The sequence below is a fragment of the Rhododendron vialii genome, chromosome 3a (assembly GCF_030253575.1).
Source record: "Rhododendron vialii isolate Sample 1 chromosome 3a, ASM3025357v1".
Taxonomy (NCBI): Eukaryota; Viridiplantae; Streptophyta; class Magnoliopsida; order Ericales; family Ericaceae; genus Rhododendron; species Rhododendron vialii.
In genome coordinates, this window is record NC_080559.1 from 20,843,245 (window position 1) to 20,904,192 (window position 60,948).

General features: G+C 43.7%; 1 pseudogene; it reads left to right on the top strand.

Moving 5' to 3' along the window:
• The first annotated feature begins 53,823 nt into the window (after positions 1-53,823).
• Positions 53,824-60,742, top strand: LOC131319487 (protein REBELOTE-like; annotated as a pseudogene).
• Positions 60,743-60,948: the final 206 nt, after the last annotated feature.

Here is a 60,948-nt window from a genome sequence, read left to right on the forward strand (position 1 = left end):
CGTTTTGGAGTGGTTTGGTACCGTATGGATGTACTCGTACGGTATTGGACCATTTTGGTGTGGTTTGGTACCGTAACGAAGTACTCGTACGGTATTGCACCATTTTGGTGTGGTTTGGTACCGTATGGATGTACTCGTACGGTATCGCACCGTTTTGGTGTGGTTTGGTACCGTATGGATGTACTCGTAAGGTATTTCACCGTTTTGGTGTGGTTTGGTACCGTATGGATGTACTCGTACGGTATTGAACCGTTTTGGTGTGGTTTGGTACCGTAACGAAGTACTCGTACGGTATTGCACCGTTTCGGTGTGGTTTGGTACCCTATGGATGTACTCGTACGGTATTGCACCGTTTTGGTGTGGTTTGGTACCGTATGGATGTACTCGTAAGGTATTTCCCCGTTTTGGTGTGGTTTGGTACCGTATGGATGTACTCGTACGGTATTGAACCGTTTTGGTGTGGTTTGGTACCGTAACGAAGTACTCGTACGGTATTGCACCGTTTCGGTGTGGTTTGCTACCCTATGGATGTACTCGTACGGTATTGCACCGTTTTGGTGTGGTTTGGTACCGTATGGATGTACTCGTACGGTATTGCACCGTTTTGGTGTGGTTTGGTACCGTATGGATGTACTCGTACGGTATTGCACCGTTTTAGTGTGGTTTGGTACCGTAACGAAGTACTCGTACGGTATTGCACCGTTTTGGTATGGTTTGGTACCGTATGGATGTACTCGTACGGTATTGAACCGTTTTGGAGTGGTTTGGTACCGTATGGATGTACTCGTACGGTATTGCACCGTTTTGGTGTGGTTTGGTACCGTATGGATGTACTCGTACGGTATTGAACCGTTTTGGTGTGGTTTGGTACCGTAACGAAGTACTCGTACGGTATTTCACCGTTTTGGTGTGGTTTGGTACCGTATGGATGTACTCGTACGGTATTGCACCGTTTTGTTGTTGTTTGGTAAAGTATGGATGTACTCGTACGGTATTGCACCGTTTTGGTGTGGTTTGGTACCGTAACGATGTACTCGTACGGTATTGCACCGTTTTGGTGTGGTTTGGTTCCCTATGGATGTACTCGTACGGTATTGCACCATTTTGGTGTGGTTTGGTACCGTATGGATGTACTCGTACGGTATTGCACCGTTTTGGTGGGGTTTGGTACCGTATGCATGTACTCGTACGGTATTGCACCGTTTTGGTGCGGTTTGGTACCGTATGGATGTACTCGTACGGTATTGCACCTTTTTGGTTTGGTTTGGTACCGTATGGATGTACTCGTACGGTATTGCACCGTTTTGGAGTGGTTTGGTATTGTATGGATGTACTCGTACGGTATTGAACCGTTTTGGTGTGGTTTGGTACCGTATGGATGTACTCGTACGGTATTGCACCGTTTTGGAGTGGTTTGGTACCGTATGGATGTACTCGTACGGTATTGCACCGTTTTGGTGTAGTTTGCTACCGTAACGAAGTACTCGTACGGTATTGCACCGTTTTGGTGTGGTTTGGTACCGTATGGATGTACTCGTACGGTATTGCCCCGTTTTGGAGTGGTTTGGTACCGTATGGATGTACTCGTTCGGTATTGCACCGTTTTGGTGTGGTTTGGTACCGTATGGATGTACTCGTACGGTATTGCACCGTTTTGGAGTGGTTTGGTACCGTATGGATGTACTCGTACGGTATTGCACCGTTTTGGAGTGGTTTGGTACCGTATGGATGTACTCGTACGGTATTGCACCGTTTTGGAGTGGTTTGGTACCGTATGGATGTACTCGTACGGTATTGGACCATTTTGGTGTGGTTTGGTACCGTAACGAAGTACTCGTACGGTATTGCACCGTTTTGGTGTGGTTTGGTACCGTATGGATGTACTCATACGGTATTGCACCGTTTTGGAGTGGTTTGGTACCGTATGGATGTACTCGTACAGTATTGCCCGATTTGGTGTGGTTTGGTACAGTATGGATGTACTCGTACGGTATTGCACCGTTTTGGTTTGGTTTGGTACCGTAACGAAGTACTCGTACGGTATTGCACCGTTTTGGTGTGGTTTGGTACACTATGGATGTACTCGTACGGTATTGTACCGTTTTGGAGTGGTTTGGTACCGTATGGATGTACTCGTACGGTATTGCACCGTTTTGGTGTGGTTTGGTACCGTATGGATGTACTCGTACGGTATTGCACCGTTTTGGTGTGGTTTGGTAGCGTAACGAAGTACTCGTACGGTATTGCACCGTTTTGGTGTGGTTTGGTACCGTATGGATGTACTCGTACGGTATTGCACCGTTTTGGTGTGGTTTGCTACCGTAACGAAGTACTCGTACGGTATTGCACCGTTTTGGTGTGGTTTGGTACCGTATGGATGTACTCGTACGGTATTGCACCGTTTTGGTGTGGTTTGGTACCGTATGAATGTATTCGTACGGTATTGGGCCGTTTTGGTGTGGTTTGGAACCGTATGGATGTACTCGTACGGTATTGCACCGTTTTGGGGTGGTTTGGTACCGTATGGATGTACTCGTACGGTATTGCACCGTTTTGGCGTGGTTTGGTACCGTATGGTTGTACTCGTACGGTATTGGACCGTTTTGGTGTGGTTTGGTACCGTAACGAAGTACTCGTACGGTATTGCACCGTTTTGGTGTGGTTTGGTACCGTATGGACGTAATCGTACGGTATTGCACCGTTTTGGTGTGGTTCGGTACAGTATGGATGTACTCGTACGGTATTGCACTGTTTTGGTGTGGCTTGGTACCGTAACGATGTACTTGTACGGTATTGCACCGTTTTGGTGTGGTTTGGTACCTTATGGATGTACTCGTACGGTTTTGCACCGTTTTAGTTTGGTTTGGTACCGTATGGATGTACTCGTACTGTATTGCACCGTTTTGGAGTGGTTTGGTACCGTATGGATGTACTCGTACGGTATTGCACCGTTTTGGTGTGGTTTGCTACCGTAACGAAGTACTCGTACGGTATTGCACCGTTTTGGTGTGGTTTGGAACCGTATGGATGTACTCGTACGGTATTGCACCGTTTTGGAGTTGTTTGGTACCGTAACGAAGTACTCGTACGGTATTTCACCGTTTTGGTGTGGTTTGGTACCGTATGAATGTACTCGTACGGTATTGCACCGTTTTGGTGTTGTTTGGTACAGTATGGATGTACTCGTACGGTATTGCACCGTTTTGGTGTGGTTTGGTACCGTAACGATGTACTCGTACGGTATTGTACCGTTTTGGTGTGGTTTGGTACCGTATGGATGTACTCGTACGGTATTGCACCGTTTTGGTGTGGTTTGGTACCGTATGGATGTACTCGTACGGTATTGCACCGTTTTTGTGTGGTTTGGTACCGTATGGATGTACTCGTACGGTATTGCACTGTTTTGGTGCGGTTTGGTACCGTATGGATGTACTCGTACGGTATTGCACCTTTTTGGTGTTGTTTGGTACCCTATGGATGTACTCGTACGGTTTTGCACCGTTTTAGTTTGGTTTGGTACCGTATGGATGTACTCGTACTGTATTGCACCGTTTTGGAGTGGTTTGGTACCGTATGGATGTACTCGTACGGTATTGCACCGTTTTGGTGTGGTTTGCTACCGTAACGAAGTACTCGTACGGTATTGCACCGTTTTGGTGTGGTTTGGAACCGTATGGATGTACTCGTACGGTATTGCACCGTTTTGGAGTTGTTTGGTACCGTAACGAAGTACTCGTACGGTATTTCACCGTTTTGGTGTGGTTTGGTACCGTATGAATGTACTCGTACGGTATTGCACCGTTTTGGTGTTGTTTGGTACAGTATGGATGTACTCGTACGGTATTGCACCGTTTTGGTGTGGTTTGGTACCGTAACGATGTACTCGTACGGTATTGTACCGTTTTGGTGTGGTTTGGTACCGTATGGATGTACTCGTACGGTATTGCACCGTTTTGGTGTGGTTTGGTACCGTATGGATGTACTCGTACGGTATTGCACCGTTTTTGTGTGGTTTGGTACCGTATGGATGTACTCGTACGGTATTGCACCGTTTTGGTGCGGTTTGGTACCGTATGGATGTACTCGTACGGTATTGCACCTTTTTGGTTTGGTTTGGTACCTTATGGATGTACTCGTACGGTATTGCACCGTTTTGGAGTGGTTTGTGTACCGTATGGATGTACTCGTACGGTATTGCACCGTTTTGGAGTGGTTTGGTACCGTATGGATGTACTCGTACGGTATTGCACCGTTTTGGTGTGGTTTGCTACCGTAACGAAGTACTCGTACGGTATTGCACCGTTTTGGTGTGGTTTGGAACCGTATGGATGTACTCGTACGGTATTGCACCGTTTTGTTGTGGTTTGGTACCGTATGGATGTATTCGTACGATATTGGGCCGTTTTTGTGTGGTTTTGTACCGTATGGATGTACTCGTACGGTATTGCACCGTTTTGGTGTGGTTTGGTACCGTATGGATGTACTCGTACGGTATTGCACCGTTTTGGAGTGGTTTGGTACCGTATTGATGTACTCGTACGGTATTGGACCGTTTTGGGGTGGTTTGGTACCGTATGGATGTACTCGTACGGTATTGCACTGTTTTCGCGTGGTTTGGTACCGTATGGATGTACTCGTACGGTATTGCACCGTTTTGGTGTGGTTTGGTACCGTATGGATGTACTCGTAAGGTATTTCACCGTTTTGGTGTGGTTTGGTACCGTATGGATGTACTCGTACGGTATTGCACCGTTTTGAAGTGGTTTGGTACCGTATGGATGTACTCGTACGGTATTGCACCGTTTTGGTGTTGTTTGGTACCCTATGGATGTACTCGTATGGTATTGCACCGTTTTGTAGTGGTTTGGTATCGTATGGATGTACTCGTACGGTATTGCACCGTTTTGGTGTGGTTTGCTACCGTAACGAAGTACTCGTACGGTATTGCACCATTTTGGGGTGGTTTGGTACCGTATGGATGTACTCATACGGTATTGCACCGTTTTGGAGTGGTTTGGTAACGTATGGATGTACTCGTACAGTATTGCCCGGTTTGGTGTGGTTTGGTACCGTATGGATGTACTCGTACGGTATTGCACCGTTTTGGTTTGGTTTGGTACCGTAACGAAGTACTCGTACGGTATTGCACCGTTTTGGTGTGGTTTGGTACCCTATGGATGTACTCGTACGGTATTGCACCGTTTTGGTGTGGTTTGGTACCGTAACGAAGTACTCGTACGGTATTGCACCGTTTTGGTGTGGTTTGGTACCGTATGGATGTACTCGTACGGTATTGCACCGTTTTGGTGTGGTTTGCTACCGTAACGAAGTACTCGTATGGTATTGCACCGTTTTGGTGTGGTTTGGTACCGTATGGATGTACTCGTACGGTATTGGGCCGTTTTGGTGTGGTTTGGTACCGTGTGGATGTACTCGTATGGTATTACACCGTTTTGGTGTGGTTTGGTACCGTATGGATGTACTCGTACGGTATTGCACTGTTTTGGTCTGGTTTGGTACCGTATGGATGTACTCGTACGGTATTGGACCGTTTTGGTGTGGTTTGGTACCGTAACGAAGTACTCGTACGGTATTGCACCGTTTTGGTGTGGTTTGGTACCGTATGGATGTACTCGTACGGTATTGCACCGTTTTGGTGTTGTTCGGTAAAGTATGGATTTACTCGTACGGTATTGGACCGTTTTGGTGTGGTTTGGTACCGTAACGAAGTACTCGTACGGTATTTCACCGTTTTGGTGTGGTTTGGTACCGTATGGATGTACTCGTACGGTATTGCCCCGTTTTGGAGTGGTTTGGTACCGTATGTATGTACTCGTACGGTATTGCACCGTTTTGGAGTGGTTTGGTACCGTATGGATGTACTCGTACGGTGTTGCACCGTTTGGGTGTGGTTTGCTACCGTAACGAAGTACTCGTACAGTATTGCACCGTTTTGGTGTGGTTTGGAACCGTATGGATGTACTCGTACGGTGTTGCACCGTTTTGGAGTGGTTTGGTACCGTATGGATGTACTCGTACGGTCTTGCACCGTTTTGGTGTGGTTTGCTACCGTAACGAAGTACTCGTACGGTATTGCACCGTTTTGGTGTGGTTTGGAACCGTATGGATGTACTCGTACGGTATTGCACCGTTTTGGTGTGGTTTGGTACCGTATGGATGTACTCGTATGGTATCGCACCGTTTTGGTGTGGTTTGGTACCGTATGGATGTACTCGTAAGGTATTTCACCGTTTTGGTGTGGTTTGGTACCGTATGGATGTACTCGTACGGTATTGAACCGTTTTGGTGTGGTTTGGTACCGTAACGAAGTACTCGTACGGTATTGCACCGTTTCGGTGTGGTTTGGTACCCTATCGATGTACTCGTACGGTATTGCACCATTTTGGTGTGGTTTGGTACCGTATGGATGTACTCGTACGGTATTGCACCGTTTTGGTGTGGTTTGGTACCGTGACGAAGTACTCGTACGGTATTGCACCGTTTTGGTGTGGTTTGGTACCGTATGGATGTACTCGTACGGTATTGCACCGTTTTGGTGTGGTTTGGTACCGTATGGATGTACTCGTAAGGTATTTCCCCGTTTTGGTGCGGTTTGGTACCGTATGGATGTACTCGTACGGTATTGAACCGTTTTGGTGTGGTTTGGTACCGTAACGAAGTACTCGTACGGTATTGCACCGTTTCGGTGTGGTTTGGTACCCTATGGATGTACTCGTACGGTATTGCACCGTTTTGGTGTGGTTTGGTACCGTATGGATTTACTCGTACGGTATTGCACCGTTTTGGTGTGGTTTGGTACCGTAACGAAGTACTCGTACGGTATTGCACCGTTTTGGTATGGTTTGGTACCGTATGGATGTACTCGTACGGTATTGAACCGTTTTGGAGTGGTTTGGTACCGTATGGATGTACTCGTACGGTATTGCACCGTTTTGGTGTGGTTTGGTACCGTATGGATGTACTCGTACGGCATTGCACCGTTTTGGAGTTGTTTGGTACCGTAACGAAGTACTCGTACGGTATTTCACCGTTTTGGTGTGGTTTGGTACCGTATGGATGTACTCGTACGGTTTTGCACCGTTTTGTTGTTGTTTGGTAAAGTATGGATGTACTCGTACGGTATTGCACCGTTTTGGTGTGGTTTGGTACCGTAACGATGTACTCGTACGGTATTGCACCGTTTTGGTGTGGTTTGGTTCCCTATGGATGTACTCGTACGGTATTGCACCGTTTTGGTGTGGTTTGGTACCGTATGGATGTACTCGTACGGTATTGCACCGTTTTGGTGGGGTTTGGTACCGTATGCATGTACTCGTACGGTATTGCACCGTTTTGGTGCGGTTTGGTACCGTATGGATGTACTCGTACGGTATTGCACCTTTTCGGTTTGGTTTGGTACCGTATGGATGTACTCGTACGGTATTGCACCGTTTTGGAGTGGTTTGGTACCGTATGGATGTACTCGTACGGTATTGCACCGTTTTGGAGTGGTTTGGTACCGTATGGATGTACTCGTGCGGTATTGCACCGTTTTGGTATGGTTTGCTACCGTAACGAAGTACTCGTATGGTATTGCACCATTTTGGTGTGGTTTTGAACCGTATGGATGTACTCGTACGGTATTGCACCGTTTTGGAGTGCTTTGGTACCGTATGGATGTACTCGTACGGTATTGCACCGTTTTGGTGTGGTTTGGTACCGTATGGATGTACTCGTACGGTATTGCACCGTTTTGGTGTGGTTTGGTACCGTATGGATGTACTCGCACGGTATTGAACCGTTTTGGAGTGGTTTGGTACCGTATGGATGTACTCGTACGGTATTGCACCGTTTTGGTGTGGTTTGGTACCGTATGGATGTACTCGTACGGTATTGCACCGTTTTGGAGTGGTTTGGTACCGTATGGATGTACTCGTACGGTATTGCACCGTTTTGGTGTCGTTTGCTACCGTAACGAAGTACTCGTACGGTATTGCACCGTTTTGGTGTGGTTTGGTACCGTATGGATGTACTCGTACGGTATTGCCCCGTTTTGGAATGGTTTGGTACCGTATGGATGTACTCGTACGGTATTGCACCGTTTTGGTGTGGTTTGGTACCGTATGGATGTACTCGTACGGTACTGCACCGTTTTGGAGTGGTTTGGTACCGTATGGATGTACTCGTACGGTATTGCACCGTTTTGGAGTGGTTTGGTACCGTATGGATGTACTCGTACGGTATTGCACCGTTTTGGAGTGGTTTGGTACCGTATGGATGTACTCGTACGGTATTGGACCATTTTGGTGTGGTTTGGTACCGTAACGAAGTACTCGTACGGTATTGCACCATTTTGGAGTGGTTTGGTACCGTATGGATGTACTCGTACGGTATCGCACCGTTTTGGTGTGGTTTGGTACCGTATGGATGTACTCGTAAGGTATTTCACCGTTTTGGTGTGGTTTGGTACCGTATGGATGTACTCGTACGGTATTGAACCGTTTTGGTGTGGTTTGGTACCGTAACGAAGTACTCGTACGGTATTGCACCGTTTCGGTGTGGTTTGGTACCCTATGGATGTACTCGTACGGTATTGCACCGTTTTGGTGTGGTTTGGTACCGTATGGATGTACTCGTACGGTATTGCACCGTTTTGGTGTGGTTTGGTACCGTATGGATGTACTCGTACGGTATTTCACCGTTTTGGAGTGGTTTGGTACTGTATGGATGTACTCGTACGGTATTGGACCGTTTTGGTGTGGTTTGGTACCGTATTGATGTACTCGTACGGTATTGCACCGTTTTGGAGTGGTTTGGTACCGTATGGATGTACTCGTACGGTATTGCACCGTTTTGGTGTTGTTTGGTACCCTATGGATGTACTCGTATGGTATTGCACCGTTTTGTAGTGGTTTGGTACCGTATGGATGTACTCGTACGGTATTGCACCGTTTTGGTGTGGTTTGCTACCGTAACGAAGTACTCGTACGGTATTGCACCGTTTTGGTGTGGTTTGGTACCGTATGGATGTACTCATACGGTATTGCACCGTTTTGGAGTGGTTTGGTACCGTATGGATGTACTCGTACAGTATTGCCCGAATTGGTGTGGTTTGGTACCGTATGGATGTACTCGTACGGTATTGCACCGTTTTGGTTTGGTTTGGTACCGTAACGAAGTACTCGTACGGTATTGCACCGTTTTGGTTTGGTTTGGTACCGTAACGAAGTACTCGTACGGTATTGCACCGTTTTGGTGTGGTTTGGTACACTATGGATGTACTCGTACGGTATTGTACCGTTTTGGAGTGGTTTGGTACCGTATGGATGTACTCGTACGGTATTGCACCGTTTTGGCGTGGTTTGGTACCGTATGGATGTACTCGTACGGTATTGCACCGTTTTGGTGTGGTTTGCTACCGTAACGAAGTACTCGTACGGTATTGCACCGTTTTGGTGTGGTTTGGTACCGTATGGATGTACTCGTACGGTATTGCACCGTTTTGGTGTGGTTTGGTACCGTATGAATGTATTCGTACGGTATTGGGCCGTTTTGGTGAGGTTTGGTACCGTATGGATGTACTCGTACGGTATTGCACCGTTTTGGGGTGGTTTGGTACCGTATGGATGTACTCGTACGGTATTGCACCGTTTTGGCGTGGTTTGGTACCGTATGGTTGTACTCGTACGGTATTGGACCGTTTTGGTGTGGTTTGGTACCGTAACGAAGTACTTGTACGGTATTGCACCGTTTTGGTGTGGTTTGGTACCGTATGGACGTACTCGTACGGTATTGCACCGTTTTGGTGTGGTTCGGTACAGTATGGATGTACTTGTACGGTATTGCACCGTTTTGGTGTGGTTTGGTACCTTATGGATGTACTCGTACGGTTTTGCACCGTTTTAGTTTGGTTTGGTACCGTATGGATGTACTCGTACTGTATTGCACCGTTTTGGAGTGGTTTGGTACCGTATGGATGTACTCGTACGGTATTGCACCGTTTTGGTGTGGTTTGCTACCGTAACGAAGTACTCGTACGGTATTGCACCGTTTTGGTGTGGTTTGCTACCGTAACGAAGTACTCGTACGGTATTGCACCGTTTTGGTGTGGTTTGGAACCGTATGGATGTACTCGTACGGTATTGCACCGTTTTGGAGTTGTTTGGTACCGTAACGAAGTACTCGTACGGTATTTCACCGTTTTGGTGTGGTTTGGTACCGTATGAATGTACTCGTACGGTATTGCACCGTTTTGGTGTTGTTTGGTACAGTATGGATGTACTCGTACGGTATTGCACCGTTTTGGTATGGTTTGGTACCGTAACGATGTACTCGTACGGTATTGTACCGTTTTGGTGTGGTTTGGTACCGTATGGATGTACTCGTACGGTATTGCACCGTTTTGGTGTGGTTTGGTACCGTATGGATGTACTCGTACGGTATTGCACCGTTTTTGTGGGGTTTGGTACCGTAACGAAGTACTCGTACGGTATTGCACCGTTTTGGTATTGTTTGGTACCGTAACGAAGTACTCGTACGGTATTGCACCGTTTTGGAGTGGTTTGGTACCGTATGGATGTACTCGTACGGTATTGGACCGTTTTGGTGTGGTTTGGTACCGTATGGATGTACTCGTACGGTATTGCACCGTTTTGGTATTGTTTGGTACCGTAACGAAGTACTCGTACGGTATTGCACCGTTTTGGAGTGGTTTGGTACCGTATGGATGTACTCGTACGGTATTGCACCGTTTTGGTGTTGTTTGGTACCCTATGGATGTACTCGTACGGTATTGCACCGTTTTGGTGTGGTTTGGTACCGTAACGAAGTACTCGTACGGTATTGTACCGTTTTGGTGTGGTTTGGTACCGTATGGATGTACTCGTACGGTATTGGACCGTTTTGGTGTGGTTTAGAACCGTATGGATATACTTGTACGGTATTGCACCGTTTTGGTTTCGGTTTGGTACTGTATAGATGTACTCGTACGGTATTCCACCGTTTTGGTGTGGTTTGGTACCGTATGGATGTACTCGTACGGTATTGCACCGTTTTGGTATTGTTTGGTACCGTAACGAAGTACTCGTACGGTATTGCACCGTTTTGGAGTGGTTTGGTACCGTATGGATGTACTCGTACGGTATTGGACCGTTTTGGTGTCGTTTGGTACCGTATGGATGTACTCGTACGGTATTGCACCGTTTTGGTGTGGTTTAGTACCGTATGGATGTACTCGTACGATATTACGCCGTTTTGGAGTGGTTTGGTACCCTATGGATGTACTCGTACGGTATTGCACCGTTTTGGTGTTGTTTGGTACCGTAACGAAGTACTCGTACGGTATTGCACCGTTTTGGTGTGGTTTTGTACCGTATGGATGTACTCGTACGGTATTGCACCGTTTTGGTGTGGTTTGGTACCGTATGAATGTATTCGTACGGTATTGGGTCGTTTTGGTGTGGTTCGGTATCGTATGGATGTACTCGTACGGTATTGCACTGTTTTGGTGTGGTTTGGTACCGTAACGAAGTACTCGTACGGTAATAAACCGTTTTGGTGTGGTTTGGTACCGTAACGAAGTACTCCTACGGTATTGCACCGTTTTGGTGTGGTTTGGTACCGTAACGAAGTACTCGTACGGTATTGCACCGTTTTGGTGTGGTTTGGTACCCTATGGAAGTACTCGTACGGTATTGCACCGTTTTGGTGTGGTTTGGTACCCTATGGATGTACTCGTACGGTATTGCACCGTTTCGGTGTGGTTTGGTACCGTATGGACGTACTCGTACGGTATTGCACCGTTTTGGTGTGGTTTGGTACCGTGACGAAGTACTCGTACGGTATTGCACCGTTTTGGAGTGGTTTGGTACCCTATGGATGTACTCGTACGGTATTGCACCGTTTTGGTGTGGTTTGGTATCATATGGATGTACTCGTACGGTATTGCACCATTTTCGTGTGGTTTGGTACCGTATGTATGTACTCGTACGGTATTGCACCGTTTTGGTGTGGTTTGGTACCCTATGGATGTACTCGTACGGTATTGCACTGTTTTGGTGTGGTTTGGTAGCGTATGGATGTACTCGTACGGTATTGCACCGTTTTCGTGTGGTTTGGTACCCTATGGATGTGCGGGTACGGTATTGCACCGTTTTGGAGTGGTTTGGTACCGTATGGATGTACTCGTGCGGTATTGCACCGTTTTGGTGTGGTTTGGTACCGTATGGATGTACTCGTACGGTATTGCACCGTTTTGGAGTGGTTTCGTACCCTATGGATGTACTCGTACGGTATTGTACGGTATTGCACCGTTTTGGAGTGGTTTGGTACCGTATGGATGTACTCGTACGGTATTGCACCGTTTTGGAGTGGTTTGGTACCCTATGGATGTGCTAGTACGGTATTGCACCGTTTTGGAGTGGTTTGGTACCGTATGGATGTACTCGTGCGGTATTGCACCGTTTTGGTGTGGTTTGGTACCGTATGGATGTACTCGTACGGTATTGCACCGTTTTGGAGTGGTTTGGTACCCTATGGATGTACTCGTACGGTATTGGACCGTTTTTGTTTGGTTTGGTACCGTATGGATGTACTCGTACGGTATTGCACCGTTTTGGTGTGGTTTGGTACCGTAACGAAGTACTCGTACGGTATTGTACCGTTTTGGTATGGTTTGGTACCGTATGGATGTACTGGTACGGTATTGGACCGTTTTGTTGTGGTTTGGTACCGTATGCATGTACTCGTACGGTATTGCACCGTTTTGGTGTCGTTTCGTACCGTATGGATGTACTCGTACGGTATTGCACCGTTTTGGAGTGGTTTGGTACCGTATGGATGTACTCGTACAGTATTGCACCGTTTTGGTTTGGTTTGGTACCGTATGGATGTACTCGTACGGTATTGCACCGTTTGGAGTGGATTGGTACCGTATGGATGTACTCGTACGGTATTGCGCCGTTTTGGTGTGGTTTGGTACCGTAGGGATGTACTCGTACGGTATTGGACCGTTTTTGTTTGATTTGGTGCCGTATGGATGTAATCGTACGGTATTGCACCGTTTTGGTGTGGTTTGGTACCGTAACGAAGTACTCGTACGGTATTGTACCGTTTTGGCGTGGTTTGGTACCGTATGGATGTACTGGTACGGTATTGGACCGTTTTGTTGTGGTTTGGTACCGTATGGATGTACTCGTACGGTATTGCACCGTTTTGGAGTGGTTTGGTACCGTATGGATGTACTCGTACGGTATTGCACCGTTTTGGTGTCGTTTCGTACCGTAACGAAGTACTCGTACGGTATTGCTCCGTTTTGGTGTGGTTTGGTACCGTATGGATGTACTCGTACGGTATTGTACCGTTTTGGTGTGGTATGGTACCGTATGGATGTACTCGTACGGTATTGCACCGTTTTGGTGTGGTTTTGTACCGTATGGATGTACTCGTACGGTATTTCACCGTTTTGGTGTGGTTTGTTACCGTAACGAAGTACTCGTATGGTATTGTACCGTTTTGGTGTGGTTTGGTACCGTATGGATGTGCTGATACGGTATTGGACCGTTTTGTTGTGGTTTGTTACCATATGGATGTACTCGTACGGTATTGCACCGTTTTGGAGTTGATTGGTACCGTATGGATGTACTCGTACGGTATTGCACCGTTTTGGAGTGGTTTGGTACCGTATGGATGTACTCGTACGGTATTGGACCGTTTTGGTGTGGTTTGGTACCGTATGAATGTACTCGTACGGTATTGCACCGTTTTGGTTTGGTTTGGTACCGTATGGATGTACTCGTACGGTATTGCACCGTTTGGAGTGGTTTGGTACCGTATGGATGTACTCGTACGGTACCGTATGGATGTACTCGTACGGTATTGCACCGTTTGGGTGTGGTTTGGTACCGTACGGATGTACTCGTACGGTATTGTACCGTTTTGGTGTGGTTTGGTACCGTACGGATGTACTCGTACGGTATTGCACCGTTTTGGTGTGGTTTGGTACCGTACGGATGTGCTCGTACGGTATTGCACTGTTTTGGAGTGGTTTGGTACCGTACGGATGTCCTCGTACGGTTTTGCACCGTTTTGGTGTGGTTCGGTACCGAATGGACATCCTCGTACGGTATTGCATCGTTTGGAGTGGTTTGGTACCGTATGGATGTATTCGTACAGTATTGCACCGTTTTGGTGTGGTTTGGTACCGTATGGATGTACTCGTACGGTATTGCACCGTTTTGGAGTGGTTTGGTACCGTATGGATGTACTCGTACGGTATTGGGCCGTTTTGGTGTGGTTTGGTACCGTAACGAATTACTCGTACGGTATTGCACCGTTTTGGTGTGGTTTGGTACCCTATGGATGTACTCGTACAGTAATGCACCGTTTCGGAGTGGTTTGGTACCGTTTGGATGTACTCGTACGGTATTGCACCGTTTTGGAGTGGTTTGGTACCGTATGGATGTACTCGTTCGGTATTGCACCGTTTTGGTGTGGTTTGGTACCTTATGGATGTACTCGTACGGTATATCACCGTTTTGGTGTGGTTTGGCACCGTATGGATGTACTCGTATGGTATTGCACCGTTTTGGAGTGGTTTGGTACCGTATGGATGTACTTGTACGGTATTGCACCGTTTTGGCGTGGTTTGGTACCGTATGGATGTACTCGTACGGTATTGCACCGTTTTGGTGTGGTTTGGTACCGTAACGAAGTACTCGTACGGTATTGCTCCGTTTTTGTGTGGTTTGGTACCGTATGGATGTACTCGTACGGTATTGTACCGTTTTGGTGTGGTATGGTACCGTATGGATGTACTCGTACGGTATTGCACCGTTTTGGTGTGGTTTTGTACCGTATGGATGTACTCGTACGGTATTGGAACGTTTGGTGTGGTTTTTGTACCGTATGGATGTACACGTACGGTATTGGACCGTTTTGGTGTCGTTTGGTACCGTATGGATGTACTCGCACGGTATTGCACCGTTTTGTAGTGGTTTGGTACCGTATGGATGTACTCGTACGGTATTGCACCATTTTGGTGTGGTTTGGTACCGTATGGATGTACTCGTACGGTCTTGCACCGTTTTGGTGTGATTTGGTACCGTATGGATGTACTCGTACGGTATTGCACCGTTTTGGTGTGGTTTGGTACCGTATGGATGTACTCGTACGGTATTGCTCCGTTTTGGTGTGGTTTGGTACCGTATGGATGTACTCGTACGGTATTGCTCCGTTTTGGTGTGGTTTGGAACCGTATGGATGTACTCGTACGGTATTGGACCGTTTTGGTGTGGTTTGGTACCGTATGGATGTACTCGTACGGTATTGCACCGTTTTGGTGTGGTTTGGTACCGTAGGGATGTACTCGTACGGTATTGCACCGTTTTGGTGTGGTTTGGTACCGTACGGATGTCCTCGTACGGTATTGCACCGTTTTGGTGTGGTTTGGTACCGTACGGATGTGCTCGTACGGTATTGCACCGTTTTGGAGTGGTTTGGTACCGTACGGATGTCCTCGTACGGTTTTGCACCGTTTTGGTGTGGTTCGGTACCGAATGGACATCCTCGTACGGTATTGCACCGTTTGGAGTGGTTTGGTACCGTATGGATGTATTCGTACAGTATTGCACTGTTTGGGTGTGGTTTGGTACCGTATGGATGTACTCGTACGGTAATGTACCGTTTTGGTGTGGTTTGGTACCGTATGGATGTACTCGTACGGTTTTGCACCTTTTTGGTGTGCTTTGGTACCGTATGGATGTACTCGTACGGTATTGGACCGTTATTGTGTGGTTTGGTACCGTATGGATGTACTCGTACGGTATTTCATCGTTTTGGTGTGGTTTGGTACCGTAACGAAGTACTCGTATGGTATTGTACCGTTTTGGTGTGGTTTGGTACCGTATGGATGTACTGGTACGGTATTGGACCGTTTTGTTGTGGTTTGGTACCGTATGGATGTACTCGTACGGTATTGCACTGTTTTGGAGTGGTTTGGTACCGTATGGATGTACTCGTACGGTATTGCACCGTTTCGGTGTGGTTTGGTACCGTATGGATGTACTCGTACGGTGTTGCACCGTTTCGGTGTGGTTTGGTACCGTATGGATGTACTCGTACGGTATGGATGTACTCGTACGGTGTTGCACCGTTTTGGTGTGGTTTGGTACCGTATGGATGTACTCGTACGGTATTGCACCGTTTTGGTGTGGTTTGGTACCGTATGAATGTACTCGTACGGTATTGCACCGTTTTGGTGTGGTTTGGTACCGTAACGAAATACTCGTACGCTATTGCACCGTTTTGGAGTGGTTTGGTACCGTATGGATGTACTCGTACGGTATTGGGCCGTTTTGGTGTGGTTTGGTACCGTAACGAAGTACTCGTACGGTATTGCACCGTTTTTGTGTGGTTTGGTACCCTATGGATGTACTCGTACGGTATTGCCTCGTTTCGGTGTGGTTTGGTACCGTATGGATGTACTCGTACGGTGTTGCACCGTTTCGGTGTGGTTTGGTACCGTATGGATGTACTCGTACGGTATGGATGTACTCGTACGGTGTTGCACCGTTTTGGTGTGGTTTGGTACCGTATGGATGTACTCGTACGGTATTGCACCGTTTTGGTGTGGTTTGGTACCGTATGAATGTACTCGTACGGTATTGCACCGTTTTGGTGTGGTTTGGTACCGTAACGAAATACTCGTACGCTATTGCACCGTTTTGGAGTGGTTTGGTACCGTATGGATGTACTCGTACGGTATTGGGCCGTTTTGGTGTGGTTTGGTACCGTAACGAAGTACTCGTACGGTATTGCACCGTTTTGGAGTGGTTTGGTACCCTATGGATGTACTCGTACGGTATTGCACTGTTTTGGTGTGGTTTGGTACCGTATGGATGTACTCGTACGGTATTGAACCGTTTTGGTGTGGTTTGGTACCGTAACGAAATACTCGTACGCTATTGCACCGTTTTGGAGTGGTTTGGTACCGTATGGATGTACTCGTACGGTATTGGGCCGTTTTGGTGTGGTTTGGTACCGTAACGAAGTACTCGTACGGTATTGCACCGTTTTGGAGTGGTTTGGTACCCTATGGATGTACTCGTACGGTATTGCACTGTTTTGGTGTGGTTTGGTACCGTATGGATTTACTCGTACGGTATTGCACCGTTTTGGAGTGGTTTGGTACCGTATGGATGTACTCGTACGGTATTGCACCGTTTTGGAGTGGTTTGGTACCGTATGGATGTACTCGTACGGTATTGCACCGTTTTGGTGTTGTTTGGTACCGTATGGATGTACTCGTACGGTATTGCACTGTTTTGGAGTGGTTTGGTACCCTATGGATGTACTCGTACGGTATTGCACCGTTTTGGTGTGGTTTGGTACCCAATGGATGTACTCGTACGGTATTGCACTGTTTTGGTGTGGTTTGGTACCGTATGGATGTACTCGTACGGTATTGCACCGTTTTGGTGTGGTTTGGTACCGTATGGATGTACTCGTACGGTATTGCACCGTTTTGGAGTGGTTTGGTACCGTATGGATGTACTCGTACGGTATTGCACCATTTTGGTGTGGTTTGGTACCGTATGGATATACTCGTACAGTATTGCACCGTTTTGGTGTGATTTTGTACCGTCTGGATGTTGTCGTACGGTATTGTACCGTTTTTGTGTGGTTTGGTACCGTATGGATGTACTCGTACGGTATTGCACCGTTTTGGTGTGGTTTGGTACCGTATGGATGTACTCGTACGGTATTGCACCGTTTTGGTGTGGTTTGGTACCGTATGGATGTACTCGTACGGTATTGCACCGTTTTGGAGTGGTTTGGTACCGTATGGATGTACTCGTACGGTATTGCACCGTTTTGGTGTTGTTTGGTACCGTACGGATGTACTCGTACGGTATTGCACGGTTTTGGAGTGGTTTGGTACCCTATGGATGTACTCGTACGGTATTGCACCGTTTTGGAGTGGTTTGGTACCGTACGGATGTACTCGTACCGTATTGCACCGTTTTGGTGTGGTTTTGTACCGTCTGTATGTAGTCGTACGGTATTGTACCATTTTGGTGTGGTTTGGTACCGTCTGTATGTAGTCGTACGGTATTGCACCGTTTTGGTGTGGTTTGGTACCGTAACGAAGTACTCGTACGGTATTGCACCGTTTTGGTGTGGTTTGGTACCCTATGGATGTACTCGTACGGTATTGCACCGTTTTAGTGTGGTTTGTTACCGTATGGATGTACTCGTACGGTATTGCACCGTTTTGGAGTGGTTTGGTACCGTATGGATGTACTCGTACGGTATTGCACCGTTTTGGTGTTGTTTGGTACCGTATGGATGTACTCGTACGGTATTGCACCGTTTTTGTGTGGTTTGGTACCCTATGGATGTACTCGTACGGTATTGCACCGTTTTGGAGTGGTTTGGTACCCTATGGATGTACTCGTACGGTATTGCACCGTTTTGGTGTGGTTTGGTACCGTATGGATACACTCGTACGGTATTGCACCGTTTTGGAGTGGTTTGGTACCGTATGGATGTACTCGTACGGTATTGCACCGTTTTGGTGTTGTTTGGTACCGTATGGATGTACTCGTACGGTATTGCACTCTTTTGGAGTGGTTTGGTACCCTATGGATGTACTCGTACGGTATTGCACCGTTTTGGAGTGGTTTGGTACCCTATGGATGTACTCGTACGGTATTGCACTGTTTTGGTGTGGTTTGGTACCGTATGGATGTACTCGTACGGTATTGCACCGTTTTGGAGTGGTTTGGTACCGTATGGATGTACTCGTACGGTATTGCACCGTTTTGGAGTGGTTTGGTACCGTATGGATGTACTCGTACGGTATTGCACCGTTTTGGTGTTGTTTGGTACCGTATGGATGTACTCGTACGGTATTGCACTGTTTTGGAGTGGTTTGGTACCCTATGGATGTACTCGTACGGTATTGCACCGTTTTGGTGTGGTTTGGTACCCAATGGATGTACTCGTACGGTATTGCACTGTTTTGGTGTGGTTTGGTACCGTATGGATGTAATCGTACGGTATTGCACCGTTTTGGTGTGGTTTGGTACCGTATGGATGTACTCGTACCGTATTGCACCGTTTTGGAGTGGTTTGGTACCGTATGCATGTACTCGTACGGTATTGCACTGTTTTGGAGTGGTTTGGTACCCTATGGATGTACTCGTACGGTATTGCACCGTTTTGGAGTGGTTTGGTACCCTGTGGATGTACTCGTACGGTATTGCACTGTTTTGGTGTGGTTTGGTACCGTATGGATGTACTCGTACGGTATTGCACCGTTTTGGAGTGGTTTGGTACCCTATGGATGTACTCGTACGGTATTGCACCGTTTTGGTGTGGTTTGGTACCGTAAGGATGTACTCGTACGGTATTGCACCGTTTTGGTGTGGTTTGGTACCGTAACGAAGTACTCGTACGGTATTGCACCGTTTTGGTGTGGTTTGGTACCGTAACGAAGTACTCGTACGGTATTGCACCGTTTTGGTGTGGTTTGGTACCCTATGGATGTACTCGTACGGTATTGCACAGTTTTGGTGTGGTTTGGTACCGTATGGATGTACTCGTACGGTATTGCACCGTTTTGGAGTGGTTTGGTACCGTATGGATGTTCTCGTACGGTCTTGCACCGTTTTGGTGTGGTTTGGTACCGTATGGATGTACTCGTACAGTATTGCACCGTTTTGGTGTGGTTTTGTACCGTATGGATGTAGTCGTACGGAATTGGACCGTTTTGGTGTGGTATGGTACCGTATGGATGTACTCGTACGGTAATGCACCGTTTTGGTGTGGTTTTGTACCGTATGGATGTAGTCGTACGGTATTGTACCATTTTTGTGTGGTTTGGTACCGTATGGATGTACTCGTACGGTATTGCACCGTTTTGGTGTTGTTTGGTACCGTATGGATGTACTCGTACTGTATTGCACCGTTTTGGTGTGGTTTGGTACCGTAACGAAGTACTCGTACGCTATTGTACCGTTTTGGTGTGGTTTGATACCGTATGGATGTACTCGTACGGTATTGGACCGTTTTTGTGTGATTTGGAACCGTATGTATGTACTCGTACGGTATTGCACCGTTTTGGTGTGGTTTGGTACCGTATGGATGTACTCGTAGGGTATTGCACCGTTTTGGTGTGGTTTGGTACCGTATGGATGTACTCGTACGGTATTGGACCGTTTTGGTGTGATTTGGAACCGTATGTATGTACTCGTACGGTATTGCACCGTTTTGGTGTGGTTTGGTACCGTATGGATGTACTTGTAGGGTATTGCACCGTTTTGGTGTGGTTTGGTACCGTATGGATGTACTCCTACGGTATTGGACCGTTTTGGTGTGGTTTGGTACCGTAACGAAGTACTCGTACGGTATTGCACCGTTTTGGTGTGGTTTGGTACTGTATGGATGTACTCGTACGGTATTGCACCGCTTTGCTGTGGTTTGGTACCCTATGGATGTACTCGTACGGTATTGCACCTTTTTGGAGTGGTTTGGTACCGTATGGATGTACTCGTAGAGTATTGCACCGTTTTGGTGTGGTTTGGTACTGTAACGAAGTACTCGTACGGTGTTGCACCGTTTTGGTGTGGTTTAGTACCGTATGGATATACTCGTACGGTATTGCACCGTTTTGGTGAGGTTTGGTACCGTAACGAAGTACTCGTACGGTATTGCACCATTTTGGTGTGGTTTGGTACCGTATGGATGTACTCGTACAGTATTGCACCGTTTTGGTGTGGTTTGGTACCCTAACGAAGTACTCGTACGTATTGTACCGTTTTGGTGTTGTTTGGTACCGTATGGTTGTACTCGTACGGTATTGGACCGTTCTGGTGTGATTTGGAACCGTATGTATGTACTCGTACGGTATTGCACCGTTTTGGTGTGGTTTGGTACCGTATGGATGTACTCGTACGGTATTGCACCGTTTTGGTGTGGTTTGGTACCGTATGGATGTACTCGTACGGTATTGCACCGTTTTGGAGTGGTTTGGTACCCTATGGATGTACTCGTACGGTATTGCACCGTTTTGGAGTGGTTTGGAACCCTATGGATGTACTCGTACGGTATTGCACCGTTTTGAAGTGGTTTGGTACCCTATGGATGTACTCGTACGGTATTGCACCGTTTTGGTGTTGTTTGGTACCGTAACGAAGTACTCCTACGGTATTGCACCATTTTGGTGTGGTTCGGTACCGTAACGAAGTACTCGTACGGTGTTGCACCGTTTTGGTGTGGTTTGGTACCTTTTGGATCTACTCGTACGGTATTGCACCGTTTTTGTGAGGTTTGGTACCGTAACGAAGTACTCGTACGGTATTGCACCGTTTTGGTGTGGTTTGGTACCGTATGGATGTACTCATACAGTATTGCACCGTTTTGGTGTGGTTTGGTACCGTATGGATGTACTCGTACGGTATTGCACCGTTTTGATGTGGTTTGGTACCGTATGGATGTACTCGTACGGTATTGGACCATTTTGGTGTGGTTTGGTACCGTATGGATGTACTCGTACGGTATTCCACCGTTTTGGTGTGGTTTTTGTACCGTATGGATGTACTCGTGCGGTATTGCACCGTTTTGGAGTGGTTTGGTACCGTATGGATGGACTCGTACGGCATTGCATTGTTTTGGTGTGGGTAGGTACCGTATGGATGTACTCGTACGGTATTGCACCGTTTTGGTGTGGTTTGGTACCGTATGGATGAACTCGTACGGTATTGCACCGTTTTGGAGTGGTTTGGTACCCTATGGATGTACTCGTACGGTATTGCACCGTTTTGGTGTTGTTTGGTACCGTATGGATGTACTCGTACGGTATTGCACCGTTTTGGTGTGGTTTGGTACCGTATGGATGTACTCGTACGGTATTGCACCGTTTTGGAGTGGGTTGGTACCCTATGGATGTACTCGTACGGTATTGCACCGTTTTGGAGTGGTTTGGTACTGTATGGATGTACTCGTACGGTATTGCACCGTTTTGGTGTTGTTTGGTACCGTATGGATGTACTCGTACGGTATTGCACCGTTTTGGTGTGGTTTGGTACCGTATGGATGTACTCGTACGGTATTGCACCGTTTTGGTGTGGTTTGGTACCGTATGGATGTACTCGTACGGTATTGCACCGTTTTGGAGTGGTTTGGTACCCTATGGATGTACTCGTACGGTATTGCACCGTTTTGGAGTGGTTTGGTACCCTATGGATGTACTCGTACCGTATTGCACCGTTTTGAAGTGGTTTGGTACCCTATGGATGTACTCGTACGGTATTGCACCGTTTTGGTGTTGTTTGGTACCGTAACGAAGTACTCCTACGGTATTGCACCATTTTGGTGTGGTTTGGTACCGTAACGAAGTACTCGTACGGTGTTGCACCGTTTTGGTGTGGTTTTGTACCTTTTGGATCTACTCGTACGGTATTGCACCGTTTTTGTGAGGTTTGGTACCGTAACGAAGTACTCGTACGGTATTGCACCGTTTTGGTGTGGTTTGGTACCGTATGGATGTACTCGTACAGTATTGCACCGTTTTGGTGTGGTTTGGTACCGTATGGATGTACTCGTACGGTATTGCACCGTTTTGATGTGGTTTGGTACCGTATGGATGTACTCGTACGGTATTGGACCATTTTGGTGTGGTTTGGTACCGTATGGATGTACTCGTACGGTATTCCACCGTTTTGGTGTGGTTTGGTACCGTATGGATGTACTCGTGCGGTATTGCACCGTTTTGGAGTGGTTTGGTACCGTATGGATGGACTCGTACGGCATTGCACTGTTTTGGTGTGGGTAGGTACCGTATGGATGTACTCGTACGGTATTGCACCGTTTTGGTGTGGTTTGGTACCGTATGGATGAACTCGTACGGTATTGCACCGTTTTTGAGTGGTTTGGTACCCTATGGATGTACTCGTGCGGTATTGCACCGTTTTGGTGTTGTTTGGTACCGTATGGATGTACTCGTACGGTATTGCACCGTTTTGGTGTGGTTTGGTACCGTATGGATGTACTCGTACGGTATTGCACCGTTTTGGAGTGGGTTGGTACCCTATGGATGTACTCGTACGGTATTGCACCGTTTTGGAGTGGTTTGGTACCGTATGGATGTACTCGTACGGTATTGCACCGTTTTGGTGTAGTTTGGTACCGTATGGATGTACTCGTACGGTATTGCACCGTTTTGGTGTGGTTTGGTACCGTATGGATGTACTCGTACGGTTTTGCACCGTTTTGGAGTGGTTTGGTACCCTATGGATGTACTCGTACGATATTGCACCGTTTTGGAGTGGTTTGGTACCCTATGGATGTACTCGTACGGTATTGCACCGTTTTGAAGTGGTTTGGTACCGTATGGATGTACTCGTACGGTATTGCACCGTTTTGGTGTTGTTTGGTACCGTAACGAAGTACTCCTACGGTATTGCACCGTTTTGGTGTGGTTTGGTACCGTAATGAAGTACTCGTACGGTGTTGCACCGTTTTGGTGAGGTTTGGTACCGTATGGATCTACTCGTACGGTATTGCACCGTTTTTGTGAGGTTTGGTACCGTAACGAAGTACTCGTACGGTATTGCACCGTTTTGGTGTGGTTTGGTACCTTATGGATGTACTCGTACGGTATTTTACCGTTTTGGAGTGGTTTGGTACCGTATGGATGTACTCGTACGGTATTGCACCGTTTTGGTGTGGTTTGGTACCGTATGGATGTACTCGTACGGTTTTGCACCGTTTTGGTGTGGTTTGGTACCGTATGGATGTACTCGTACGGTATTGCACCGTTTTGGAGTGGTTTGGTACCGTATGGATGTACTCGTACGGTATTGCACCGTTTTGGTGTTGTTTGGTACCGTATGGATGTACTCGTACGGTATTGCACTGTTTTGGAGTGGTTTGGTACCGTATGGATGTACTCGTACGGTATTGCACCGTTTTGGTGTGGTTTGGTACCGTAACGAAGTACTCGTACGGTATTGCACCGTTTTAGTGTGGTTTGGTACCCTATGGATATACTCGTACGGTATTGCACCGTTTTGGAGTGGTTTGGTACCCTATGGATGTACTCGTACGGTATTGCACCGTTTTGGTGTGGTTTGGTACCGTATGGATGTACTCGTACAGTATTGCACCGTTTTAGTGTGGTTTTGTACCGTATGGATGTAGTCGTACAGTATCTGACCGTTTTGGTGTGGTATGGTACCGTATGGATGTACTCGTACGGTATTGCACCGTTTTGGCGTGGTTTTGTACCGTATGGATGTAGTCGTATGGTATTTTACCATTTTGGTGTGGTTTGGTACCGTATGGATGTACTCGTACGGTATTGCACCGTTTTGGTGTGGTTTGGTACCGTATGGATGTACTCGTACGGTATTGCACCGTTTTGGTGTGGTTTGGTACCGTATGGATGTACTCGTACGGTATTGGACCGTTTTGGTGTGATTTGGAACCCTATGTATGTACTCGTACGGTATTGCACCGTTTTGGTGTGGTTTGGTACCGTATGGATGTACTCGTACGGTATTGCACCGTTTTGGTGTGGTTCGGTACCGTATGGATGTACTCGTACGGTATTGCACCATTTTGGTGTTGTTTGGTACCGTATGGATGTACTCGTACGGTATTGCACCGTTTTAGTGTGGTTTGTTACCGTATGGATGTACTCGTACGGTATTGCACCGTTTTGGAGTGGTTTGGTACCGTATGGATGTACTCGTACGGTATTGCACCGTTTTGGTGTTGTTTGGTACCGTATGGATGTACTCGTACGGTATTGCACTGTTTTGGAGTGGTTTGGTACCCTATGGATGTACTCGTACGGTATTGCACCGTTTTGGAGTGGTTTGGTACCCTATGGATGTACTCGTACGGTATTGCACCGTTTTGGTGTGGTTTGGTACCGTATGGATGTACTCGTACGGTATTGCACCGTTTTGGTGTGGTTTGGTACCGTATGGATGTACTCGTACGGTATTGCACCGTTTTGGAGTGGTTTGGTACCGTATGGATGTACTCGTACGGTATTGCACCGTTTTGGTGTTGTTTGGTACCGTATGGATGTACTCGTACGGTATTGCACTGTTTTGGAGTGGTTTGGTACCCTATGGATGTACTCGTACGGTATTGCACTGTTTTGGTGTGGTTTGGTACCCTATGGATGTACTCGTACGGTATTGCACCGTTTTGGAGTGGTTTGGTACCGTATGGATGTACTCGTACGGTATTGCACCGTTTTGGAGTGGTTTGGTACCGTATGGATGTACTCGTACGGTATTGCATCGTTTTGGTGTTGTTTGGTACCGTATGGATGTACTCGTACGGTATTGCACTGTTTTGGAGTGGTTTGGTACCCTATGGATGTACTCGTACGGTATTGCACCGTTTTGGTGTGGTTTGGTACCCTATGGATGTACTCGTACGGTATTCCACTGTTTTGGTGTGGTTTGGTACCGTATGGATGTACTCGTACGGTATTGCACCGTTTTGGTGTGGTTTGGTACCGTATGGATGTACTCGTACGGTATTGCACCGTTTTGGAGTGGTTTGGTACCGTATGCATGTACTCGTACGGTATTGCACCGTTTTGGAGTGGTTTGGTACCGTATGCATGTACTCGTACGGTATTGCACTGTTTTGGAGTGGTTTGGTACCCTATGGATGTACTCGTACGGTATTGCACCGTTTTGGAGTGGTTTGGTACCCTAGGGATGTACTCGTACGGTATTGCACCGTTTTGGAGTGGTTTGGTACCGTACGGATGTACTCGTACAGAATTGCACCGTTTTGGTGTGGTTTGCTACCGTATGGATATACTCGTACAGTATTGCACCGTTTTGGTGTGATTTTGTACCGTCTGGATGTTGTCGTACGGTATTGTACCATTTTTGTGTGGTTTGGTACCGTATGGATGTACTCGTACGGTATTGCACCGTTTTGGTGTGGTTTGGTACCGTAACGAAGTACTCGTACGGTATTGCACCGTTTTGGTGTGGTTTGGTACCCTATGGATGTACTCGTACGGTATTGCACCGTTTTAGTGTGGTTTGTTACCGTATGGATGTACTCGTACGGTATTGCACCGTTTTGGAGTGGTTTGGTACCGTATGGATGTACTCGTACGGTATTGCACCGTTTTGGTGTTGTTTGGTACCGTATGGATGTACTCGTACGGTATTGCACTGTTTTGGAGTGGTTTGGGACCGTATGGATGTACTCGTACGGTATTGCACCGTTTTGGAGTGGTTTGGTACCCTATGTATGTACTCGTACGGTATTGCACCGTTTTGGTGTGGTTTGGTACCGTATGGATGTACTCGTACGGTATTGCACCGTTTTGGTGTGGTTTGGTACCGTATGGATGTACTCGTACGGTATTGCACCGTTTTGGAGTGGTTTGGTACCGTATGGATGTACTCGTACGGTATTGCACCGTTTTGGTGTTGTTTGGTACCGTATGGATGTACTCGTACGGTATTGCACTGTTTTGGAGTGGTTTGGTACCCTATGGATGTACTCGTACGGTATTGCACTGTTTTGGTGTGGTTTGGTACCCTATGGATGTACTCGTACGGTATTGCACCGTTTTGGAGTGGTTTGGTACCGTATGGATGTACTCGTACGGTATTGCACCGTTTTGGAGTGGTTTGGTACCGTATGGATGTACTCGTACGGTATTGCATCGTTTTGGTGTTGTTCGGTACCGTATGGATGTACTCGTACGGTATTGCACTGTTTTGGAGTGGTTTGGTACCCTATGGATGTACTCGTACGGTATTGCACCGTTTTGGTGTGGTTTGGTACCCTATGGATGTACTCGTACGGTATTCCACTGTTTTGGTGTGGTTTGGTACCGTATGGATGTACTCGTACGGTATTGCACCGTTTTGGTGTGGTTTGGTACCGTATGGATGTACTCGTACGGTATTGCACCGTTTTGGAGTGGTTTGGTACCGTATGCATGTACTCGTACGGTATTGCACTGTTTTGGAGTGGTTTGGTACCCTATGGATATACTCGTACGGTATTGCACCGTTTTGGAGTGGTTTGGTACCCTATGGATGTACTCGTACGGTATTGCACTGTTTTGGTGTGGTTTGGTACCGTATGGATGTACTCGTACGGTATTGCACCGTTTTGGAGTGGTTTGGTAACCTATGGATGTACTCGTACGGTATTGCACCGTTTTGGTGTTGTTCGGTACCGTATGGATGTACTCGTACGGTTTTGTACCGTTTTGGAGTGGTTTGGTATCCTATGGATGTACTCGTACGGTATTGCACCGTTTTGGAGTGGTTTGGTACCGTATGGATGTACTCGTACGGTATTGCACCGTTTTGGTGTGGTTTGGTACCGTATGGATGTACTCGTACGGTATTGCACCGTTTTGGTGTGGTTTGGTACCGTATGGATGTACTCGTACGGTATTGCACCGTTTTGGAGTGGTTTGGTACCGTATGGATGTACTCGTACGGTATTGCACCGTTTTGGTGTTGTTTGGTACCGTATGGATGTACTCGTACGGTATTGCACTGTTTTGGAGTGGTTTGGTACCCTATGGATGTACTCGTACGGTATTGCACCGTTTTGGAGTGGTTTGGTACCGTATGGATGTACTCGTACGGTATTGCACCGTTTTGGAGTGGTTTGGTACCGTATGGATGTACTCGTACGGTATTGCACCGTTTTGGTGTTGTTTGGTACCGTATGGATGTACTCGTACGGTATTGCACCGTTTTGGTGTGGTTTGGTACCGTATGGATGTACTCGTACGTTATTGCACCGTTTTGGTGTGGTTTGGTACCGTATGGATGTACTCGTACGGTATTGCACCGTTTTGGAGTGGTTTGGTACCGTATGGATGTACTCGTACGGTATTGCACCGTTTTGGTGTTGTTTGGTACCGTATGGATGTACTCGTACGGTATTGCACCGTTTTGGTGTGGTTTGGTACCGTATGGATGTACTCGTACGTTATTGCACCGTTTTGGTGTGGTTTGGTACCGTATGGATGTACTCGTACGGTATTGCACCGTTTTGGAGTGGTTTGGTACCGTATGGATGTACTCGTACGGTATTGCACCGTTTTGGTGTGGTTTGGTACCCTATGGATGTACTCGTACGGTATTGCACTGTTTTGGTGTGGTTTGGTACCGTATGGATGTACTCGTACGGTATTGCACCGTTTTGGAGTGGTTTGGTACCGTATGCATGTACTCGTACGGTATTGCACTGTTTTGGAGTGGTTTGGTACCCTATGGATATACTCGTACGGTATTGCACCGTTTTGGAGTGGTTTGGTACCCTATGGATGTACTCGTACGGTATTGCACTGTTTTGGTGTGGTTTGGTACCGTATGGATGTACTCGTACGGTATTGCACCGTTTTGGAGTGGTTTGGTAACCTATGGATGTACTCGTACGGTATTGCACCGTTTTGGTGTTGTTCGGTACCGTATGGATGTACTCAGACGGTTTTGTACCGTTTTGGAGTGGTTTGGTATCCTATGGATGTACTCGTACGGTATTGCACCGTTTTGGAGTGGTTTGGTACCGTATGGATGTACTCGTACGGTATTGCACCGTTTTGGTGTGGTTTGGTACCGTATGGATGTACTCATACGGTATTGCACTGTTTTGGAGTGGTTTGGTACCCTATGGATGTACTCGTACGGTATTGCACCGTTTTGGTGTTGTTTGGTACCGTATGGATGTACTCGTACGGTTTTGCACCGTTTTGGAGTGGTTTGGTACCGTATGGATGTACTCGTACGGTATTGCACCGTTTTGGGGTGGTTTGGTACCGTATGGATGCACCGTTTTGGGGTGGTTTGGTACCGTATGGATGTACCCGTACGCTATTGCAACGTTTTGGTGTGGTTTGGTACCGTATCGATGTACTCGTACGGTATTGCACCGTTTTGGAGTGGTTTGGTACCGTATCGATATACTCGTACAGTATTGCACCGTTTTGGTGTGATTTTGTACCGTCTGGATGTTGTCGTACGGTATTGTACCATTTTTGTGTGGTTTGGTACCGTATGGATGTACTCGTACGGTATTGCACCGTTTTGGTGTGGTTTGGTACCGTATGGATGTACTCGTACGGTATTGCACCGTTTTGGTGTGGTTTGGTACCGTATGGATGTACTCGTACGTTATTGCACCGTTTTGGTGTGGTTTGGTACCGTATGGATGTACTCGTACGGTATTGCACCGTTTTGGAGTGGTTTGGTACCGTATGGATGTACTCGTACGGTATTGCACCGTTTTGGTGTTGTTTGGTACCTTATGGATGTACTCGTACGGTATTGCACGGTTTTGGAGTGGTTTGGTACCCTATGGATGTACTCGTACGGTATTGCACCGTTTTGGGATCTACTCGTACGGTATTGCACCGTTTTGGAGTGGTTTGGTACCGTACGGATGTACTCGTACAGTATTGCACCGTTTTGGTGTGGTTTGGTACCGTATGGATATACTCGTACAGTATTGCACCGTTTTGGTGTGATTTTGTACCGTCTGGATGTTGTCGTACGGTATTGTACCATTTTTGTGTGGTTTGGTACCGTATGGATGTACTCGTACGGTATTGCACCGTTTTGGAGTGGTTTGGTACCGTATCGATATACTCGTACAGTATTGCACCGTTTTGGTGTGATTTTGTACCGTCTGGATGTTGTCGTACGGTATTGTACCATTTTTGTGTGGTTTGGTATCCTATGGATGTACTCGTACGGTATTGCACCGCTTTGGAGTGGTTTGGTACCGTATGGATGTACTCGTACGGTATTGCACCGTTTTGGTGTTGTTTGGTACCGTATGGATGTACTCGTACGGTATTGCACTGTTTTGCAGTGGTTTGGTACCCTATGGATGTACTCGTACGGTATTGCACCGTTTTGGAGTGGTTTGGTACCGTATGGATGTACTCGTACGGTATTGCACTGTTTTTGAGTGGTTTGGTACCCTATGGATGTACTCGTACGGTATTGCACCGTTTTGGAGTGGTTTGGTACCCTATGGATGTACTCGTACGGTATTGCACCGTTTTGGAGTAGTTTGGTACCCTATAGATTTACTTGTACGGTATTGCACCGTTTTGGTGTGGTTTGGTACCCTATGGATGTACTCGTACGGTATTGCACCGTTTTGAAGTGGTTTGGTACCCTATGGATGTACTCGTACGGTATTGCACCATTTTGGTGTGGTTTGGTACCGTATGGATGTACTCGTACAGTATTGCACCGTTTTGGTGTGGTTTTGTACCGTATGGATGTAGTCGTACAGTATTGGACCGTTTTGGTGTGGTATGGTACCGTATGAATGTACTCGTACGGTATTGCACCGTTTTGGTGTGGTTTTGTACCGTATGGATGTAGTCGTACGGTATTGTACCATTTTGTTGTGGTTTGGTACCGTATGGATGTAATCGTACGATATTGCACCGTTTTGGTGTGGTTTGGTTCCGTATGGATGTACTCGTACTGTATTGCACCGTTTTGGTGTGGTTTCGTACCGTAACGAAGTGCTCGTACGGTATTGTACCGTTTTGGTGTGGTTTAGTACCGTATGGATGTACTCGTACGGTATTGGACCGTTTTGGTGTGATTTGGAACCGTATGTATGTACTCGTACGGTATTGCACCGTTTTGGTGTGGTTAAGTACCGTATGGATGTACTCGTAGGGTATTGCACCGTTTTGGTGTGGTTTGGTACCGTATGGATGTAATCCTACGGTATTGGACCGTTTTGGTGTTGTTTGGTACCGTATGGATGTACTCGTACGGTATTGCACCGTTTTGGTGTGGTTTGGTACCGTAACGAAGTACTCGTACGGTATTGCACCGTTTTGGTGTGGTTTGGTACCCTAACGAAGTACTCGTACGGTATTGCACCGTTTTGGTGTGGTTTGGTACCGTAACGAAGTACTCGTACGGTATTGCACCGTTTTGGTGTGGTTTGGTACCGTATGGTTGTACTCGTACAGTATTGCACCGTTTTGGTGTGATTTGGTACCCTAACGAAGTACTCGTACGGTATTGTACCGTTTTGGTGTGGTTTGGTACCGTAACGAAGTACTCGTACTGTATTGCACCGTTTTGGTGTGGTTTGGTACCCTATGGATGTACTCGTACGGTATTGCACCGTTTTGGTGTGGTTTGGTACCGTATGGATGTCCTCGTACGGTATTGTACCGTTTTGGTGTGGTTTGGTACAGTATGGATGTACTCGTACTGTATTGCACCGTTTTGGTGTGGTTTGGTACCGTAACGAAGTACTCGTACGTATTGTACCGTTTTGGTGTGGTTTGGTACCGTATGGATGTACTCGTACGGTATTGGACTGTTTTATTGTGATTTGGAACCGTATGTATGTACTCGTACGGTATTGCACCGTTTTGGTGTGGTTGGTACCGTATGGATGTACTCGTAGGGTATTGCACCGTTTTGGAGTGGTTTGGTACCGTATGGATGTACTCCTACGGTTTTGGACCGTTTTGGTGTGGTTTGGTACCGTATGGATGTACTCGTACGGTATTGCACCGTTTTGGTGTGGTTTGGTACCGTAACGAAGTACTCGTACGGTATTGCACCGTTTTGGAGTGGTTTGATACACTATGGATGTACTCGTACGGTATTGCACCGTTTTGGAGTGGTTTGGTACCCAATGGATGTACTCGTACGGTATTGCACCGTTTTCGTGTGGTTTGGTACCGTTTGGATGTACTCGTACCGTATTGCACCGTTTTGGTGTGGTTTTGTACCGTATGGATGTAGTCGTACGGTATTGGACCGTTTAGGTGTGGTATGGTACCGTATGGATGTACTCGTACGGTATTGCACCGTTTTGGTGTGGTTTGGTACCGTATGGATGTAGTCGTACAGTATTGTACCATTTTGGTGTGGTTTGGTACCGTATGGATGTACTCGTACGGTTTTGCACCGTTTTGGAGTGGTTTGGTACCCTATGGATGTACTCGTACGGTATTGCACCGTTTTGGAGTGTTTGGTACCCTATGGATGTACTCGTACGGTATTGCACCGTTTTGGAGTGGTTTGGTACCCTATGGATGTACTCGTACGGTATTGCACCATTTTGGTGTGGTTTGGTACCATATGGATGTACTCGTACGGTATTGCACCGTTTTGGTGTGGTTTGATACCCTATGGATGAACTCGTACGGTATTGCACTGTTTTGGAGTGGTTTGGTACTCTATGGATGTACTCGTACGGTATTGCACAGTTTTTGTGTGGTTTGGTACCGTATGGATGTACTCGTACCGTATTACACCGTTTTGGTGTGGTTTTGTACCGTATGGATGTAGTCGTACAGTATTGGACCGTTTTGGTGTGGTATGGTACCGTATGGATGTACTCGTACAACATTGCACCGTTTGGGTGTGGTTTGGTACCGTATGGATGTACTCGTACGGTGTTGCACCGTTTTGGTATGGTTTGGTACCGTATCGATGTACTCGTACGGTATTGTACCGTTTTGGTGTGGTTTGGTACCGTATGGATGTACTCGTACGGTGTTGCACCGTTTTGGTGTGGTTTGGTACCGTATTGATGTACTCGTACGGTGTTGCACCGTTTTGATATGGTTTGGTACCGTATGGATGTACTCGTACGGTATTGTACCGTTTTGGTGTGGTTTGGTGCCGTAACTTAGTACTCGTACGGTATTCTACCGTTTTGGTGTTGTTTTGTACCGTATGGATGTACTCGTATGGTATTGGATCGTTTTCGAGTCGTTTGGTACCGTATGGATGTTCTCGTACGGTATTGCACCCTTTTAAGGTGGTTTGGTACCGTAACGAAGTACTCGTACTGTATTGGACCGTTTTGGTGTGGTTTGGTACCGTATGGATGTACTCGTACGGTATTGCACCGTGTTGGTGTGGTTTGGTACCGTATGGATGTACTCGTACGGTATTGCACCGTTTTTGTATGGTTTGGTACCGTATGGATGTACTCGTACGGTATTGCACAGTTTTGGTGTGGTGTCGTACCGTATGGATGTACTCGTACGGTATTGCACCGTTTTGTTGTGGTTTGGTACCGTATGGATGTACTCGTACGGTTTTGCACCGTTTTGGTGTGGTTTGGTACCGTATGGATGTACTCGTACGGTATTGGACCGTTTTGGAGTCGTTTGGTACCGTATGGATGTACTCGTACGGTATTGCACACTTTTGGAGTGGTTTGGTACCGTAACGAAGTATTCGTACGGTAATGTACCATTTTGGTGTGGTTTGGTACCGTATGAATGTACTCGTACGGTATTGCACCGTTTTGGTGTGGTTTGGTACCGTATGGATGTACTCGTACGGTATTGCACTGTTTTGGTGTGGTTTGGTACCGTATGAATGTACTCGTACGGTATTCTACCGTTTTTGTGTGGTTTTGTACCGTATGTATGTACTCGTGCGGTATTGCACCGTTTTAGTGTGGTTTTGTACCGTATGGATGTACTCGTACGGTATTGCACCGTTTTGGTGTGGTTTGGAACCGTAACGAAGTACTCGTAAGGTATTGTACCGTTTTGGTGTGGTTTGGTACCGTACGGATGTACTCGTACTGTATTGCACCGTTTTGGTGTGGTTTGGTACCGTTTGGATGTACTCGTACGGTATTGCACCGTTTTGGTGTGGTTTGGTACCGTATGGATGTACTCGTACGATATTGCACAGTTTTGGCCTGATTTTGGTACGGTATGGATGTACTCGTACGGTATTGCACCGTTTGGGTGTGGTTTGGTACCGTATGGATGCACTCGTACGGTATTGCACCCTTTTGGAGTGTTTTGGTACCGTAACGAAGTACTCGTACCGTAATGTGCCGTTTTGGTGTGGTTTGGTACCGTATGGATGTCCTCGTATGGTATTGTACCGTTTTTGTGTGGTTTGGTACCGTATGGATGTACTCGTACGGTATTGCACCCTTGTGGTGTGGTTTGGTACCGTATGGATGTACTCATACGGTATTGCACGGTTTTGGTGTGGTTTGGTACCGTAGGGATGTACTCGTACGGTATTGCACCCTTTTGGTGTGGTTTTGTACCATATGGATGTACTCGTACGGTATTGCACCGTTTTGGTGTGGTTTAGTACCGTATGGATGTAGTCGTACGGTATTGTACCGTTTTGGTGTGGTTTGGTACCGTATGCATGTACTCGTACGGTATTGCACCGTTTTGGTGTGGTTTGGTACCGTATGGATGTACTCGTACGGTATTCTACTGTTTTGGTGTGGTTTTGTACCGTATGGATGTACTCGTACGGTATTGGACCGTTTTGGAGTCGTTTGGTACCGTATGGATCTACTCGTACGGTATTGCACCATTTTGGAGTGGTTTGGTACCATAGTGAAGTACTCGTACGGTAATGTACCGTTTTGGTGTGGTTTGGTACCGTATGGATGTACTCGTACGGTATTGCACCGTTTTGGTGTGGTTTGGTACCGTATGGATGTACTCGTACGGTATTGCACCGTTTTTGTGTGGTTTGATACCATATGGATGTACTCGTACGGTATTGTACCGTTTTGGTGTGGTTTTGTACCGTACGGTACCAATCCACACCAAAACGGTACAATACCGTACGAGTACTTCGTTACGGTACCAAACCACACCAAAACGGTACAATACCTAAAGAAAAACTTTTATGCTTTTATAATTTTGTTATGTGTAGTTTAGGCAAAAATAACTTTTATGGCGCATTTTTAAATAGTAGAGTACAAAAACTATTTCACATATTTGAATTGTCAAAACAATAACATAAACTTAAAAATAAAAATAGTTCGATAAAGGTTCACAATGGAAACGCTAAAAACTAATTCATTATGATTGGAGATGAGAGGGATAAAATTTATTAATTTAGAAAACCCCAACTGATCAAGATCCTCTTATGTGATCATCTACGGTGTTTTTTTTCCTCATGTGTGTAACATGACATCCATTAGTCTAATTTTTAATGATTTGAGTCATTAATGCTTTGTTTGGATGAGTTTTTGAAAAATTTTGGGTTTGGTTTTTAGGTAATGAGTGGGGAAGAAAATTAGGGTGATAATTGGAGATAGGGGTAATGAGTGGAGAGAAATAGAGTGAGAAATGAGAATAATTATTAGAGAAATGAGAGTAATTATTTAAAGTAGAGGTAATGAGTGTTTTTTGAGTTGAATTTTTTTTCAAGTTTGAATCTAATCAAGGCATAACTCTGTAAGAATTGCTCTGTTTATTGCTCATGCAAAAACTCAAGTTGATCAAACGTCGGCAGTCACACTCTAATCGTTTATTTCTCTTCAGAAAAACATGGTTCCACCAAACCTTTATCAATATCTAATTATCCTATTTTTTAAAATAGAAAATAAACACATCAAGACTTATAAAACAAATGAGAATGTCAATTTGGACTAGTTGGTCATAATTTACCATGATCTTATTTCCTGGGAGGAGCTGTTCACTTTTGTTGGTTCAAGATGATTATTTATTTATTTATTTATTTTTCTTTTTTTGGGGGGTTAGTAAAAGGTTTGACTTGTAACATTTTTAATTTTTAAAGTATAAAAAACAAGAAATGTTATTATATTGTAATATTAATTAAGAAATTGCTTAATTAGTTAGGATATCAAAAAATTACAAAATGTTGACTAAGTGGGTGTTTTTCACTAACCAATAAATTGTGTAACAATTGTTAACTTTTTGGTTTTGTTCTTTTTTAAAAAAAAAACACGTTTCATAGTTTTACGCCAAACTGTTATGTACTACTCCATTAGTTCATCTTAATGAGAGGAATCAGAAAAATAAAAATTATTTAAATTTTTTTGAGAAATATCCAATGAAAAACTTTTATTAGTTTTTTTTTTGAAATATTTCCAAAAATACTTGTGTAAAAATCATAATTGTTTTACCTTTTTGATTCCTCCCATTCATAATTTCTTGCTTTTCGGATTCCTCCCAATAATACATAAAAAAAATTGACGCAAAACTAATAAATGCAAAAAAAGTTGAATAAGGATAAAACTAATGTTGTGGTAAACTTGTTTAGTAGAAACGGAATGGTCCTCTAGAGGGGTGCTGGGAGACGAAGGGTGTTGATTGGGTTTTACCAGTAGGAGTATTTTAGGGGCCGACTATTTGCAACTACGAATTTACTATATGTAGCCTATTTTAAAATAAATCACTTTCGGACAAAAATACCCTCATTTTTTAACACAAAATGCCCCTAAAATTACTACACATAACCCACTCCCCCTTCTCCCTTCTCTCTCCCTGTTACCACCACTTCAGACCACACCACCACCACAATACCGCCACGATTGCCATTCTTCCACCACCATCGTGAGGTTAAAGAACCACGACTTGTAAGGCTGTAACTTGATGCGTACCCCCACACGTCAGTTTCTAATACACTCCTCCACCATAGCCATAGGCTCTTCCTTCTTCTTCATCGCAGAATCCAAATTCAGAGTTCCAACAATCCAAAGCCCCTATACCAATTACTAGTATAACCAATCCGTACTTCGTGAGACGCACTCTCCTCTAGCTTTTTGCTTCAACAATGGCTACTGTTATGCAAAAAATCAAAGACTGTGTTTCAAACCCTAGAATGAAGTGGCTGTGATTGTAGAGAATCCAAAATCACCTACTCGATTGAATGAGATATGTGTATTCCTAAACATGGGTAGCTCTTGACCGGAGAAAAAAAACAAAAAACAGATCCGAAAACCCAGCATTGATAATATTCAATTTGTTTTTCCCATTGTTTCGGATTCACAAATCTAAAATTCGTCATCTTTTTCAGATTTTAAAACTCGAACATGACATATATTTTCGGATTTTCAAGTATAAATTGTCCATCGCGCATCCACAAAATACGTTTTTTCGCAAAAAAAAAAAAACATGAAGCATCTGTTAACTACAAGAAAAATTGCATTAGGTGACGAATGAAAATTGTCACAAATTGCATGTTTTTAGTCACAAATAATATAGGTAACGAAAAAAATAAATTCAACTAAAGGTTGTTGAGGATTCCTACCTGGTGACTGTGGGCACACACCCCGGAAAATCTTGTTTTGCGTACAAAATCGGGTGCGCCCCTTTTGGAAAAGCACGGCGAAATGCAACAATTTAGAGTCGCCACTCGGGTTTTAGCGATGACAACATCCAAGGAACCGAACTTGAAACGTTTGCTACGTTGTTTGATTTTGAAAAGGCGTAGACTGGACCGTTGTCACCTTTGATATCTGAGGTTCGGGAGCCAGGTTATGAGAGGGGAAGGGTTTTATGGCGCCCTTCTCGCCCAATTCAGAGATCGGTCTCTACTCGGGCATTTTGTAAAACATTTGTATTTTTCTCTCATTGATCACTATTAGCCAGTTAGGGCGGGGGAACAGTTAAAGGGATTAAAACTGTAGCAAGTTTGCAGCGTGATAGAATAGTATGAATGATTTATGAAGCAATGAATATAGATTGAGAACAAACACTTTTGAACATTTCAGATCAACTGAAATCCACTGGTTTAGAATGACGTACGCACGAAACACATTGGCGTGCACTGGCCAGGCCACTGCATACCAACATGACCTGCGTACGCCACCTCCTAACTGGCGTACTCCAGTGACTGCATAACTGGCGTACCTTGACGAGTTGTCGGGCATCCAGGTAAACAAAACCTTCATTAGTCATCTTTACCTTTAAATTGCTTTAATGATGTCGCTGATGTTTGCTTGATTCTGGCTTTTGATTGTTTTGCAGGTGGAGTGGAACCCATGGAGCAATGTCGAGCTTGAGCCTGAGTACCTGGCGAGGAGTAAGGTGGTGACTGCGAGCTGAGTGCTGCTAGAGTCGGCCTTTGGGTGGCAGTGGTACTTGGGCGACCAAGTGACACAACAGTCACTTGGCTTTCTTGAGTACCAGGCTCTCGGGCCACTTTCGTCTCGTGCTTCTCACACAGATAGGTATACGCTGGCAGAGCTGCGACGCTCCACCGTTCCTAAGGGCCTGGCTGTTTTCCTGTGGCCCGAGCATGACTATGCCATCTATCGGAGGCAATACTTGGCGAGGCCACTTGGAGTGCTGGAGCATATAGCCGTGGAGAGTGAGACTCTAGAGGCTGGCGAAGAGAGACGGGGCCAGAGGAGTAGGACAGCCCGCTCAAGAGAGAGGAATGATTATGCAACGGCGACCGGGCTTCCTCAGCTTTCATGGACTCTGGCAGTGCGGGATGCACAGGGGGAGGCTGCCACAGTTAGGTTTGAGCCTGCTAGGACAAAGCCAGTGGCGATCACAGGACCGATATGACTTGCTTTCTGTTATGCTCATCGCCTTATACCATATTTGAACTATATTTGAAACGCATTTTTAATTTTGATACCCAAAATGAAATACAAGCGCCAATTGAATGGGTGCGGGAAGCCGTTCGTTTGATGCTGGCCATGGAGAAAGAATTTCACAAGATAGCGAGCGGCGCTTCCTTACAGTTGCACTACTCACCGGCGACTCCGGTTCCTGCTGTACAGCCTCAGGTATAACCCCAAAAACTTGTTCTGTTCTGCTTTCGATACTTAGATAAATCCGACTTCGACATAATGCATATTGAATAGAACTACTCTTAATATTTCCTGTTTCAGCATTTCAATATATACAATGTATGCTAAATGAATGAATGACTATGCAAGAACAAGCTAAGGTGGCTCTTAGGAGAAAAAGCGTGCGGCCCCCTCCTTAGAAGAAGATGGCATCGAGTGTCTCTACTACTCCTGCCGCAGCATAGAGGCAAGCAAGCGCTTCACGACCAGCGGCGAGCGTGCAGAGAGCAGTAGAGATCATTTCCGCTAGCGACGAGCCTCAATTCCATCGAGAACTGAGGAAGAGGCCAGCACAGAAGAGACCAGCTTAAGGGTCAGCACAGAAGAAGAGGAAAGGAGCCACGGCTTCTCGGACTGCAGAGAGTGAGGAGGACGAGGAGGAAGAAGAAGAAGCAGAAGATGTGCGCTCGCCTTTCAGCAGCGGCTCCGCCGACAACCCTGGGTATAAGAGAGACCCAAGAGAGAGAGAGAGGATGACGACGACGAGAACCTTTATGATGACTGATGGCTATCCCTGTGCCTCAATTACTTTACTGCCTTTTGACTTTGATACTTTGATGCTTCGCTTACGGGACGGGGCCTGTATGCCTTTTAACTTTCGGGCGGATGTGCCCAGTACATATTGGTTTTTCTTGGGCAGTTGTGTCGCTTTCATACATTTCCACCTTTTGCTTATGAATATTGACTTGCTGGTATATAATAGCTGCATTTTCTGCTTATTGATCTCCTTTTGATGAGAATTAGTAAAGGAAAAGAATAAACCATCCACTAATGTCTGACATGCATTGATGAATGATCTGAATCGACAATTAGACACTTGCATATGCATATTACTGACTTAGCTTGAAAGAAAAGGGATAGGAAAGCCCCAGGATACAACACGTACCCTAAGACACGTGGAAAATAATGAAATTTTGGGCATTAACGAGTCAAAATTCGAAATTCTCTTAAATAAGGGAAACTGACACTTCTATAAGACCATATAGATGTACAATGACCTGTACGAATTGACAAAATCGGCGAAAATGTCCCAAGGTGAAAAATAAACCGAAAAATTCTAAAAATGTCATAAAAATGGACATAAGACTCAAAAGATGACTCGATATAGTCCCGGACTGAAACCGACACCCCCGTACAGTCATATTTGGTTCATATGACGCGTACGGTATGACAAAACTTGGCAAGAGCCCTGGAACGGATTTTGACCTCCCAAAACCTTAATTTGAACTTGAAACATGCTGTCGGAGGTCCGAAATCTTCGTTAAGCGTGGCACTTGGAATCCGATACTTTGACATAGTCCCATACACCATTTATGACTTGTACGAACCAACAAATGGCCAGAATAAGCCCCAGAATTGAAAACGGCAATGTGACGGCAGTAGCTGCTGCAGATTGGTTTTTGGTGCATCTAACTGGCGTGCGCCAGTGGATTGATGGCGTACGCCAAAATTGAGGGACACGTATATGCCAATATGTAACTTGCGCACGCCAGTTAGGCCTGATGCAGATCCACTTGTCTGACCATTTGTCCTTTTTCAGGGAGCTCTTTGTCTTCATTCCCACACGGTTTGAACACGGTTTCCGAGTTGCAGAAGGCAGAGTCCTCTCTTACAATGGTTGTTTGGCTTTAAATGCTTGGATTTGAATTTGACACAGGAAACGAGGTGTATTCTTGGCCTATAAAGAGAAGGTGGAAGGTTTGCCACATTTGCACTCCCTTTTTAATCCCCATATTCAGCATTTCCTATGGAAAATCCACTCCCAACCTTGATCAGGCCTTGGTTGGTGCAATTTTTGGCCATCGATTGGCTGAACTTCCAGTCACACAGCCTTGCCTCATTCCGATACCTTCGACACGTATCACTTCGCCCTGCTCTCCTAAGAGCAGCTCTCAGGTTTTGGGATCCTGTTATGCACGTCTTCCGCTTTGGCGATGACGAGATGTGTCCAACCATTGAAGAGTTCCAGGCATACCTTCGGAGCTTTGCTTCCTCCACACTTGTTGTTCTGCCATATCAAGTGAGCATGCCTGGCTTGTTGGCATCGTGACTCAACATTTCTCGGGGTTTGGCCAACACTCTGCTTGAAGGTGGCCAAGTCAACATTGTGTGCTTGATTGAGATGTACAGTTCAGATGGCGATTTGGACGACAATGCCGTGTAGGCTCGGCGCCGCTTTGCCTTGGTGATCTGTTTGCTTGCTGCCTATCTGCTTATCCCTGCTGACAGAAGGGTCAGTCCCTCACTGGTGAGCGTTGCTACTCAAATGGGGGCGCAGACGAACATGGTGCCCCTTGTTCTGGCAGAGACTCTCTTAGGTTTGGACTTGGTATATACCGGCCAAACGAACACCTTCAGTGGAAGTCCACTTCTACTCTAGGTAAACTCAATCAGCTCACCTTTTTATGGCCTTTCGCACTTTCTTATTTTACCTCGACGCTCGGCTTAAGCTACTTCCTAGCTCTTTACTTGTTGAGTACACATGTAAAGGCCGGTTTTGGTTTAGGGGTTTCTTCTGACTAGAGTCGCGATATACCTCCCATTGCAGTGCGTAGAGCAAGGCAACGGTCGAATGGTAGTACGACTTATCATCGTCCAAGGTTGTTGGGCGTTCGAGGACCCCGGGCTCCAATAAATTGTGCCGGCTACCCAAAACACCTCAACAGGGCTGACCAACATCGATGCATATGAAAGAATGCCGAAAAATGATTGAAAGAGAGAGAAACGCAAAGTTTTGAAAATGTCTTTTAAAGCTTGGCTGGGTTATTGATCAACATTTGGAGAGAACTACACAAGTGAACAATAGTGAAAGTCCCAGTTCGGATTGGTTGAATACGAGATCCTGTTACGTTACCATTCCGTTCTTCAGCAGTGCAGAGCGTACTATTTTGACAGACTTTTGAAAGATTGTTCATTTATGTATTAATTTCCAAATATCAATCAATGCTATGAGTCCCTAGCAGAGTTGCCACTGTGGGCACACGCCCAGGAAAATCTTGTTTTGCGTACAAAATCAGGTGCGCCCCTTTTGGAAAAGTGCGGCAAAACGCTACAATTCAGAGTCGCTACTCGGGTTTTAGCGATGAAAACACCCAAAGAACCGAACTTGAAACGTTTGCTACATTGTTTGATTTTGAAAAGGTGTAAATTGGACCGTCGTCACCTTTGATATCTGAGGTTCAGGAGCCAGGTTACGAGAGAGGAAGGATTTTATGGCGCCCCTCTCGCCCAATCTGGAGATCGGTCTCTACTCAGGCATTTTGTAAAACATTTGCATTTTTCTCTCATTAATCACTATTAGCCAGTTAGGGCGGGGGAACAGTTAAAGGGATTAAAACTGCAGCAAGTTTGCAGCGTGATAGAATGGTATGAATGATTTATGAAGCAATGAATATAGATTGAGAACAAGCACTTTTGAACATTTCAGATCAACTGAAATACACTGGTTTAGAATGACGTACGCACGAAACACACTAGTGTGCATTGGCCAGGCCATTGTATACCAACATGACCTGCGTACGCCACCTCCTAACTGGCGTACTCCAGTGAGCTGAAACCCCCCAATTCTTGTCATCAACCCTCTAGGCTCCAGAAAGGACCAATGCACACCCAGGACAAATCACGCAATCTATAAGCAGGATATATACAGATACAGGCAGTAGAAATAGATCTAAGGAGTTAAAATGAATAGAATACCCCATAAACAGTGTGGGGGAATAAATGGAGGCCAAGGCTAAACTGCCATGCAAAGGCCAACCACTGGACCTTGACATAACTGCCATACGCCAGTCATAAGAGACCATACGCCAGTCATCTCATTCATCTCGTGCTTGGCTTTGCATCATCTGGGCTCTGGAACACGACCAGAAGGATCCCAGAGGCCTTCTGAAACAGGAATATCAAATAAATGACTATATAGTTCTAGAATATAAAAAAAGCAATAAACTGGTTTTTACCATGCAATAAGGTGTCAAGATAAGAAAATAAGCAAGAAACGGATAATTAATGATCCCCACGCCAGTATGCACGTACTGCCATGACTGGCGCACGGCTCTATAAAACTGGTGGCACCATTGATGATCTCACATGATCTTTGAAACTCTGCCAGCTTTAGGGCCAGGACTGGTATAGATTACCAGCCTTGACTCTGCTAGCCCCCCTTAGGGGTCAGAACAGAAGGCTACGAAAGTTGGTATACCTTTAGTTTAGAGGTTGATGATGTGTTTAGAGCTTGAGCTTTAGGTTGGAGGGATGGAGGATGAGCAACAAGGGTGCAAAGAAACTGGAAAGAGACCTCTTACTTACTCTTTCCAGTGTTAGAAAAGAGAGAGCAAGAAACCAAGAGAAAATAGAGAGAAAGAGACTTTGGAGCCTTGATGAGAGTAAAACCTTGTGAACCCCTTGCATATAAATGCAAGAGGGGTATTTTTAGCCAAAGAGTGACTGAGAGAGGGTAGTAACCAGATGGGTTAATGGCTGGTTTGGTTAGGAGAAGAAGTCTCCATGCATTAAATGCATGAGACTTGGCTTGAAAGGGTTTGTGGGAGAGAAGGGGACATTTCTGCACGTTGGCAATCATCAGAGGACTGTTCATCATACTGGGGTGGCCGAAAAAGTCTAGTGCACGTGGTTGAATAGTGATATTTGACAGGCTTTGACCGGCGTACGCTATCTTGATACCTGCGTGCGCCAGTGGCAACTGAGTCAATGGTCGATGACTGACACGTGGCAGTTTACTAGCGCATTCCAGAATGGTACCAACGTATGCCAGTAGGGTTTTGCTAAGGCCATTTGGTTCTGGCTTGAAAGGTTTGAAAGAGTTTCAACGATGGTTTGAATGAGGTTTGGAACGCTCAAAACTCAAAGACACCAACAATCTCGGGATGTTCTTCACCTTAATCATCATCGGGGAATCAAAGACCGTAAATAAACTAATCCGAATAGTCCAGAATAGGGTGTTTACAATGATGAAATTTATTTTTCATCACCTATAGTGTCTTTTGGCGACGAAAAATTTTATCACGGAAAAATGACTTGGTGACGAAATTTTCTATGTCACTTATTGTGCTTTTTGACGATAAAAAATTTCATCACAAATTATTCCCTTTGGCTCGTCAGAGGTGACCTATCGGTGATGAAATTTTTCGTTGCCAGTATAATAAATCGGTGACGAAATTTTTCGTCAAAAAAGACATTTTCATATGTGAAAAAAAAAATCCCACTTTTCTGCTAGGTTTCGAACCCGAGTCTCCTAAGTTTTGCGCACAAGTTTTAACCAATTACACCACACATACTTTCAACATATGTTTGAAATATCTAATATATAAGACATACATTTAACATTAAAATATATTTTGAACGGCATTTTGAACCATTAAACATTAAAATTAGCAATTTTGATAAATATGAAAGTTGTAGCCATTTGTGTTATTGTTCAAACTCAATTTAAATTATCTCAATTGGAGTTTTGAGCAAAGAGTAATGCCTGAAATATATTTGGTGACCAAAGCGTAATTTATAAATTTCGTCACCAAAGGTATCCATTTGGCGACAAAATAAATGTTTTGTCGTTGAAAACGTTGAAAAGAAGTCGAAATTATTTTTCATTGCCAAAGATAACTATTTGGCTACGAAATATTTTTTTCGTCACCCAGTAGTTATCTTTGGTGATGCAAAATAATTTCGTCTCCTTTTTTTACTCTTTTGGCGACTGAAATTTTGTTTCGTTGCCAAATAGCCCTTTGGTGACGAAATAATTTCATCGCATAAGTTGTCAAAACAATGACGCATTTTTTTTGTCATCACCAAATATACTCATTTAGCGACAAAAATTTTTGTCGCCACTTTTTCATCACTGAACATACTTTTTCTTGTAAAGGGTTCAGCTTTTAAAACTTGAAAGTGTCATATATTTTCATATTTTAAAGTATGAGTTTGTTTCTGAAATTATATAGATATCAAAATCCGAATATGTCTAAGATTTTCAGATATTAGAATCCGAATTTTGTAAACATTTTCTAGTTTTAAAATTTGAAATTGTCTAAATTTTTTGGAAATGTATATCCGACTATGTCGGGATTTTTTTTTTGAAAATTTCGGATACACAATAGTGGTGGGTGGTGGTGTGTTAAGCAGAAGAGAAGAGAGCATCGGGAATGTTTGTAAACATTTTCTAAACTTTTTTGAATGTGTATCCAAACATGTTGAGTTTCAATTTTTGTTTGAAGGATTGTGTATTCAAAAAAAATTGTTGGTGTTGGTGAAGGCGGCGGTTATGGAGGTAGTGGTGGTGGTAGAGAACCGGGGGAGAAAGAGAGGGGGAAGGGGAGAATTCAATTTTTTTTTTGGAGAAAATTAACTTTGGGATAGGGAAGGGTAGAGGCTGGCCGATGATGGTGGTTGTGGTGGCGTGTGTGGTGTGTTGGTGGTGTATTGTTGCTGTGGTGATGGTGTCAATGGAGAAGATGAACAAAACAACGGCGTAGAAGAATCCATAAGGGGAGAATTGGTTCATGGATATTTGTTAGATTCCATATAGCAAATTGTTATAAGATTTGTGAGTTAGATTTAGAACATGCTACGTATAGTAAATTTGTACTGTATTCGCAAATAGTTGGCCCCGTATTTTATTGTTTTTCCCATTTTCCAGCCAAACAGACTCATGGGGCTGTGTTGGGCCAACACATAAAACGACAGCGCATCAAGGAATCGCTCACCCTACGGTACCGTCCAATGGCAACACTCGGGAATTAGAGTGCTAGGGTTACAAAAAAGACAGTTCAGTTCAATCACTTTTTCCTTTGGGGGCTGTTATTCGCAACCCTTTATTTTCTCCATTAGCCCACTTCCTTCACTCAACCCATCTATAATATTTTAAAATATAAATTTTCTCTATATAACCTATTAAATACACCTAATCTTCCCATTATACCCTTACCCTCTCATAAAACCTAAAATTACACTTTTTTTAACTCCCCAAATACCCTACCTAAATTCAAACCCTAAGAGCATCTCCAGCCTTGACCCATTTTAAGACTCAAATTTAAAAATGGGGCAAAAACCACAAAAATCTCTCTCCAATCTTTGACCTAAATCCTTTCCCATTTTGGGTTTTACCCATTTTTTTGCCCAAAACTGAGACAACTTTTGCCTTGACCCATTTCTCCAACGGCTAATTAAAGAGAAAGAAAGAGGGAGATGTGTAAAATTTAGGTTTGATGGTTGGAGATGTGTACCTAAAATGGATTTTTATCCAAAATTTGACTCAAATTTGAGGAAAAATACGGGTGAGAGCCGGAGATGCTCTAACCCCCGTATCAAACCCACGGCCTCCCATCTCCATAGTCCACCCACCATCTCTATAGCCTCTCCATTAACACCGCCGCACCACCGCCACCCTTCTCCTCTCTCTCTCTCTCTCTCCATTAACACCGCCGCACCACCGCCACCCTTCTCCTCTCTCTCTCTCTCTCTCTCTCTCTCTCTCTCTCTTCCATTACGATCCACTTTCCATTCTCTAACTCTCAAAGGTACACTACGTCTTCTAATTTTATCTTTTAAGTTTTTTTATGCATTAGGGAAAAATATAGTTCAATTTTCAGATTTTGCATTTATGTTCTTAGAGACCTTTATTACAATGGGTCTAATGCAAATTTTGAGATTTTCTCAGTTTACTGCGGATTCAAAGGAATTTAGTAAGATATGGTAATGGAACTTTGATATGATCGAAATCAATTTCTTGCACTATGAAATACAGTGATTTTAATATTCTATTCTTTCCCATGTTTATCTTGCTTATCAGCAAACAAACTCTTTATGGTTTTGCTGATAAACTAGAAAGCTCCGTCAGATTTGCTGCAAATTACTACGCTTTTTTCCTTCAGATTGGTCAGCTCGGAAAACTGCCATTAACCAGTCGAAGTTTTGTTTAGTCTTTTTTTATAGATCCCCGTGTAAATTGGTGTAAATCCTGTTGAAAATGCAAGTTGGTGTAAACCTAATGTACAAAACCTTGTTAACTACCATAAGAAATCACAATTTACAAAGGAAAGTACATTGTGTCAATTTTTGCTGCACAAGAGATGGAGAAACTAGACCATAATGATATAGGTACCGACGGCCGGGGAGGGAAATCATACCGACCGGCCGCGCCGGGCCGTCTCCGGCCACTGGACGGCCGATCCGAGCCGTCCAAAAATTCTAAAAACAAAATCCGAGGGGCCTATCGTGGGAATCAACGGCATCCGAGGTGTGTAGGGTGCTTGATCCGAGTACCCATTTTTCGCGGCGCGGCCAGTCGATGCGATTTCCCTCCCCAGCCGGTTGGTACTCATAGCAGTACTCGAAACTAGAGATGTATTCTTCCTCCTCTATTTTTTCTGTTTTCTTTTTCTTTTTTTCTGAGAAACAAGTGCGGGATAATACATATACTTGTATGTACGGGAGAGATTTTCAATGGTCAGTAGACCCAATTTTGATAGTAAGGTTGTCCAACAGTGCCCCTTCATGTCCCTGGAGTCTCTAGAGTTATGGGATGACAAGAGGCATAGTGCCTTGTTTGGTTTAGTTTTTGAAAAGTATTTTTCAAAAGATTCTCTCTACGTCTAATCATTTCTCTTAGGGGTGTGCACGGGTCGGACGGGTCGGGTTCGGCCCCGACCCCGACCCGACTAGTCGGTTATCACTTTTTTGGTACTCGAACCGAAGGAGGGGGATACCCGTCCGTGTAACCATTTTTTTGGTCGGGTCGGGTCGTGTCAGGTCTGACCAAAACCGAAGTAAAACTGTATGAGTTCGTGTCTTTTGGTCGGGTCGGGTAAGAAAAACAGCACCCCGAGCCCCGAACCGAAAATTGATTTTTTTGGAAAAGTGTACCCGTACCCGACCGAACCGTATGTTCGGCCCCGCCCGAAACCCTTCGGGTCGGGTCGGGTCCGTCGGGGCTCGGTTTTTTTGCACACCTCTAATTTCTCTCCCTATCTCTCTCCACTTATTACCCCTACTACTCTCATAATTTTTTTTTCAAAAACTAAACTAAACCAAACAAAACATTGAGTTCAGCACCTCACTGCCTTGAAAAACTTGGAAATTGGTGGTTTCATGGAGTTGGAAGCTCTCCCAAAGTGGTTCCCTCTCCCTCCCTCCCTCCCCCCCCCCCCCCCTCCCCCTCTCTCTCTCTCTCTCTCTCTCTCTCTTTGCCACATTGCTCTTGTTTCTATATCTGTTTCTCGCTATGTGCATACGTGAAAGTAATATATGGAAGATGTCATCTAACCTAGTTTATTTTGCATTGATTTCTTGGGCTTACAGATTGGTAGACACTGCCATGAGCTGAAGTGAACCCTCTGCAATTATGTTTCATGAGGATAAAGCATAAATAGTCCCCTATGAACCATGTAATTTCCCACTCAGCATTTTCTTTAGATTGTATCTTTTTGGACTGCCATCTCTGTTTGGCGTCAGTAATCGTCTCCATTTTGTAGGTTTTGATCTTACACATCAAGTCATTTTGTTGTGATGATGTCTACCTTTGGTAACAACGAAAGAAGGGTGGTCATGAGTCGTGACAGCATTTGAAAGAACTCTATAGAAGAAAGAGTTTTTCGAAAGTAAATCTGATGTAATTTCAAAGAGTAGAGCAACAATTTAGTTGTGCTTTTTTTTTTTCCAAATCAATTTCTAAGTGGTTTTTTTTTTGGTTTTTTTTTTTTTCCAGTTTCTTTGAGGCATTGTGCAATATGCCAAATCTAAGGAACCCATTGGCAAGAACCTAGGGTCTATCGGAATTGGAGCAGTGCAAATGTGGGGGAATGCCACACACCGCTTTCTTTATCTCGTTCTCTATGGCAATCATCAAGTGCACGGCCACACAGTTCCACCCCGCTAGCACCAAGAATAAACTTTGGAGATCAGAATACCATTCAATTCAACAATGGTCCGTGTCATCCTCAATGATGATCCACCGTCCTTTTCAAATCAAATCAACGATTATCAGCCATGTCATCGCTGTCGATCAGCCATGTCGTCCCTTTTCAAAACAAATCAACGATAATCAGCCATGTCATCGCCGACGATCAGCCATGTCGTCCCTTTCAAATCAAATCAACGATGATCAGCCATGTCATCACTGGCGATCAGCCATGTCGTCCTTTTCAATCCAACAAACGACAATCAGCCCTTTCAATCCATCAACGACGATCAGCCATGTCGTCCTTTTCAAAACCTTCAACGACGATCAGCCATGTAGTCTGTTTCAATCCATCAACGACGAACAGCCATATCGTCCTTCAAATCAACAACGGTCTACCCGTTTCTCAGAGGTCTTATTCTTATATACTTTTGTCAAACACTTCTCTATACAAGGGTTCGAATTATCAACTCTGCTTTCGAATGTTTTTTTTTTTTACATATGAATTCTGCCCTTTCGGATGTTTAAGAACCTTTGCTTGCTTGTTTGCTGCAAATTGCCCATACTAATAAGGCTGGGATGTGAGCAGTTGCAGATTGGAATCAAACTTTTTAAAGGCAGCTTAAAATGAAGCTATTACTCATTGACTTCAACGCCTAAGCTCCATTACCGACACAAGCAAATAACCCAAAGTAGCAAATTCCCTTGTATTCTGCAAGGGAAAATCCACCGTGGGATGAAGTCGATGAAACTCATCAAAATCAGACTAAGTTTTTGGGTTGAAGATGAAGTCTGGTCACTCAACATACTCTTTAAGAATGATGCGCTTTCCTCAAACCCTTTTTCATCCATATGTATCTTATTTTCCGAGGAAATAAAATATTTCTTTCCTGATTAGAAAAATGAACTTCTTTACCTTTCTGGATTATGCCAAGTGTTGTGTGATTCATTTCGAGGCAATTTGATCCGACTATGAAATTCCACTATTGATTTTAGAAAAGAAGTGTAGAAAAGTCGTCTCGTCAAACATCTTCCTACATTTGGCATATACATTTTGCCCAATGTGCCACCGACAAAGAAGATGGCTGACCGTTGGGAACACTCTTGTAATGTCATTCACTAGGGCTAACTCCCTATTTGTCACAATAACACCGGGAAGTGCATCGGGATCCATCATACTATTCAAATTCTCCAACACCCACATATAGTTTTCCTTTTTCTCCCTATCGATGAATGCAAAGGTGGCCGAGAAAGTCCTCTCGGTGGATGTAATGCCAACAATCTGGAGCAAAGGAAAAATCCATCAGCAAAACCCGAGGGAAAGCACGCAATATGTCACCAGAAGTAGGATGTGACCAAAACAAGTCCTTCACACAGTCATTGTCATCTTTCCGGTTAAACTCAATGTACCCATATTCTTGTAACTTAGCCAATAGATATTGCATTTGAGATCTCCCCGCTCGGTCCTTAAACCCATGCTTGTAGCGTGCGTTGTAGATGGTTTTAATTGAACTTACATTGATTTCATCCTTGCCCTGTATTAGACTTAGGATCTCTCGTGGTTTAGACAATGACGAAACACACATATCCACCAACATAGTCGACTTCTCCGAAGACAACCTCGTGGGATAAGCGTGCTCCTCAAGCTGTTTTGTGGGAGGATGATTGTGATTGTCGTTGAAGACAGTGACAGTCCAACCTTCCAACCCCTTAACACATCTCAATTCAAACGGGCATTCGCATTTCTTAGTTCCTGTGACGCGTGCTTTGCTTCTTTGCCTTTGCTTCTTTGCCATTCTCCTTCACATTACCTCATTTGTCCTTTGCCTTGTTGATAAACGGTCTATACTTTCCACCCCGTTCACATGCAAACCGCATCCTTGGCCTTCGGTTCTTTGCCATTCTCTCCGACGACTTTATGATAATCACAAACCCATTTTCCTTGCCGGTAGATGCTATCCAATCTCTCAACATATCTTCGGATGGAAAAACCTACAAACATGATTGAACAAAAACATTTAATAGCAATAAACAAACAAAATCAAAAGAACTATTGAATCATCCACCTGTTTGAAAACACTCACATTCTCTGTTGTAAACTCCCGTGTGAAATCATATAGGGCCACTGGACCTATGTAGCTGCCGTGCGCACTCACATTCTCCATCGTAAACTCTCGTGTGAAATCATATAGGGTCACTGGACCTATGTGGTTGCCGTGCGTTGAAGCATCACCCTGAAGAACGTATCAAAAATTCAAAAGTCCATTAAAAGAAGTTTTCTACCTCTCTGGATCTGTTTCGGTAAGTGAATGTCGAAAATACATAGAATTCGGTATATAATTGTTGAAAATAAGTATCACTTTTGGTAAAAACATGTCGAAAATATGTACAAAATTCGGTAACCAACTGCCAAACTATGTATACGAAGATCATACATTACATTTCGGTAAATAGCTATTGAAAACAAGATTATATTTCAGTAACTACATGTCGAAAATATGTTCAACATTTGGTAAACAACTGCCGAACTACTATATACAAAAATCATATACACATTTCGGTAAATAGCTGTTGAAAAAAATATTATATTTCGGTTACTACATGTCGAAAATATGTTCAAACTTCAGTAAACAACTGCCGAACTATACTATTTAGGAAAATCATACATACATTTTCGGTAAATAGCTGTTGAAAACAAGATTATATTTCAGTAACTACATGTCGAAAATATGTTTAACCTTCGGTAAACAACTGCCGAAATCATAGACATTTTGGTAAATAGATGTTGAAAACAAGATTATATTTCGGTAACTACATGTCGGAAATGCATACAACAAAAACAAGAAACATATATTTCGGTAATTGGATACTGAAAATATATCTCAATTTCGGTAACTAACTGTCGAGTATGGTAATATTTTACGGCGGTTAGCTACCAAAATTACTTACTTTGTTCTATTCGAACCAGAAATATCGAAAAACTGGGTTTTGTAAACCCAGACGCCACAACAACAAAGCAGAAGCCATTGTAAACAGAAAAACTTACCTCCTTACGCGACTTCCAAGATACAATTTCCATCACAGTATTTTTCTTCTCCTCTGCCATCATATGGTTGCTAATAGAATTTGATTTAATTTCAAAATTCAAACCTACAAGTGGGTCAAAAATGGATCAATGGAAGGACTTGAACATTCCATTGATACAATATTTGGCCCTTGCTCCTCCTCCATTGGAAAATTTGAGAGAGAGGAGAAAAGAGAATGATGATTTAGAGAGAGAGAGAGAGAGAGAGGAGAAGAGAAGATGAAGAATAGGAGAAGATGAAGATGAAGAACAGGAGGTCGCCTTGTGTGTGTGTGTTTTTAAATGTGAATGATGATTTTTGAGGGGGAAGGAGGAAGAAGATAATTTAGGGGTTTTGGTCATAAGGGCATATAAGTCATTTCATGTATAGGTATAAGGGTAAGTAGGTCATTTTGCATTAGGGGGTCATGTTATAATTAGGTTAAAATTTTTAACGGGCTAAGGGAGAAAATACAGGGCTGCGAATAGTCGCCCCCTTTTTCTTTTTCCCTCCGCTCCTAATTGCACTTTCTATTCAAAGGGGCTGTAAACTACTGCCGCTTCCACCTCGCAATCTTTCTCCCTTCATCATCTGGACGTGAGGATATTTTCTCTGAGATTTGTCTACATAGCAGAGCACTTCTTCTTTATTTAACTATAACCATAAAAGCACTTCCGTTCCGTATCTAGAGCTGTCTATTTTTATCCTGTGTTTTTTTTTTACTCGTAGAAATTGGGAAGCTAGGGAAGAAGGCAAGAAAGTTCACAAAGAAGAATCTTCAGTCAGTTCTTAAGACCAGACGAAAGACCAAGGCTCTACTCAAGACCAGATATTCTTCCAGTACGTGTGTGTTTCTCTACACTAAAAACTAGTACAAACAAACGATATAATAGGAGTACCTAATTTATACTATACTATGATTTATTATTATTGCTTCAAAAATATTGGATACCGAAGATACTAAGCATGTTGATTCATAAGACCAATCAAACCAAGTTATTTATCCATCACCATGAATTCCTATTTACTTTCTTTTTAACATACGCTATAGCACATTCAATTACTAATAATGGTAGAAGAATGTATTGATATGCTAGTCCTTGTCTTTATTTGCGGGCACTGGAATATATGGGAGATATTTTCACGGGGACAATGTCGTTAAAATTAAGAGTCTTTTCTCTTCTAGCTTATTTAGTTGGGAGACAAGGAATTGCAACCCTGCCCTTGATCAATTCCTTGAAATGTTAGATATTTTTTTGGTGTTTAGAGGGGTGTATAGGTTTTTTAAATGATTGGGCTCTTTTTGGTGCAGTCGGACTGTTGGCCTTTTGGTTTCTTGGGGTTTCTTCTGTACATGGGTGGCATCCCTTGAGGCCATTTCAAGAAATTTATTACTTATAAAAAGAACTTTTCGTCTAAAGATTACCTCTGTGCATTTGGTTACTTTCTGGCTTGAGTGGATGATTTGAGAGTGACAATTATTTTATTGGATTTTTTTTTCTTTTTTGATATGATGCTATGATTGACTCCAAACTTTGTGAGCTAGTGTATTATATTAATTTGATGCTGGAGGTAAGAAGGATATTGTTCAAGACCAGGTGAGGAGTACAACAGTCCTCCCAAAACAAAGGTAAGAAGGTGAAATCAATGCTTGGTGATATCATAAACCATTTGAAGCCTTTGGTTCTGTTTTGGCTTTCACATGTTCCATTTCCATTCCTTTTCTATGTACGTTGATCTATATATATATAGAGTTCTTTTCAGGTCCGGACGCCTTACGGTCCGGACCGTCCGGACCTCGCATTTTCCGATCGAATTTCGATGATCCGAGCCGCTCAAAGTGATCAGAACGTGATTTTAAGGGTACCCGCGAGAAATCAGCAAAAACAATGATCGGCAAGGGCTTGATCCGAACAGTTTTTTATTGAACGGTTTAGTAAAAAACTGCTCGGATCAAGCCCTTCCCGATCATTTTTTTTGCTGATTTCTCGCGAGTACTCTTAAAATCACGTTCTGAACACATTAAGCGGCTCGGATCATTGCAAATGCATCGGGAAAGGGAAAATCCGGACCATAAGAAAATCCGGGCGAGTGGACCTGAAAATTAGTGTGTGTGTGTATATATATATATGCGCCTTTCACTTATCAGCGATAATAATTGTCGGTCCTCCACTGTTTTCTGTGTATATTCTCATGGATCTTTTCTAGAGCCTATTTTAATTGTTCACATCTCAGGGGGATGCAATTGTGGTGGGAATATGCAATTATTTGCCTTTAAATAAGCTATATATACATATTATGGTGTGATTATGTGCGTTTAAGTATTTATGTTACTCTGTTGAAATGCTTATGGACCCATGCTTTGAGTTTATTACTCCTATGTTAGAGCTTAGGAGTTGGATCCCTTCAACTTGTTATTGCTGGATTTATTTTCTTTTAGCTGGGAGTCTCGGAGTTGTTATCCAATTGCAACCTTTGCAGTCATGTGCTGCTCTTCATCAAGGTTGAGAAAAGTGGAACCTATGAGGATTGTTTGGGACTTTCGAGTATGGATTGAGGATCGTGGGATCTGATTTAATTGTAACAAGAAAGCTAGTTCACTTTCTTTGCTTGATCAATACCTCGAAGTATGCATAGAATGAGCTTATGGTTCCACATACCCTTATACCTTTAGCACCGTTTCCCATTCTTTCAACAGACTTTTCTGTTGGCATCAGTATTTCTGCTCACTATGTTTACAAATGACATGCTATCTACACTTGTTAGGGATGGTATTTATGATTATGCATGATATGGTCTTAAATTAGTTTTGAGGAAAATAGTCATCCTTCCTAGGGACCCTGAAGGTGAAGAGTTTGAAGATATATCTCTTGATGATATATTCGCTGAAGACGACAGTGACGTTGCCGAAGATGATTCAGACTGTGATGGATTTCTTTCAGAGGTTTTGAACTATATATTATGAAGGAAACATTTTTCATTTCATCTTGCATTTGTTTTCTCTATTTGGCTTTTCTGCAATGCTTATGTGTTTTAGCTATCAGGACTCAGATGCTGCACATATTACCCCAAGTCAAATTGAGATTAAGATAGAAGGTGATAGCATCTTTGTCAGTCTTTCAACCCTTTCTGATTAAGCCTACCTTTGCCTCCCCATCTTCTCCTGTGAGCGAGCTGCTGACCATTTTTTATCTGGATTTAATCAATACCTATGCAGACAACAATAATCTGATGGGCCTATCAGAGCACAACGCTAAAATCAATGAGGGACTTGCTATGCAGAAGAAAAAAATTGAACAGGTTGAAGAAGAAGGTAATTCTCTTTGCATCACCATAGCAACTGTTGAAGGCATGATATTTATGTTGGATGTTTTGTACTCGTATTTTATCCCTAGAGCATTGTGAAGAGTGTTGCTTTTTAGTGCTTACTAAAAACTGCATTTGGTAAATTAAAAATTGTAGTGCTAAAAGAGGCACTCAATTGGGTGGTTTATGGTTTTGGACATGTGTCAATACCATGTGCTTATTAACCAACACATGCAAGCATGATTGTTGTGCAAAAAGACTGCCGTATCCTTGTTGTGCAGTATTTCAGTCCACGACCTCATAAGTTATTGGGCTCTTTGTCCAAATTAATGATAACCATCTAGCAATTTAGCTTGAGGAAGACTTTGTTGGTATTGTTAAGGGCCCTTCAACCCATAGCTTGTGTTAGACTGGTTTAACTTCATAAGTGGTCAGTATCTTTCAAGCTTTCAATTCTGTGTGTGTTAGTACATACTTTATACAGAGTGACATATTTTTGAAGACATGTACTACAAAAGCTAGCTATATTCTGCATTTGTTTATTTTAGGAAGAACTAGACTTGGGGGATTAAGTAGAGGAGGTTGAAGACAAAATTGTCAACATGGTGTTTCGAAAAAGTTAAGGAAATCAGAAGAACGGGGAACTAAAGTAACAGCTGATAGGATGCAATTTCCTACTGTCTCCCTATCATTGGGACTTCCCCTTTCTTGTTATGTCATGCTTTGTAAGTTCGATACCCATCGGTTGTGCATGGATTGCACCCCCTTTGGCATATTTCTACTGCCATATGTTTCCTTCAACGAAGGAAGAAACAAAAGATGTTTGATACGCATGGCTTAAAGGTCTCCTGCTAACTTACATTTGTTGTGCATGACATCAAATTTGCATCTGGCTGCAATCTCAAATGGAACTGCCCAAATTTTTTTTTTTTGCATCAGTTGTCCGTCTTAAGACTCTGTATGTCAGGGACCATGTTATTTGACTTAGGGATATAAGTTGGTGGAAAAAAGTGTGTTAGACATTTCAATTACTTGCTACTGTTTTCTGCTTACTTTGAGTTGGGTGTCCATTCTGTCTTCTTTCTGTTTCACGTTTTCCATTCGAAAATTTTCTTACTATCTTCTTACAAATAAATAGCTGTATGTCTTGGACTCTTCATTTATCAAAGCAATTGTGGTTGGAAATGTCAGGACCCAGAGTTCACTGAGTTCTTGACAAGCCAGGAGACGGTCCTTGAGGTGTTCCAAGATGAAGACGTGGTAAGCTATCTAGTGAATCTGCATTTCTGAAGCAACAGTGGGAAAATTGTACTTGATTTCGTAGTCTTCTAATTTGATGAAATCACAGCAGCTTCAGTTCAGTAGCATATGCTTATTTTCAGTAATAAGTTTCTGCCGTGTGATGTGGGCGTACCATAATTTTTTTTGAGTAAACACGTGTCTCGTCGTTAACCTTATTGCTATATCTTAGCTTGTTTTTTAGTGTTATGTGATGATTCAATATGCTTGCTGTGTGATAGGATTCTGATGAAGATTTCCTAACAAGTGATCACACTACGCAGCTAGTGGATGGAGAGAGTCCTGTTTTGAATAAGTAGAAATTTTTCACAAGTTCCGTCATTAATTCTTTGTGTCAACGAGTTAAAGAGGAGCAGAATGAGTCTGCCCTTATTAGCGTTTCGAATGTGTATCATGCTGCATGCCATCATGGAACTGAGTCAATTGGTGTCCCTGAGACTGCATCATGCCAAAGATATCAGAACGGAGACACTTTCGGCCACATATTGATGTTCATGCTTCGTGAGGCTGATAATATATTTCGGGGCCTGTTGAAAAAACCCTTTTCAAGTAACAAGAAAGAAATCCTTTTGGAGTTGAAAGATACTCCTAGGTGGAAAAGGCTTAGGCCACTCATCAAGTCTTACCTGAGGAGCACATTATTTTTGTTGAATCAGCTCACAGACTCCGAGATACTGGCTTTCTCCTTAAGCCGATTGAAAGCTTTTATGATATTTTTTTCTGCTTTCCCATCGTTATTGAACAGGTTGATCAAGGTACTTTACTAGTGAATTCTGGATACTAGACAGATTCAAGTGGTAATATATTATTTGTTGGTACTTGGTAGCACTATTGGACATATTAAGGCCTTCCTTGATTCTATGTAAGTTAGCTTTTTCAATGGAACTCGCATTGACCAAAATGAAACAAAAATAAATAAATGTTGCATACAGAAGAAATGTTGCATAAATGTAGCATTGACTAGAAATTATTACTTCGTCCTAATCGAGAGATCGAGAGGGAGCATACAGAAGGAAAGGAATGTGCTTGTTAGTTTAAATTGTGGCATTCTGAAACCCCAAGTTTGTTACTGAGAGGTGCATAGTGCTTCTAGTAGTATTTTCATATCATGTCATCTTCTGGTCTGAAAATGGCATTATTCTGTGCAGGTTGCAGTTCAATTCTGGGTTTCTGGTGAAGAGGTTCTATCATCATGTTCCTTCCTCGTAATACGGAATGTGGCAGTTGTATCTGGCTCTGAATGCTTTGACATTTGCTTAATAAGGACATATAAAGCCTATATTGCTCACATCAAAGTTGTTGACTTAGTCAATAAATAACATATGCAGCTCTTAGGCAGCTCATTTGTTGAGCTATGCTCCTTTGATGTGCATAAATCATGTAATAAGGCTCTTCTGTCTATTCAGCAACTTGCCAAGATATTGAAGCAGGGTCTACGAACAAAGAAGAAGGAATGCAACAATCATGGTTTGTCTTGCTTTGTGTTTTTCATTAGATCTGGACATTAACATGCTCCCCTTTTCTCATTCTCGATTTTTAACTTTGACAGATAGGAAGCACTCAAGAAAATATGCAGTTGGCAGTACGCAAACTGCATTGATTTCTGGGTTTTGTTTACAGCAGCGAATATACGTGATTATGATCTTCAGCATATGCTTTATATGATGATTCAGCTCATAAATGGAGTAGCTTGCCTTTTTCCAGGACCAAGATATTTCCCTTTGAGATTAAAGTGCATTCAATGGCTAAATCATCTTTCTAGTTCGAGTGGGATCTTCATTCCTGTTGCATCATTAGTGTTAGATGTGTTGGAATATAAAAGTGGTAAGGAGGGTGGTAAACCTAGAACGGTCTGCAACTTTTCCTCTGTTTTGAAGGTAATTTTTTTTTACCTACTTGCTTTTCTTCTCTTCATTTTAAGAACTAGTCCCTCCTACTTAATAGTCATCTTGATTTTAACCTTAATTAATTTGAAATTGATGTCTGATGCAGTTGCCAAAACATTGGTTAAAATCACGAAACTTTCAAGAGGAATGTGTTTTCTCTGCTGTCGAACTACTCTATGTGCACTTTTTTCAGTGGACTTGCCACATCGCCTTCCCTGAACTAGCAACTGCTTCACTTATCCGCCTAAGAAAGTTTCATGAAATAGCAACCACTGAAAGTTTGAGGCGTGTGGTGAAGCGTCTGATTGATAGGCATGTGCCCTTGAAAATTGTTTAGTTAGTTGGTATGCTTATTTATATTTCTGTACTTGGGGGATGAAAAAGAACACTAATTATCTCCCACTAATTAAGTCTGTAGTTGGGCGGGGCCAGTCAAAGAGTTTTAAAAGTCTATCCTCTTTCTGGTTTGCTAATTTCAATTGCCTAAAAATTTTGTGCTCAAGGGCTTGGGATTTTTTTAAATTGATCTACTTATCCGGATGCTTTGTGGGCTATGGCAGAAAGGCTTCATTCTTGTTACTGCCTGATCTTTACCGGATATAGGGCCATAATTGGTGAACAAAAGTTAGAGGATTTCACATCAGCACCTTTCGTTGAATTTTGTTATCGGTGGTGGATAACTTCATGTTATTATTGTCTTTGCCTTTTATGAAATGATTTTCTGGTGCTGCAGATGGAGCAGAATGTTGAGTTTATCCAGAGGAAAAGAGATGAGGTAGCTTTCTCGCCGAAAGATCATCAATCTGTCGAATCATTTCTTCAGGTCTGCACTATTATTTTTACAGCCAATGAATTCTTCATTGGATTGATTATATATATATATATATATATATATATATATATATATATATATATATATATATATATTTAATAGACTTCTTTGGATTGATGAATGTAGCTTGATCTGAGTTCATTGAATTGTTGTTGCACAGCTTGAAAAGGGCACTCTGAATGCTCCATTTACTCAGTATTACAAAATTGTCATGCAAAAGGCCTTTTCGAGGAATATGACCACTAATGGAGTTAACAAGTGCAGTTTATTTAGTCTAATCTCCTCCCCACTGTTATCTGGGATTTTATTCTATCCTTTGCTAGCTTTTAATGTTTGGCACGATTACAGTCTTGATGGCTTATCACACTCTGTTTGTCCCAAAACCTTGATGCTGAGCAAGAAATGAACCATGGACCGATCTTTGGCATGATTGAATTATTGTAAGGCTTTGTGTCGCAGGTGGAACTTCTTTTGTTATATTTTATAGTTCTTTTTTACCACTAGTCAATTACTTTTTCTGAGCTTGTCAATGTTTGTTTTTGTGCACGGCAAAATCTGGCCGATTTTTACAGCATTGAAATCTATGCCAGTAAATTGAGTATAAAACGTGTATCTGGATGATAGTTTTACATTCAACAGGCACTTGGGTTGGTTAATTTGGCTAATGTACTGTGAGCGTGCATTATTTCCAGACACTGAATGTGGAAGGCTCATCACTTTCACCACACTTCCTATAATGTGGAAGAATAGGAGTCATGGAGGCACACACTTTAGTGTAAGGACTTGCTTTAAATCAGGAGGCAGCTCTCGCTTACAGAATAGGGCAAAGAAAGTTGAATCAAGTGTAACGTCATGTGTCTTGAACACAACTCGCTGTGTACCATACCTTTCTATTGTCCCACATATTCTTTTGATTCCATCCAAATTTAAGTCTTCATTTGGTCAAATTTTTGATAGCTTCATCTGGAAATGAGGTGATTGGTCTTCTGGAATGCGCTTTTAGAACAAAAAGTTGTCTAATTCATATTGTGGGTAGTTGCCAAAGTAAAGCTTCTTTGCCACGAACTTACTTTTTGTGTGCCATAAGTTGTTGCATTCTTGGTGACATGGCAAATCTTGTTGAGTTCCATTTTAGGTAAATCCTTTGCGTGAATTTTTTAGCAGACTTGGCCAGTCTGTAGTTTTCTTTCCTGAATCGAACAACCTTAGGTTAAAACTAATATTTTCTTTCTTGGCACTTTTACTTGGATCATGTATTTTTTTTTTTCCAATAACTGTACTTCATTCATTGTGGGATTATTTCTGCAGTTCCCTGGAGCATAAGAAAACAAAGACGAAGATGAGAGTTACTAGTATCCTCAAGTGACGGGGTAAATGGCGTCGATAGTGAAAGAGATTCAGAGAGAAGTTCTTGCTCTGTTGATGGTGGAATCAAGGGGAAGAGAAGAGGACGGAAATGGATCTTGCTGTCGGGCTCCTCTGATCCTTTGCATTATTTGAAAATTTTGTGGATGTATCCGGGACCCCTCATTTACATATTTTAAAATATATTTTTTATGAAAAAGAGTCACTTATATAGATGGTGTAAGATTGTTGGAAATCAGTTCTCCAGTGGCGTATTTATGGAATTGAGCTGCTGCTGCTTTCTTTTTCTTTTTTTTTTTTAACACTAGAGCTATGGCCAAATATGTCCATCAAAAATTAGTACTTTGGAAGTTTGTTTGTATTGGTCATAATAATGAAATACTCGTAGGTAGCCAATTTTGTTTTAAAGCTTCAACAAGGCTGGCCATAATAATATTTCTTCTTTTGTATTGTATTGTTTCTTTTTTTTTTCTCGATTTGAATCTAACCCTAGGCCTTAGATATTTGGGCTTGCAATTCATACCAGAATTAGTGAAAAGAACCTCCTAGCTTGATGGCTAATTATCATGCAGGCAGTGCACCACGGATTGAACCGAACGGTCAATTGAATGCTCTGATCAACAAACAACTCCAAGTTTCAAACCTCATAAATGAGCGCTT